Source organism: Triturus cristatus, chromosome 7 (assembly GCF_964204655.1).
Source record: "Triturus cristatus chromosome 7, aTriCri1.1, whole genome shotgun sequence".
Taxonomy (NCBI): Eukaryota; Metazoa; Chordata; class Amphibia; order Caudata; family Salamandridae; genus Triturus; species Triturus cristatus.
This window is the reverse complement of record NC_140590.1, coordinates 1496148412-1496220500: the sequence shown is the minus strand read 5'-3', so window position 1 is coordinate 1496220500 and position 72089 is coordinate 1496148412.

The window sequence follows — 72089 nt, the reverse complement described above, 5'->3', positions numbered from 1 at the left end:
TCTCCATACATTTTTGTTGTCGATCCTTTTATATACTGTTCTCTGGCAAATCCTAATTAACTTCTATCTGGGCGATTCCCTATTAAAGTAGGATCGTGTTTCCACATGCAAAACCCACTATCAATTATTATTATGGCTTCTATTTTCAACTAATCAGATGTCTGCTTATACCTTAATAATTCAACCAATACTAGTGCAGCTTCTATTCTTCTGACCAATCAGATTCTGTCTCATGCTATGCATTTAGCCAATGCTAGCGCAGCTCTCACTGACATCAGTATTACTCCTTACTACTGACCCCCTCCTTTACAAGTTTCGCATTAGTCACATACCCGCTGTTTAAACCAATCCCAGCACGGCCCTCTGTGATGTCAGTGAAGCACTCGCAACTGACCCCTCCTTTACAAGGTAACACAAACAACTTCTTTTCTTACAATTTTCATGCGAAATTCATTGAATGACAAAATAAAACATTTGCTACTCTGTTTGCTTCTGCTAAAATCAGAAAATTGATTTACATTTGCTGTGAGTAAAACTATTCTGCTTACTCTTCACACACTACGAGTAAAACCTTCTGCTTACTCTTTACTTAGAATTCGATGAACCTACTAGTCCTTTGGAATTACCCTTTCTAGGTGATATAAAACCAAAGTTTCACCAGCGAACTCTTTGCTATCAGTCACTCTCACTTTTGTACCAATTAATCCCTAACTCAGCACTGTCAGCCCTACATACCTTTTCAGCACTACCTTTTGCAAACAAGTAACCTCACTGCAGTGTGGTTTCCATTCACCACCCACTATTCAACATAAAACAAGATACAAAAACTGGTATGTTAATACATAAATTCACCAGCTCTGCTACCAGAAAAACTGATGGAGTGAAGGGTTACCAGCTAAAGATTTACACAATTCACATACTCACCTGGGTCCATAAACATCCATACATAAGCTAGTAATAGCCGCTCGGATCAAATTTGTGTGTGCTAATGCCTGCAGGATGAAATTACCTCACCAATTCTTACCATTCCTTCCATCCCAATATAATCTCTTCTGATCAATGGACCTAGTTGTTAGCAGTTTAGGTGTAAATACCATCAAGTAAATACTTTAAATGACCACAGACTCGAGAGAGTTTTAAATGTTTATATAATACATTTCATGTGAACCCAGAAGTATAAAGTACAGTTCGAACACCTTTTTATTTCAAGGAAGGAGAATCAGATTATTCAGAAACTTTGAACTAAGTTATAAAATGACAGTACCTGAAAAAGGAGAAAATCAGAGAGAGCAGATCTATGACATAATACACAGTATTATAGTTACGTAGGATGGTGTGGAAACCAACCCCTTTGCCTAGGAGCTGGAAAGGGTCCCCTGAAACAGGTTAGGAGGCAGGATTCAGGACAGGAAAGGTGACCTCTTCTAGATCTAATTCTACAAAAAATATAACCCTTGAGGATTTACTTCATTAATATTTCTTAGTCAAACAGTCACCTTAGTGAACTTAATTTCAAAAAGAACCTAGAGGGAAACAGTAATTATCACAGTTCATTATTTATTCATTTTTATGCATTCTTTTTTAAATTTCAATGTAACCAAAAGTTCATATATACAAAAAGGAAAAGATAAATTTTCATTTATACACTGGCAACAAAAGACTACTGTCAATTTGATACACATAGAAAACAGTAGTTATTGACACTTTTTACAATGATGAACCATCCACAGTTTGGTCATGTATCAAGAAAATTCTTGTTTCAATATTTGTGGTATCAAAACACATCAGATGGGCACTTGTTTACACCAAAGAAGTGTCACGGCGTCGACGTTTCGGTCTCCTATCAGATAATATTAATCAACGAGACCATCTTCAGGACCAAAGTTGCGCCATGTATCATATAGAGACCATAAGTTATTCAAGGTCTATTGAATCAATTCTTCCGCGGTCTTCTAATGAAGAGCTTGGTTAGGAAACGCCAGCTATCGTCGGTGGTGCATGAGTCCTTAATCATTTAGCAGAATTCTCCAGCTACTCTCCTTCCATTGCGCGTCTCGCCAATTAGTCTTCTAGATCTGACGCCTGCGTCGCACCCCTCTCTGATACTCTCTACCTCCTCAATTTTTCCGCAATCGCCTTCTAGCTCTTGGCCTAATTCCCTCCTCCGTTCTTCCGCGATGTTCTCTAATTTAGCTTTGGTTCTAAGTTTTGAAGTTCGGTTCTGCTTAGGATCTGCTCAATATTCGGACAGCATCTCAGTCTCTCAGCATTTCTGCAGCATGAGCTCTCTAGATAACTAACTAAACTACCTCAATTATACTCTTCTAATGGAAACCACGACCCCCAAATGTTTCGATGTTCATGAAACACTTAATTCTGATTGGAAAAGCAAGGGGAGATGATCATCACACCATGCTAAGTTTTTAATATTTTCTTAAAGCTTATTGTTTAATGTTTCCACACCTTAATTTACTTTCCCAACCGTATTCATATTTTAATCAATAACAATGTATGCGATTAAAGGTTTAGCTTCCTCCAGTTCCGTGTCAGACAGTTAGGTTCCCAGGGGATGCAACATCCGTGGCCTTGACTGTGGTTCAAAAGCTTCATCATGGTTCCTGGCGGGTTACAACTGCGCAAGTGCAGTCGTCACGTGGGGTATGGATTTCAGTCACCTTTAGAGGCCCAAATATGAACTAATGGTAAAGTCAGAAAGAGACATGTTAGAAATTAAAATAAAATAGTTTCACTTTATACCACCTATCTCTACTCTAATCCCATTTACTTTCTTTTACTTATTTATTTATTTATTTATTTTATGTGTTTTATAGAGCGCGAACTTGACCCGATAGGGTATCAGAGCGCTTTACAGGGGAGCAAAGCAATATACAGACAGATTTAGAGTCAACCAGTTACAGCTCAAGTAGCAGTATAGTGCAGGAATATATATACACAACGTATGTATTTACATTTTACATAACCGATTACAAAGAGCGACAAACCATATTTACAGAGTACATTTTCAATAATTCTAACCCGGTCCCAAGATTCTGGTGTTTCGGGAGACCCGGTAGGTAGGGGGGAGGTAGTGGGCCATCATAGGCTATGCCAAAGAAGTAGTTGAGGTAGTGTTAGACGAGAAATTTGCCCATAAGGAAGATTTTGGCATCCTTTTTGAAGTGAGACAGTGAGGGGATTCTTCTGATGTGGGGTGGGAGAGAGTTCCATATTCGTGGAGCAGCCCCTGAGAAGGCCCGATTGTACGTTTTATTTTTCCGAAAACGTGCAGGTTGGAGCAGGAAATCCCTGGCGGATCTGGAGTTTCTGGTTCCTCCGGAGATCATGAGTTTCTGTGTCAGGTATGCGGGGGAGTTAGAGTGTAAAGCTATGTGCGTGATGCATGCTAGTTTGAGCTGTATTCTTGCCTCCAAGGGAAGCCAGTTGAGAGCTTTCAGGAGTGGGGAAATATGATCATATTTCCTAGTGCCAGTCAGTAGTCTGGCAGCCGCGTTGAGGCAGGCTTTTAGAGGTGCCAGGGAGATCTTGGGTAAGCCCGAGAGGGTTGAGCAGCCATATTCCAGTCTAGAGATGACGAGTGCTTGAACTGCCATTTTTAGGTCAGGGGCATCAAGGAAGGGTTTCAATTTCCTAAGGTAGCTCAGATGGAATCTGGCTGTTTTAGCCATAGAATTTATGTGGTCCCTCATGTTAAGGTTTGTGTCAAGGGTAATGCCCAGGGATTTAGCCGAATTCACAATGGTCGGTGGGCAGTTTAAGGCTGTAATAGCCTTGATCCATGATTGAATCTCTAAGTTGGCATTGGGAGGGGAGATCAGGAGAAATTCTGTTTTCTTTGCATTGAGTTTAAGTTGGTTGGATGCGAGCCATTGTACGGTGAGTATCAGGGCTTCGTTCAGGGAGATAATCTCTTCGAGAGAAGAGGTTTTGATGTAGATCTGGGTGTCATCGGCATACATATGATAGGAGATGTTAGCTGCGCGCAATACTTCGGTAAGCGGTTCTAGGTAGAGGTTAAAGAGGGTGGGGGACAGGGTTGATCCTTGGGGGACTCCAACTGTGACCGGCGATGGTGAAGAAAAGTTGCCATCAATCAGGAATCTCTGTGACCGGTTATGGAGGAAGGAACTAAACCAATCTAGAACAGTGCCATCTAAGCCCATTCTGAGTTTGAGGCGTTCGAGTAATTTTTCATGGTTGACTGTGTCGAAGGCCGAGGATAAGTCCAGGAGGATTAGGAGACAGGTTTTGCCTTGGTCGAGGGCTTGGAGGGCATCATCGACTATGTGAAGCATGGTGGTTTCTGTGCTGTGCCCCGGTCTAAATCCGGATTGAAAGTCATCAAGGAGGTGGAAGTTGTTGATGTGGTGACTAAGCTGCTGTTGCACACATTTCTCCAACACTTTGGCTAAGAGGGGGATGTTGGAGATGGGCCTGAAGTTGTCTGGGGAGGCTGGGTCCAGCGATGGCTTTTTCAGGATGGGGAGGACTTGGCCGGCTTTTAGAGAGTCTGGCATTATTCCCTGCTGAAGGGAGGCATTGATTATTGAAGTCCAGCTGGGAATAATGGATTGGGCGACGACCGTAAGGCAGTTGGCAGGGAGCGGGTCATTGAAATGGTTGTTCGGTTTTAAGGTAGAGAGGATTTTGGAGATGGAGTCTTCATCATAGTCTTTGAAGATGGACCAGTGAGCGTGATTTTTGGGAGTGGCCTGTGGGAGTGTCGATGTGGGAGGAGACGGGTCAGGTGGGGGTTGGGGGTATGTGATGGTGTTGAGTTCGTTTCCAAGGGCCAAGATTTTGTCAGTGAAGAAAGAGGAGAATTCTTCAGAGGATATAAGAGATTTGGGGGTTTCTTTAGAAGATTTGGCCAGTTTGTTAGATTGGTGTTTGACCAATTCGAAGAGCTTGTGGGGTCTGTTCTTAGCTTTCTCAAGTTCTGTTCTGAAGAAGTCTTTTTTTGAGTTGAGAATGTTCCTGTTGTAGGTATTTCTGGCCTGGCGGAGGAGTTGTAGGTGTGCAGTAGAGGGGTGTTGCCTCCAGGCTCTTTCAGCTTGCCGGAGGGCTCTCCTCTCGTCATTAAGGGAACCCGTGAACCAGGGGTTTCTGTCTTTGATTTGGGTTCTTTTCAGTTTTAGTGGGGCTAGATCGTCCAGGATGTTTGAGATGGTCGCAGAGTAGTGATCATTGAGGTCACTGACTGATGAGAGATGCGAAGGGGGTGGGAGGTTGGATTTACAGCGGGCCACCAGTTCATTTCGGTCCAAGTTCTTGGTGTCTCTGATCCAGCGTTTAGGAATCGTTGGTTGCGGTGCTTTTGTCTTGATGGTGCCAGGTAGATGGAAGGTGATGGCGTGGTGGTCAGACCAGTCGCATGGGTCAATAGAGATGAGCTGGACAGATGATTCTTTGGAGATGATCCAGTCAAGGGTTGCCCCTTTTGAATGAGTAGGTAGTGAGCAGGCCTGGGTCAGGGCTTGATCTGCCAGGAGGTCTTTGATGGCGTTGACATGTGGGTCCTTGGGATCGTTCCAGTGTAGGTTAAAATCGCCTAAGAAGATATCTTTGGAGTTGGTGGGAGTCTTAGCTGAGATGATTTCCATGAGGTGGTCGGTGAAAGAGTCGTTCGTACCTGGGGGGTGGTAGAAGATGTGAAGATTACATAGTAGGGTGGAGTTGTTGCAAATAGCGAGAGCGAGGTATTCGCAGGATTCGGTAGAGTCCGCCAGAAGTTCGGTGACGCGGAGGTTGGAGCTATAGATGCAGGCGATGCCTCCTCCTTTCTTGTTAGATTGTCTATCCAGTCTTGCGATATTGTAGTTAGGGGGGACTAGGAGGTCCAGGTATGGGGATGAGGAATCATTGAGCCATGATTCTGTTAGGATTGCTAAGTCGAGTTTTTTGCAAAGGATGAGATCAGCAATATCAGCAGCATGCTTAGCTGCCGATCGGCAGTTGATTAAGAGACCAGACAGGGAGGATTTTGGTGGGATTTCGGGAGTTTGGGCAGACTGATGGACAGGTGCTAGATTGCTCATGATCACAGCTCTGTTGTGGACGGTGGCTGGCCTGTTGGGGTTGATAGTGACCAAGCGGATGGGATGTTCGAAATTCCGGTCAAAGGGAAGAGGGGTAGCTGTGGTGGGGTTATGATCTCGGAGGATGGCCAGTATTTCAGTTTCAGTGAGGTCTAGTGGACTTAGAATTGGAGAAGCGGTGTAGGAGAGGGCCAGAGCGAGGCATTCTTCCTCTGAGAGGTGGCAAGGTTGTTTACGGAGACGAAGCTGTCTCAAGACTAGAGGAAGAGGCTGTTTCGGGTGCTCAGTTAAGTGCAGGGATGTGCAGACAGGCGGGGACGTGAGGTTAGCTAGGGCAAGTACAGCGAGGTGGAGGAGGTTCGTTAATTCCGAGATAGAGATGTGAATGTTCTGGGTAAGTTTGGTAGCTCTGGAGAACAGAGAGGCCATGTCCCTATCTAGTGGGGGCGATAGAGGGCGGAAGTCCCTATCTAGTGGGGGCGATAGATACATTAGCATTTTAATAAAACTTGCATAGTTTAGTTTCAGCAAAGCATGTGCATTATCATGTGAGTTTCAAGCGGCCATTTTAAGAGCAACTGCGCAGCTGCAAAGATTTCCCTCCAAACGACAGCACGTCATACTACGTAGATGCAGTAGACGCATGCGCAATGCAGAATCTCGCGTTTAGCAGCCATTTTTAGAGACACTTGGATTACTTGTTAGTAAAACACATACGCAAGCTTCCCTTAGATTTGTGTGTATGAACATGTAGTGCAAATTAGTATTTACAAACACAATTATTACGGAGTTACGCGTTATTTGAGAGGATTGAATCTGAGCAAGTCTCTTTTTATACGAGTCCTTGCTCCATCACTAGCACTTATAAATTCACCATGTACTCTCTTTGCAGTACTCTAATCATCCAATCACTAACCATGTACTTATGGAATGACCCAGGCACTAACAGATGTAGTGCTACAATCCCCTGAGGACTACCTATGCACTCCAGCGATCCCCGTGTCAGTCTTTGACCAATAGGTGTTATAGTTATTTGGATTAGTACATGGTAGTGGCTGGGTGACTGGAGGAGTGCAAAGGAGTGACAGTGTGATTGCGGGACTGCATGGGTACTACCTGGGGAATTGAAGGAGCAAATAAGAAGTGTGTAAGTGGTTAGTGGAGTGTATGGGTAGTGCATAGGGAATTGTAGCGTTGATCAGTTAGTGCCTGGATCATTGCAAGAGTACATACCAACTGACTGAAACATTAGAATACTGCAAGGAGAGTGCCTGAGTGAATATATAAGTGCTTGGGTATTGGCAGAGTGTTTGTATTAGTACATAGTAGTGGATGAGGGACTGGAGGAGTGCACGGGGAGTGACAGGGTGATTGTTGGACTGCAGGGGTACTGCCATGGGAATTGAAGGAGCAAATGAGAAGTGTGTAGGCGGTTATAGGACTGCATGGGGAGTACACAGGGATTGTAGCAGTGCATGTGTTAGTGCCTGGATCATTGCATGACTACATGGGTAGTGACTGGATGATTAGAGTACTGCGAGGATAGTGCATGGTGAACTTATAAGTGCTTGGGTTTTGGCGCAGTGATTGGAAAAGGACATATGACTGGCTGGGTGATTGGAGGACTGCATAGGTAGTACCAAGGAGAATACTGGACTGCATAGGTAGTCCTCAAGGATTTTCAGCAGTGCATGTGTTAGTGACTGGGTCATTGCATGAGTACATGGGTAGTGACTGGATGATTAGAGTGCTCCAATGACAGTGCATGGTGATTGTTAGACCTTGCATTATTGGTGTGGGCCTCCCTTCCTCTTTTTGCTTCCTATCTTTTATGTTGACTGGATTTAGATGCTCTGGGCACTGTGCCACTGTTAATCAGTACCACAGCGCGAATGCTCCCTGTGTAAAGATGACTGTATGAATTGGGATAACGATAATTGGCTTGTTTTGTTTACCTGTCAGTCCCTAGTATAAGTGCACTGTGTGTGCCCAGGGCTGGTAGACTACATACTGCTAGTGGGCCTGCAGCGCTGATTTGCACTACCCACAGAAGCAGTTTTTAAATTATGTTTCAGACCTGCCATTGCAGAATCTATAGGCAGTCCAGAACTGCCTTTGTAACTGTGAGGTGCACCCACTTCCCAGCCCCTGCACCTTCGCTTCGCACCATTTGAGACACCACTATGGCAGGGTGCGTTGTATGTGACAGGAAGAAATTGCCTAGGTCTGTGTAGCATGTTCTAGTAGCGAGTTACCCTCCATTTCACTGTTTACTATTGTGAGGCTATCCGTTCTCATAGGCCGGAATGGGCAGGCTGAGTATTACATTCCATAATCCTACCTGACCCCAGGAACTTGATAGGAAATTCGAATTTGATATGTTTAAGCTCAGGACATTGAGATACATCTTTTAGTAAAGATCATTTGTATATCCCGTGTTCGAAAATGTCTCTTATAGAAACAAGGTATTTTCTTGCCTAAGCTTTCTTGTAGGCTTTGCTAGTATGTGTATTGGACATCTGGTTTTGGAGCAGCAGGACCAGCTGGGTCAGACCTGGCTGGAGAGAGAAATCGGCATTCAGAGCATGGGGCGGGGTGACTCTTTGATCTGGGCAGGGCCGTGCCTGGCAAGGTGAATGATGGCTCCACCACCCACCTGGCGTATGATAGCAGACCCCCTCATTCTCAAAGGGCAGGATGTCGCCTCGTAAACCAAGTGCTCCCCGACCCCACCAAACTGGTTCTGGCTGGATTCAGTGATTTGTGACTTTAGAGAACAAAGACTTTTAAGGTATAAAACACTGCGTTGAAACCTTTTTCAAGTGTGTTCCTACTGGATGTCAATACGAAAATCTGTCTGAGTGAACAGAGGAAAGGACTTTGAAACTTTCACCAAGCTTGCTGAAGAAAATACCCAAGGGCCTAAATTGAGAGTGCCTCCTGCTTAAGTCTCAGGGTCATTAGACTTCACCTCGTCAGCTGTGCGAGGAATTCTACTTGCAGGCGAGGCCTCCGTCGAGTAATCCGGAGCCTCTAGTTCTACTGTACGGAAAGTGGACTGGTAACCCTTTTTAACTCCGTGTGGGCCGCCGCAGCTAAGAGAGAGCTGCTGCCGCTAAGTACCCGCATCTTTGCCAACTTCGCATCATCGTGATTTGTCCTGTGGCCATCGCAGATAAGAGAGAGCTACTGCCGTTGAGTGCCCGCACTGTTGCCAACTTTGCATCATCGTGATTTGACCTGTGGGCCGCCGCAGCTAAGAGAGAGCTGTTGACGCTGAGTGCCCGTACCTTTGCCAACTTTGCATCATTGTGATTTGCTCTGGGGTAGCCGCAGCTAAAAGAGAGCTGCTGCCGCTGAGTGCCCACACCTTCGCCAACCTGGCATCATCGTGATTTGTCCTGTGGGCCGCCGCAGTTAAGAGAGAGCTGCTCCCCCTGATTGCCCACAACTTTGGCAACATTGCATCATCGTGATTTGTCCTGTTGGCCGCCACAGCTAAGAGAGAGCAGCTGCCACTGAGTGCCCACTCCTTTGCCAACTTTGCATCATCATGATTTGTCCTGTGGGCCACTGCAGCTAAGAGAGAGCTGCCACCGCCGTGTGCCTGCATCTTGTTCACCATTGTCAAAGATTGTCGCTATCGTCTCATGGGCAGCCGCAGCTAAGAGAGAGCTGCTGCCGCTGTGAGCCCACCATGGAGCTGCACGATGAGAGTCATCACCACCACCAGCCTGGGCCGCCACAGCCGCATACTGCTGCCGCTATGAGCCCGCTTGTCCCCGAGTGCCTGAATCATTGTGAGTGCACGATGCGGACCACTGCAGCAAAGAGCTGTGGTCATTGGGAGTCCGCCTGTCACCGTCTCCACTTCTTCGAGAAACTGTGTGCTGTGTCCCCTTCCAATGGCAGGTATCTGGTGCGCAACGGGTCGCGTAGACTCAGGCCTTGAACTAAGTCAGTGTCACGTTCTAGTGAAGACGTTATTGCATTTTTAAGTACATACTAATTTACGTGCATTGTGGCTTGTTAAAACGTCTTGTGTTAAACCTTAGATAAAGATACTATTTTTCTATACCTACTTGAGTTGTGTCCTTTTGTGGTGTCGTTACTGCCTTATTGTGCATGGCCATAAATGCTTCACACGCTGCCTCTGATATAGGCCTAACTGCTTGTGCTACGTTACCACAGGGTTGAGCAGTGGTTATCAAAGGGGGTAGCCCACTTGCCCTGACTTAGGAAGAAGGGTCCCTATTTGGACATTGGCACCAGCCATTGCCAACTAGAGACCCCCATTTCTAACATTGGCAGTCTGCTATGAGGATCATGACTTGCATTTATGATCCACGTACAATGACTGGTAGACGCCATTAGTAGTGCAGACCAAAACGCAGCCACGCACATTTCTTTTTCCCCTCTTCGAATTTTTTTGGGTTGGTTCTTCTAGTATTGAATTGTTGATCGCAGCCATGAGTACTGCTAATATGGGAAGGCCAACATCCAATGCTTCGGAGGATCTCACCTTTGAGGATGAAAGATTAGATACCTATACTGCCAGACCGCTGAAGTCATTTTGTAAGCAAGTCGCAGTCCCCTTGATAGGTCTCTCTAGGAAGGAGGAGTACCACAAGGCGCTGAAGGCCTGGTGGGAAGCAAGAGAGTCCGCTGAGGATGAGAAAGAAAATTCTGGAGGGAAGCCGGTTGATGCAGTAGAGGGGGGGGATAGAACACCCTCCAGTCTTTTTTCTGCAGAGCAATGGATCACTGGGTAAAAGGTAGCAAAGTGGAAACTTTTGAGCAATTGTATGATTTGTTTGCGTGGGAGCATTATTCTAGTAACTGTTTACCAGTGCTACGCCAGCACCTGTTTGATAGCAAGCTGACTAACCCTAGGAAGCTTGCTGAGGAGGCGAAACACTGGGCGAGCACCCGGGTCCACAAATGTTTTGTGGGAGACTTCGCCAGAGGTGGGCAGGGTCCCCAGCAGAGAAGTGGGGGGACAAGGTTAAGCCGAAGTAGTTACAGAGAGGGCTGTCGTGTTTCACAGCGCTTGCCGTCTCCCCCCCGCTCACGCGCACACAAACCCGACCGGGAGACTCACTTCCGGGTGGAGGTTGAGTCCCGGTCTAGTCGTTTGTCACAGACGTAAGGGCACGGAAGCACTTCCGGGGGAAACGCTTTTAGAGCGCGTTTCCCGCCGGCTCCGTGCTTCGAATTCCACTGGAAGTCCCCGAGTCAAGAAGAGCAGTTTATGGAGCCGAGACGCGTCGGATGCAAGCAGAAGGACTCTCGCTGTGCCGATGTTGAGGGTTTCACCACATAGAAGAAAACGAGTGGAGGTACTGATCTGACTCTTGGAGTCTTGTAAACGCATGTGCATTGCGGGGCTCGGATTTTGGTGTTACCGCGCAATAGCGCTTTCTGATGATTTTGCTTTTACCGCGCAATAGCGCTTTCTGATGATTTTGGTTTTGCCGCGCAATAGCGCTTTCTGATGATTTTGGTGTTACCGCACAACAGCGCTTTCTGATGATTTTGGTTTTGCCACGCAATAGCGTTTTCTGATGATTTTGAATTTACCGCGCAGGAGCGCTTCTGACGATTTTGTGTTTGCCACGCAGGAGCGCTTATGGTGATTTGAGTCTCCTTTGGTTGTCAGAGCTGGAGCACCATTCCAGGGCGGCTTAGACTTCCGGTTGCGGTACCCTTGTCACGCAAGCGCGCACAAGGGGTACCGGGTGTTTTATCACTTCTACATCACGCGCAGGAGCGCTTTCTTTTGGGTACTGAGGAGCTGACATAGCAACACCCTGGATAACGTTTCCACTGATCTGCACTACGATGTCCCTTGGTCTGCCATGCACTGGTGAGTCTCCATAATCGGGGACCAGGGTATTCTGTGTGTGCAGTACTGGTTGTATCACGAGTGGGAATTTGGGTCCTTACTGACCTGGGTCTTTTCCTGTTTCCTAGTTGGTTCCAAGACACCCTACACAGCAACCCATTGTTTTCTTTCTGGCTCCCTTCCCTGCGTCCATCTCATCCCTGCTGGGTTCTACTGTCCACGAGGGTCAGGTGGGTACAGGGGCGGGTGCTCTTGTCGTCTCTGCGGAATCGCTTCACAAGCCGAGGTAAGTCTTGTGGAGCACCTGACAGGCCCCAAAGTAATTCCCTTGGGAACAAAGCAGTGGTGTTCAAGCCTCCCCCTGAGAGGTAGCCAGTGTCCACGACAGGTAGGCCTGTTCAAAGGGGGCCACTCACTTGTTTCAAGTGTGGTCAAGTGGGCCACTGGTATTATGTTCCCCAGTGTCCCCAGAGGGAACCCAATGCATCCCCTCATGCACCACCTTGTGCACCATCCCGCCAGATTGCCAGTGTAGCCCTGGGGAGGAGGAGGTAGAGGTCCAATGTGGGTGGGATCCCGTAGAGTTATCCCTTGTCTCGCTAGGAGACTTTGAGAAGGTCCCTAACCCCACACTGCCTAAAAACACTAAGAAATACTGGCAGTGGGTGACCATCAATGGTCATAGGGTGGAGGCTCACAGGGACACCGGAGCTAGTGTGACTGCTGTCAGCTCCCGGTTGGTGTCCAAAGAGCAGGTTGTCCCCCATGCATTCTGCCCTGTAGTGTCAGCAGACAACCCAGAGAGCTAGTGTGAGGTGGCTCAGGTCCCCTTCGAGTGGGGGGGTCTCAGGAATTCTTCAAGTGGCTGTGAGGCCCGCCATGCCTGTAGACTGTCTGTTGGGCAATGATCTAGAGAACTCCCCATGGGCTACAGTGGAGAGAAAGTCTCATTTGGAAATGTTGGGTCTGCTTGAGTGGGTGTGTGCGATCACTCGGTCCATGACAGCCCAGAAGGGTGTTCAGGAGGGCCTGGAGCCTGAAAGTATGGCCAAGGCCCCTGCCTTAAAGAGAAGGGGTAGGGGGAGTGGTAAACTGGCCCCTGCGGTTCCCATGTTCCCGGAGGGAGCAGACCTTAAGAGGGATGCCCTGGAACCTACAGGGAAACAAGTGGCTGAACTGGGGGACCTACCGGAGCTGACCCATTGGCAGCAGAAGGGGGCCCTTCAGGGTGGAATTTTGCGAGCAAAAGAGAACCTGCCCTTCTCTTGAGGGGGTGTGTCGACAGGCCGACGCCCAGGCAGCAGGTGATCAGACAGGGTCACATTGGATCTATTGGGAAAATGACCTCCTGTACAGCGAGCCTAAGGTTGCTGAGCCTGGGTCAGCCCGTGTGCTGATGGTACCCCAGCACTTCAGGACCTTCCTTCTGGGGTTGGCTCATGATGTACCATTGGCTGGACATCTGGGGCAGACCAAGACCTTTGAGAGGCTGGTCACCCACTTCTATTGGCTCTTGATGCGCAGGAGCTCAGATGCTCACTGCAGGACGTGTGAGACTGTCCAGGCAAGTGGGAAGAGTGGGGGGAAGATTAAGGTCCCACTACAGCCATCTACCATTGTGAGTACCCCATTCAAGAGATTGGGCATTGATATTGTGCGGTCTCTGGATCCCAAGACAGCCATGGGCAACAGGTTCATCCTTGTCTTGGTGGATCATGCCACCAGGTACCCTGAGGCCATCCTGCTCAGGACAGTGACATCCCCCGTGGTGGGAAAGGCACTGATGGGGATTTTCTCCCACTTGGGATTCCCCAGAGAGGTGGTGTCTGATAGGGGAACTAACTTCATCTCCAAGTACATGAAGTCTCTGTGGGAGGAGTGTGGGGTAACGTATAAGTTCACCACTCCTTACCACCCCCAGGGTAATGGGCTGGTTGAGAGATTCAACTGGACCCTTAGGGGCATGATTATGGGCCTAGGTGAGCCCATGAGGCGTAAGTGGGATGTCCTTTTGCCATGATCGTTGTTTGCTTACCGTGAGGTGCCACAAAAGTCCTTAGGGTTCAGTCCCTTTGAGCTGCTCTATGGCCACCCAGTAAGAGGGCCTCTGAGTCTGGTCAAGGAAGGCTGGGAGCAATCTCCCAGGAAACCTCCCCAGGATGTGTTTAGTTACATGCTGGCCTTCAGGAACCAGACTCGGTGTTTCAGGAAACTTGCTGAGGCAAACTTAGAAGCCAGCCAGGAAGAGATTAAATGTTGGCTCGATCAGAATGCCACTCTGATCGAGTTTCAGCCTGGACAAAAGGTTTGGGTCATGGCCCCAGAGGAGCCCTGTGCAATCCAGGATAGGTGGACTGACCCCTTTGAGGTGGTGAAGCGCAAGAGTCCTGTTACCTACGTAGTGGACTTGCAGTCTCCCAGGAACCCCTTGCGGGTCCTGCATGTTAACCGCCTGAAGCCCCACTTTGAGAGGTCTGAAGTGGGCATGCTTTTGGCCACAGATGCTGGGATGGAGGAGGAGCGCAGGCCCCATCCTGACCTCCTGTGTGCAGTGGAGCAAGATGGGTCATTGGAGGGTGTGGTCCTCTCCACCACACTGACTCCTGAGCAGCAGGGTGATTGTCGCCAACTGTTGGGGCAATACAGTGATCTGTTCTCCTTGGTGCCTAGTGTCACTGATTGGTGTGTCCATGATGTGGACACTGGTGACAGTCCTCCCATTAAGCAACAGGCTTACCGAGTGACTGACCGGGTAAGGGCTTGGTGAGTGTTACCAAAATGTTTGCCCTTGGGGTGATTGAGTCCTCTAGCAGCCCTTGGTCCAGCCCAGTAGTCCTGGTACCAAAAGCTGAAGCGCCTGGTACCACCCCAGAACTTCGGTTCTGCGTGGACTATCGGGGCCTCATTTCAGTCACAAAGACTGATGCGCACCCCATCCCTAGAGCTGATGAGCTTGTAGATCGGTTGGAGTTGCAAAATACCTCAGCACATTTAATTTGACGTCTGGGTATTGGCAGATCGCCCTGACTGAGGGAGTACAGGAGAGGTCAGCCTTCTCCATACCCGATGGGCACTACCAGTTCTGGGTGATGCCCTTGGGAAATGAAGAATGCTCCTGCCACCTTTCAGTGGTTGGTCAACAGGGTGTTGGTTGGGCTGGAAGACTTCAGTGCCGCCTATCTGGATGACATTGCAGTGTTTAGCTCCTCTTGGGAGGACCACCTGCGCCACCTCTTGGGAGGTATTGATGACACTGCGGAAGGCAGGCCTCACAATCAAAGCCAGTAAGTGCCAGATTGGGCAGGGTTCTGTAGTGTATTTAGAGCACCAGGTGGGGAGAGGCCAGGTGGCACCCCTTCAGCCCAAAATTGAAATTATCCTGGTGTGGGAACCCCCCAAGACTCAGATGCAGGTGAGAGCCTTCTTATGACTCACGGGGTACTACAGGAGGTTTGTCAAGGGATATGGCAACATTGTTGCACCCTTGACAGAGCTGACTTCTAAGAAGCAGTCAAAGAAGGTAAACTGGACTGACACCTGTCAGAAAGCTTTTGACGCCCTGAAGACTGCCATGTGCACCGCACCTGTGCTTCAGGCGTCCGACTTTGCGAAGGAATTTGTTGTCCAGACAGACGCCTCAGAGCATGGTATAGGGGCTGTTCTGTCACAGATCAATGAGGAGGGACTAGACCAATCGGTAGCCTCCCTAAGCAGGAGGTTACTTCCCCGGTGGAGTGCAATTGAGTGTGAGGCCTTTGCTGTGGTCTGGGCGCTAAAGAAGCTGAGACCATACCTGTTTGGGACTCACTTCCAGGATCAGACAGACCACAGGCCCCTTAGATGGTTGATGCATATGAGGGGTGAGAATCCCAAGTTGTTGAGGTGGTCTATTTACCTACAGGGTATGGATTTCACGGTGGAACACCGCCCTGGTACAGAACACGCCAATGCTGAAGGTCTGTCTGGATATTTCCACTTTGGTGATGAGAACTCCCAAGGGAATGGTTAGTTCTCCCCACATTTCCGCTGGAGGGGATGCATGTTAAACCTGGCATCATTGGCGTGGGCCTCCCTTCCTCTTTTCACTTACAATCTTTTATGTTGGCTGGATTTAGAAGCTCTGGGCGCTGTGCCACTGCTAATTAGTGACACAGCGCGAATGCTCTCTGTGTAAAGATGACTGTAGGAATTGGGATAACCATAATTGGCTTGTTTGGTTTACCTGTCAGTCCCTAGTATAAGTGTACTGTGTGTGCCCAGGACTGGTAGACTAAATACTGCTGGTCGGCCTGCAGCGCTGATTTGCGCTACCCACAGAAGCAGCTATTAAAGTATGTTTCAGACCTGCCATTGCAGAGTCTATAGGCAGTCCAGAACTGCCTTTGTAACTGTGAGGTGCACCCACTTCCCAACCCCTGCACCTTCCCTTCGCACCATGTAAGACATCCCTATGGCAGGGTGCATTGTCTGTGACAGGAAGAACATGCCTAGGTCTGTGTAGCATGTTCTAATAGCGAGTTACCCTCCATTTCACTGTTTACTATTGTGAGGCTATCCGTTCTCATAGGCCGGAATGGGCAGGCTGAGTATTACATTCCATAATCCTACCTGACCCCAGGAATCTGATATGAAATTCAAATTTGCTATGTTTAAGCTCAGGACATTGAGATACATCTTTTAGTAAGGATCATTTGTATATCCCGTGTTAAAAAATGCCTCTTCTAGAAACGAGGTATTTTCTTGCCTAAGCTTTCCTGTAGGCTTTTCTAGTATGTGTATTGGCCGTCTGGTTTTGGAGCAGCAGGGCCAGCTGGGTCAGACCTGGCTGGAGAGAGAGATCGGCATTCAGAGCATGGGGATGGGTGACTCTTTGATCTGATCAGGGCCGTGCCTGGCAAGGTGAGTGATGGCTCCATCTCCCACTGGGCGTCTGATAGCAGACCCCCTCATTTTCAAAGGGCAGGATGTCGCCTCATAAACCAAGTGCTCCCCGACACCACCAAACTGGTTCTGGCTGGATTCAGTGATTTGTGACTTTAGAGAACAAAGACTTTTTAGGTATAAAACGCTGCTCTGAAACCTTTTTCAAGTGTGTTCCTTCTGGATGTCAAGACGAAACTCTGTCCGAGTGAACAGAGGAAAGGACTTTGAAACTTTCACCAAGCTTGCTAAAGAAACTACCCGAGGGCCTGAATTGAGAGCGCCTCCTGACGAAGTCTCAGGGACATTAGGCTTCACCCCGTCAGCCATCTGAATTGCTGTTCGAGGAATTCTACCTGCTGGTGAGGCCTCCATCGAGTAATCCAGAGCCTCTAGTTCTACTGTAAAGAACGTGGACTGGTAACCCTCGTTAACTCCATGTGGGCCGCCGCAGCTAAGAGAGAGCTGCTGCGGCTGAGAGCCCATCTTCACTTGAATCTTCGGAACCTTCGCTGAATCTGTGTGGGCCGCCGCAGTTAAGAGAGAGCTGTAGCCACTGAGTACCCGCCGTTGTGCCAGCCTGGTCGAGATCATCCTTTGTCCTGTGGGCAGCCGCAGCTAAGAGAGAGCTGCTCCCGCTGAGTGCCCATATCTTTGCCAACTTCGCATCATCGTGATTTGTCCTGTGGGCTGCCGCTTATAAGAGAGAGCTGCTGCCGCTGAGTGCCCGCACTGTTGCCAACTTTGCATCATCGTGATTTGACCTGTGGGCCGCCACAGCTAAGAGAGAGCTGCTGCCGCTGAGTGCCCGCACCTTTGCCAAATTTGCATCATCGTGATTTGTCCTGGGGCAGCCGCAGCTATGAGAGAGCTGCTGTCGCTGAGTGTCCACACCTTTGCCAACTTTGCATCATCGTGATTTGTCCTGTGGGCCACAGCAGCTAAGAGAGAGCTGCTACCGCTGAGTGCCCACACCTTTGCCAACTTTGCATCATTGTGATTTGTCCTGTTGGCCGCCGCAGCTAAGAGAGAGCTGCTGCCACTGAGTGCCCACTCCTTTGCCAACCTGGAATCATCGTGATTTGTCCTGTGGGCTGCCGCAGCTAAGAGAGAGCTGCTGCCTCTGAGTGCCCACTCCTTTGCCAACTTTGCATCATCGTGATTTGTCCTGTGGGCCACCGCAGTTAAGAGAGCTGCCACCACTGTGTGCCCGCATCATGTTCACCATTGTCAAAGATTGTCGCTATAGTCTTGTGGGCCGCCACAGCTAGGGGAGAGCTGCTGTCGCTGTGAGCCCACCACGGAGCTGCACGACGAGAGTCATCGCCACCACCAGCCCGGGCTGTCGCAGCTGCCTGCTGCTGCCGCTGAGAGCCCACCTGTCCCCGAGTGCCCGAATCATTGTGAATGCACGCTGCGGACCACTGCAGTCAAGAGCTGTGGTCCCTGGTAGTCCGCCTGTCACCGTCTCTGCTTCTTTGGGAAGCTGCGTGCTGTGTCCCCTTCCAACGGCAGGTATCTGGTGCGCAACGAGTCATGTAGACCCAGGCCTTGAACTAAGTCAGTGCCACATTCTTGTGAAGACATTATTGCATTTTTAAGTCCATACTATTTTATGTGCATTGGCTTGTAAAAACGCTTTGAGAGTCTTGTGTTAAACCTTAGATAAAGATATAATTTTTCTATACCTACTTGAGTTGTGTCCTTTTGTGGTGTCGTTACTGCCTTATTTTGCATGGTCATAAATGCTTCACGCACTTCCTCTGAGATAGGCCTCACTGCTCGTGCTACGTTCCCACAGGGTTGAGCAGGGGCTATCAAAGGGGGTAGCCCACTTACCCTGACTTAGGAAGAAGGGTCCCTATTTGGACATTGGCGCCAGCCATTGCCAACTAGAGACCTCCATTTCTAACAGTGATTTTATAACTGCTTGGGTTTTGGCTGAGTGATTGAATAAGTACATAGTGCTGGGTGATTGTAGGAGTGCATGGGTAGTGACAGAGGGATTTCTGGAGTGCATGGGTACTACCTGGGTAATTGGAGGAGTGAATCAGTAGTGTGTAGGAGGTCTCCATGGGAAATGCTCAGGGAATTGTAGCAGTGTATGTGTTAGTGCCTGGGGCATTCCATGAGTACATGGGTACTGACTGGAAGATTAGAGTACTGCAAGAAGGGTGCATGGTGAATTTATAAGTGCTTGGATTTTTGTGGAGTGATTGGATAAGTACATGCTGCTGGCTGGGTGATTGAAGGAGTGCATAGGTACTGACAGGGCGATGGCTGGACTGCATGGGTAGTGCTCAGGGATTTGTAGCAGTGCATGTTGCCTGGGTCATTGCATGAGTACATGGGTACTGATTGGACTCATAGGTGAATTTATAAGTGTTTGGGTTTTGGTGGATTGATTGGATAAGTACACACATGTCACATAAGGCCCCGCCCCCTCCCTTCACCACTGTACAAACACGCCCCTGGTGGGTTAGTTGGCCCCCAGGGACCTTCAGGTTTTAAGGGGATTTAATCTCCCAATTTACAACGGCACCAAGTGGTGCGTTTACACAGTGGTGCAGGGAGGGAATGTGGTCTGATGTGACAAGTGTGCAAACAAGCACACTGTGGTGTGTTTTAAGTTGGGGGATTAAGTCCCCTTGAATCCTGAGCGTCCCTGGGGGCCAACAAGCCCGCCACCTACCTCCAGTAAGCGCCACAGAGCTGCGTTGCAGAGTGGTGTAAAAAGGTGGCACTCCGGACCACCTCTCTGCAACGCAGCTCTCTCTCGCTTACTGGAGGTACCTGGTGGGCTAGTTGGCCCTGAGGGACCCTCCGAATTCAATGGGATTTAATCCCCTGATTTACAAAGCACCACGGGGCGCGTTTGCACAGTGGTGCAGGGACTGATGTGACATGTGTGCAAAAGCATCCTGTGGGGTGTTTCAAGTTGGGGGATTAAGTCCCCTTGATTCCTGAGGGTTCCTGGGATCCAACTAGCCCACCAGGTACTTTTAGTAAGCGCAACAGAGCTGCGTTTCAGAGAGTTGTAAAAAGGGGCGTGCCCTCGGACAACTCCCTGCAACGCAGCCCTGTGGGGCTTACTGGAGGCACCTGGTGGGCTAGTTGGCCCCCAAGGACCTTCAGGATTGAAGGGGAATTAATTCCCCAACTTAAAATGTGCCGTGGGGCGCGTTTGAAGATGGTGCTGGGAGGGGGCGGGACCTTCAGTGTGCATTTTTTTTAAAAAGGGGAGCTGTGTTGTCCCCCTACCTCTCCTATTTTTTGGGCTATGGGGACCCCATCCCCCAGGGCCTGACCCCTATTTTGTTAATTAAAAAATAAAAACAGAAGGGGGCCGCGTGGCCCCCCTTCCGTGGCCATTTTTGGCCCCAGGGACCCCATCCCCCAGGGCATGGCCAGTATTTTTTTTCTTATATTTGGAGGGGGCTGCTTGACCCCCCTCCTCAGGCCATTTTCGGCCCCAGGGGCCCCATTCCCCAGGGCATGACCAACATTCTTTTTTTAAATTTTATTTGGAGGGGGGCCCCTTGGCCCACCCCTCAGGCAAATTTTGGCCCCGGGGACCCCATCCCCAGAGCCAGCCTTCTACTTTTTTTATTTTTTTTATTATAGTGAAGGGGGGCCACTTAGCCCTCCTTCCCTTGGCCACTATTGGCCCCAGGGACCCCATCCCCCGGGGCTTGGCCATTATTTAAAAGAACAAAATTACAATATTTTTAGGGGGGCTGCGTGGCCACCCTCCTCAGGCCAATTATGGCCCCGGGGACCCCATTCCCCGGGGCTGGCCTTTCCTTGTTTTTTTTTTATTTGTTTTTTTTCGGGGGAAGGGGGGCCACGTGTCCCCCCTCCCAGGCCTCTTCTAGCCCTGGGGACCCCATCCACCGGGGCCTGGCCACTACGTTGGGGACCGTGGGGGAGTCCCAATGCCTCCATGGTCCAGTCTTCTCCCCGCCTCCTGCGGGAGCTGGCATTCCTTTTCCACACGGGGAGCTGTTAACATGCAGCTCCCCTTGTGGAAAAGCAATCTGGTTTGAATTTTGGAAGCGAGAGCAGGAAACCTGCTCTCGCTTCCAAAATCCAAACAGTGTTTGCTATGACAGGGCGGGAGCCACACGACTCCCGCTCTGCCATAGCAAACAGCAGTGTCCCGGGGGTGGGCACCCCGCGACACTGCAAGATGGGGTGGCGGTCTTCAGGGCCATCAATGGCTCCAGGAGGGGGGCAGTGCAATATGTGCAAAGCCCTGGGGAGGTGGTGGTCCCCGGGGCATGGGATTGGGCTTGAGCCCCCTCACACAGGTTTATTTTTTTTTAAATAACATGCCCAGAGGGGTGGCGGTCGCCGGGGCAGTGGGGGGGACGTGTGCCCTCCTGCGAATATTTAAGAAAAGCCCCAGGGTGGCGGTTCCCGGGGCTTGGGGGGGCCTTTGAGACCCCCCACAGATTACTAAAAAGCAAACCCTGGGGAGGTGGCAGTCCTATGGAAACTAGGTCCTAACTGTAACTACCTACTAGCAACCGCCAGTAGGTAATATATATTGTAACCAGTGATTCAACTACTTGAAAGCCCTTCCTCCACGGTAGGAATCATGTGGCACCACAGCCATTGGGTATGATATTTTTATTAGATTCTCCCTGACAGTACATTCACAACAGGGAGAGTCAACGTGTTTTGGCGTTTGCCTTCCACAGGACCATAGGATCCCACCATCTAGACATGCATTTTAAAGGTGCCCTCAACCATAGTCCATCATCACATTTTCTTTTTAAAAACAACTAGAGGGCATACTTTGTTACACATAGTTGTTGATTGTCATCCACCATTTTAAGGCAATTCATTTCTCATTGTTATTAAACGTGAAGTACTATTCACAAGTACAATTCATTATTGCTGATTGTTCTTTTATGCAGATGACTACTCAACAACAATTGGTGAAATGCCAGAAATCACTTATTTTTTTATATTTCTTTACTTCTTTAAATTTTTATCAGATCTTTTCTCCTTTATATTTACCACTGATTCAAATATTTAAATAACAATTATAGCAAAGAACTGGATTTTAAGCGACATAAAATAGACATCTCAATAGTTGATGATTTGACTTCAATCACAATAAATTACTCTAGAGATATGAAAAAGGAAACAGCAGGAACAGGAAGCGGGGAAGGTGAAGGGAAGGAGAAAAGAGAGAAGAGACAGAGAAGGGGGAAGAGGAGCAGATAGAGAAATGTATAAACAATGGAAGAATTTAAAACATACCTCCTCACTACACAGTGTATTTACATGTGCAAATAATTTAGCTTTAAAGTGTCAGTGCAAGAGTATAGATTGATGAAACAGTAAAAGGAGGAGTAGAGACATGTTGGTAGGTGTAAATAGGAAGTTAAAGTAAATAGGCAAAATAATATATTCTCATCTATGCCAGCACATTGAAGTTCAAGTATAATGTATATCCGAATTATAAAGTGCAAATGATTTTCACTCTATTCTACAGGTAAATCCTGTTCATCCATTTCTGCAAAAATGCTTCATTATAAAATGCAATTGCAATTGTGGCACAGGTTTCATGGTTATATACATTAAAATTAAAATGCTTATCTCCTATATATATATATATATATATTTTTAAACAAGGGACGCCGCACTCTGGAACGATTTCAAGTTAATATAATTTCTTAACAGAGCCCAGTCTGTCACACCGATGCGTTTCGGCCGGAATGGCCTTTCTCACGGTAGGTGGCACTACTTTCAGCAGCTGTTATATATAATTTCCTGTCAATTATACATTCCCATAGACTTCTGGGATTTGTAGTTTTTGTCAATGTTTCAAAACAGATCACCTTGTGACAGATTCAATTTATAAACAGTAGACACATTGTTATTGCTATCAACAGGTACCGGTATCTATTATGGTAAATAGATGGAATTACATTATACATAATAGTTTTGGTATGAAATGATTTGGTATATTCTTTCACAGATGGTTCTGTTGATATTCATGTATAAAACCTAATAAACCAATCTTTATATATGCGTAAACATGTGGGCCTAAAATTGTTCTATGGGGTATAGTACCCAGAAGTTATCAAGTCTAGTATGTTTTATTTTTGATTTGGCAAATAGTACCACATAACTAGCAACAAATGTTCCAAAAAGCAGATGGTGACAGTTTCTGACAAGTCATTAATGTTAAATGAGTTGTAATTTTCAATTTGTTGACCAAAAAGGAATTCTTCAATTTGACAAAGCAGGCTATGAGCTCATTTTATTTCTATAAATGAACATACAGTTCTTCATCGACGTTCATCCCTTTTGGATTTTTGGTTCGCAGTCCAATGATATATTTGGATTCCAATTGTCTGAGTCTTTTTTTCCGATCACCCATCCTTTCATTGAGCTCAACTGTATCAATGGCAAAAAAGGACATGTTTCGCCAATTTCCTTCTTGGCATGTGAGCAGATGTTTTGCGGTTGCATAAGTTTGATCTTTGTTTTTCACTGCCCTAATATGTTCGAGGATAAGTTTTTTCAACATACAGATGGTACTACCTATGTACATCATACCACAGTCGCATTGAATGGCATAGACAACATATGTGGTTGTACAGGTTATCCTTTGATTGATGTTAATCATCCTTCCTTCGGGGGTCTCTTATCGTTTTCTTATTTGCCCCGATCTTGCAGGCCTTGCAACTAGTGCATCTTTTAAAACCATCTTGTTATTTCTCTAGCCGTTTTTACTTTCTCTTTTGATTGGAAATGGCTCTGAACTATCACATCTTTAATGGAGGGTGCCTTTCTGTAAGTTATTTGCGGATTTGTGCCAATGATTTTTACCAGACCCTGATCTTGTTGTTGCACTGGCCAGTACTTCTGGACACTCTTTCTTATTTTGTGAGCTTCTTTACTGAAAGACAGGATTAATCTTGGAGATTCCGATTTATTGCTTTCATTAGTGGTCAATGTTTGTTCCAATGTTTTGGATTTTTTAATGAGGATATCCGTTCTTGTCATTTCCTTCACTTTCTTGATACTTTTATTGAGATCTCTTTCTCTGTATCCTCGTCGCTTTAGTCTATCTGCACTTTTATGAATTTATTTTGCAGCATTCTCATTTTTTGAACAATTCCTTCGCATTCGGATGAATTCACCAAAAGGAATGTTATTGAGTAAAGGTTTTGAGTGAAAACTCTCTGCATGAAGGATACTGTTTGTGGCGGTCTTTCTTCTATACAGTGTTGTTTGAATTTGTCCATCTTCAATAAACACCGTAATGTCCAGAAAGTTTATTTTGTGACGACTTGTAGTACAGGTAAAGGAGAGTCCAATGTTATTAGCATTTAGTGTTTTAAAATATTCCATGAACTCATCCTTACTCCCATTCCAAATTAGGAACTAGTCGTCTATGTACCGTGACCAAAGTATTATTTTCTCAAGGGCCTTGATGTTATATGGGCCCCAAGCAATTTCCTTCTCCCACCAAACCATACTGAGATTTGCATAATTGGGGTAGAAGGAAACGGCCATTGCACAACCGCATAGCTGGTGATATATTTCATGATTGAAGAAAAAAATCTTATTGGTTAGACACATTTGAATCATTGTAAGCAACATAGCTGAGTGTTCCAATTCTTTTATATTTCTTTGTCTTAGAAAATATGCGCAAGCATTGAGTCCAATTGAATGTTCGAGAGATGTGTATAATGAAACCAAGTCAATGGTTATCATAAGATATGATGGATTCCATGCCGTATTAGAGAGCACCCGGAGAAAATCCCCTGTATCCTGAATGTATGAGGTTAGATTTTTTACCATAGGCGCAAGGTAATGGTCAATGTATGAGGAGATGTTTTCATATAATGAATCGCATGATGACACAATTGGTCTACCGGAGGATTGATCAATGTTTTATGGACTTTCGGCAGGAAGTAAATCGTTGGAATTGTCGGATTTTCCTTTAAGAGGTATTTGTATTCCTCTATATCAATTAAATTGTGTTTATGCCATTCGTCTAGATGACTTTTAACATCTTCAATCATTTTATGTATTGGATTGTTGGATAGTTTTATGTATTTGTCTTGATCATTTAGTTGGCGATATGCCTCCTTTTTGTAATCGCTTGTGTTTTGAATCACAATGTTTCCGCCCTTATCTGCAGGCTTAATGATTATACTGGAGTTTTTTGCCAACGTTTGAAGGGCCTGATTTTCACTTGTTGATGTATTTTCTCTGGTTTTGTTGTTTCTTAGTTTTTCCATTTTATCAATTTCACTCATTATTGCTTTAGAGAAAGAATCAATTTTATTACCTGGTGATAGCTGTCGGCAATATTTGGATTTATTCTTCAGGCCACTGTGTTTGTGTAATTTGATGTCAAAATCACAATTTTGGAGTACTTTAATCTCTGTAACTTTGTCCTCCTCAAGATCATTTGCCAAGTCTAGGGGGTTTTGAGATGTGGAATGTCTTCTATTGTCAATGGTGAACTACTGTGTATAGATCCATTATTCATGTCTTGGAAGCTTTCAAATTGATTATTGGCCGCTTGTTTGTAGCATGTACCTTAGTTAGTTTGAGTTTGCGCACAAACTTATACATATCAATTTTTGTATCAGTATAATTGAAATGTTTTTGTGGACAAAAGGACAGATCTTTATTAAGTATTTGGCATTCCATTTAAGTTGGTGTATAATCAGATAGATTTGTTGTCACCATTCAATTCTTCTTTGCGCGATTCCTGAGTGGGTATTGCCTTTTTGCGTTTGGATCGTCTGGTTTTCCTAAGGCTTCTGAAGACTTTATATTGCCTCTTCCAAACCCTCTGCCTCTGCCTCTGCCTTGTCCCTGGTTCCGTTTAAGATTGTTTCATTATCGCTTCCACTGGTATCTGATTCGCTTCCTATCTCCCCAGTTTGTTGCAAGGGTTTCTTAGCATAATTAACTTTGAGCGCATCAAACCTCCTTGCAAATGTTAGAATGCGACCTTGTTTGTAATCTGCTCCATCCCGTACAAATTTTCATTGTTTACGCTGTTGGATTTCTTCCTCATATTTCTCTAAACGGTCATCCATTTCTTTTCGCAATTTATCTGTTTCCTCCTTCTCATTTTGAGAAATTTTTTCCTCCAATTCTTTAATTAGTGCATGTATTTCTTCAAGATCTTTTTCTGATTATTTGATTAAAATCTGCATCATATTTACTGCACATCATATTCTTAGCACCCCACTCTACCAACATATCTGTTCTTTTATCTTGATGTGTAGGCATCATGATGATTCTTAATCAGCGTGGTACCCTGTTAACATCCAAATATTTTTGTAGTGCAAGTGCCTCCCAAATTTTACTTATTTCTCATCTGTATTGTTTTTCCACTTGCACAAATAGTTGTTTCAATGCGATATTTGATTCACTTTGTTTGTCCATATTTGCTAGTTCTGTTGCTGCCACGTGACTGCCTCATTGAAACATTGTTGCAACTGTTTGTGCACGTTTGATTTTTCGCGCTTCTATCGTTGCCCTACTCTGTTTGCTTTAATTACCGGTAGCTGGTAAGCAGATTGTATGGTTTGATAGAGTTTTTGTTTTTGAATATGGGCTTCAGAAGATTGAAATTTAGCAAGTTAGATAAGGTTCCCCCTTTCGGTGGTGAAGACCGGTAAAAACGCTACGCGCTCTTCGCGTGATGCCGGTCTCCCGTATACTCCCACCTTCAAGTCGCTTCGATTGAGTTTAAAAGTGCCGCATATAAATAGCGCATTGCTCGAAAACTCACCCGGTGGGAAGACTCCTGTGCAGGCGGCGCTCTCTGCCCCGTCCTTCAGCGCTCAACCCCATGGGTTTCAACGTTTCTCTCAGCTTGTACTCAAACGGGCGCTACCTGCTGAATTCAATTTTTTCACAGTGTGGTTTGGAAGCCGGATCGCTCAGCAGCGGGTGCAGGCGTTGGGCCAAACCAACGTCCAGACATCAATTTTTAAACAAGGGACGCCGCACTCTGGAACGATATCAAGTTAATATATTTTATTAACATTCCCCAGTCTGTCACACCGACGCATTTCGGCCGGAATGGCCTTTCTCACGGTAGGTGACACTACTTTCAGCAGCTGTTATATATAATTTCCTGTCCATTATACATTCCCATAGACTTCTGGGATTTGTAGTTTTTGTCAATGTTTCAAAACAGATCACCTCATGACAGATTCAATTTATAAACAGTACACACATTGTTATTGCTATCAACAGATACCGGTATCTATTATAGTAAATAGATGGAATTACATTATACATAATTCAAAGAAGTTTTGGTATGAAATGAAGATCAGTATGGTTTGGTATATTCTTTCACAGATCGTTGATATTCATGTATAATACCTAATAAACCAATTTTTATACATGCGTAAACATGGGGACCTAAAATTGTTATATGGGGCATAGTACCCAAAAGTTATCAAGTCTAGTATGTTTCATTTTTGATTTGGCAAATAGTACCACATAACTAGCAACAAATGTTCCAAAAATCAGATGGTGACAGTTTCTGACAAGTCATTAATGTTAAATGGTTCGTAATTTTCAATTTGTTGACCAAAAAGGAATTCTTCAATTTGACAAAGCAGGCTATGAGCTCATTTTATTTCTTTAAATGAGCGTACAGTTCTTCATCGACGTTCATCCCTTTCAGATTTTTTGTTCGCAGTCTAATGATATATTTGGATTCCAATTGTCTGAGTCTTTTTTTCCGATCACCCATCCTTTCATTGAGCTCAACTGTAATAATGCCAAAAAATGACATGTTTCGCCAATTCCCTTCTTGGCATGTGAGTAGATGTAAAATAAATATTTTTATGAATTGTATATAAATATGTATATACATATATATATATATATATATATATATATATATATATATATATATATATATATATATATATATATATATATTACCTACTGGCGGTCGCCAGTAGGTAGTTATAGTTAGGACCCTGTTTCCATAGGAAATCCGCAACATTCTATTTGGAATAACTTTGGCGCCGTTCGACGAATCCTCGCGAAATTTTCAAAATAGGTGGGGCGCTACGCTCCGCTCCTACCCTAAAAGTCTCAGGGGGATTCGTCAAGCGGGGGCTGAGATAAAAGGGGGTCCCAAAACGCGTTTTTCCCATGCATATTTCCACAGGACCTTTAGACACAGCTATAGCCCGAACGGCTGAACAGAATTACTTGAAATTTGGCAGAGAGGTAGTCCTCAGGTCAAGGAAGTGCCTTTTGTAGGTTTGGTGTAAATCTGTTCAGTAGATTCTGAGAAAATAGCCTTTAAATCAATATATATATCTGAGCCAGCTTACGGTGCGCTTACGGTGCGCTTACCGTACGCGTACGGTGACGTGCGCGAGCGCGATTCTGATTGGCTCTTAGATCTTAGTAAACATTCGAATCGGTCGAAACCAGGAAGCGGCGGGCGCCATTTTGTGTATTTCACTCAGAAAAAAAAGGGTGATAACTTGAAAAGGGGGCAAGGAAGAGAGTTACAGACCCCCTAACATTTGTAAGGGGGTCAAAGAAGGACAGAAAAGTACAAAGAAAACATTTATTGATTTTAAAAAAAATCACGGGGTACGCGTACGGTAAGCTCACCGTACGCGTACGGTAAAGAAAAAAAATAAATGAAATGAAATGCAGATTTAAGTGTTTAGATATTAGAGGGCTCTAAAAAGAGCCGTTGTGTTTATGAAGTGATTTTTTATTGGTACCTACAAGTAAGTACCGATGCAGAGTCTAAGGTTCAAGAGGAAGACTCTGTTCCCTTCATCAGTGAAGTGTACACTATCTCCTCTATAAATGTCTTGCATGTCGTAACGCAAGTTGTTGTGGTAAATGGAACCCATACCATAGTCACGGAGGAAAGCAGAAACAGATTTGTTGACGTGCTTTCTTGCTTTGTCAATCTGTGGACAAAAATGATTGGACCAGTTCCATTTTTGCCTTTGGCATATGTTAGAAAACACAAAGGCAGTTTTAGGGAAAAGTGAAAACAGTTGTGCAAAGGTCTCCTTCATAAGCATTTCCAGACCTACCCCAGTCAAAGTGCCTAGGGCATTGCCACCACAGTGCACTATTATGAGGTCAGGGTGTTGGATTTGCATGAAGGATTTCACCAATGGCATCAATTGGTGCCACTTTAACCCTCTCTGACCAATCCATTTAATGTCTACATTTGGCAAAGCAAGGTCTCTCACCATATCTGTTTTCTCTGCATACTTTTCACTCCAGAAGACATAGCTGTGCCCTTCAATCCACACTGTGAACATCTTCAAAGGAGAACTGGATGCACTCAGGAGGTGTAATTCAGTAGAATGGTAAAAAGAAATGAAAGACAGTTTGGAAATGGAGGCATACATATTTTTTTTTATAAAAAAAAGAACTGATTGGCTGTTTCATACCATTCTAGAATAAAAACTAGGCTGTATGTGTAAATTTATAGAAGCATGTTTTGTATTGGTACAGAAAAATGTGTTACCAAAGAACAGTACTATGGATTTGCTGTTAGGTTTGAAAAGTCAAGCACTCCTGCTCTTTGGAAATGAAACATTGTGTGGCGAACTTCTGACCTAACTCCACACAGCAGTGTTCCATGAGCTGTTGCTATGGTAGCAGGCAGAAGTCAAGTTGGGGGAAGGGTACTAGGCAGAAGTCAAGTTGGGGGAAGGGTACTTTTGGAAAAGGGTTGGTTTTCAACCAATAGAAATGTGTGATTACATTTGAAAAAAAGGGGGAAGCACTGAGATTTGAAATTAACATGTATATGTGTGGAAAAAGAGAGGGAAAGTTTGCCATTATCTGGTTCTGCTGAGAGGAGAGAGGTGAACAGAACAGAGATCCTGGCTCTGATAATCTGCTGTTTGAGTGCCACATTTCTTTTACAATTAACTAATTTTAAAGGTGAGTTTAGAGTTTGAGAGGGGATGTATATGGTAAATTAAGAAATGAATAATAGAATTGGAAATCCTTTTGTTGAAGTTGTGTTTATTATTTTCTGTTTTGGGAGAAATTTAAATGTGAGGAACATGTAAAATAGTATGGACTATGTTTTCACGAAAATTTAAGGTGTACTGGTAAAAATAAGGAATACTTTAAGGGTTTGAGGTTGCACTCAGTAATGCAAATACATTCAGCATCAGTGAGGCTGGTTGCCCTTGCTGGAGTGTAGTGAGTCACCCAGGTTACACATGTTGCTGGTCTCAGAAAGCTGTTTGGTATTGCTCTGGTGATTTTACATTTGCATTAGATGGAAAGGGGGAGGTTTTTTTTATGCAGAAGCAGACTCTTAGTACACAGGCAGCTGGTTATCCTGTGGAATCATGGATAGTATTCACAACCGAGTGGGGTTTGAGGTTTCAGTTAGTAATGCAAATACATTCAGCATCACTAAGGCTGGTTGCCCTTGCTGGAGTGTAGTCAGTCACCCAGGTTACACATGGTGCTGGTTTCAAAAAGCAGTTTGGACATGTGCTGTTTTCAGAATCTGAATAGTGGATTCAAAATGTGTCAGTCTGTAAAAGTGTTTATCACTTGCCAAAAAAAGAGTAGTAAGTGTGCTTTTAAATTGGCAAAGAAATTTCGTTTTGTGACTAATATGAAAACATGACTCTGTGTGCAAATAGGAATTACAGGCAGAGATTTATTGCGTATTGCTCTGGTGATTTTACATTTGCATTAGATGTAAAGGGGGAGCCATTTTTTTGTATGCAGAAGCAGACTCTTAGCACACAGCCAGCTGCTTATCCTGTGGAATCATGCATAGTATTCACAACCGAGTGGGGTTTGAGGTTTCAGTCAGTAATGCAAATACATTCAGCATCACTAAGGCTGGTTGCCCTTGCTGGAGTGTAGTCAGTCACCCAGGTTACACATGGTGCTGGTCTTAAAAAGCAGTTTGGACATGTGCTTTTATCAGAATCTGAAAAGTGGATTCATAATGTTTCAGTCTGTAAAAGCACTTATCACTTGTCAAAAAAAAGAGTAGTAAGTGTGCTTTCAAATTGGCAAAGAAATTTCTTTTTGTGACTATTGTGAAAACATGACTCTGTGTGCAAATAGGAATTACAGGCAGAGATGTATTGCGTATTGCTCTGGTGATTTTACATTTGTATTAGATGGAAAGGGGGAGGTATTTTTTTATGCAAGAAGCAGACTCTTAGTACACAGGCAGCTGCTTATCCTGTGGAATCATGCATAGTATTTACAACCGAGTGGGGTTTGAGGTTTCAGTCAGTAATGCAAATACATTCAGCATCACTAAGGCTGGTTGCCCTTGCTGGAGTGTAGTCAGTCACCCAGGTTACACATGGTGCTGGTCTGAAAAAGCAGTTTGGACATGTGCTTTTATCAGAATCTGAAAAGTGGATTCATAATGTGTCAGTCTGTAAAAGTGTTTATCACTTGCCAAAAAAAAGAGTAGTAAGTGTGCTTTCAAATTGGCAAAGAAATTTCGTTTTGTGACTAATGTGAAAACATGACTCTGTGTGTAAATAGGAATTACAGGCAGAGATTTATTGCGTATTGCTCTGGTGATTTTACATTTGTATTAGATGGAAAGGGGGAGCCATTTTTTTGTGCAGAAGCAGACTCTTAGCACACAGCCAGCTGGTTATCCTGTGGAATCATGGATATTATTCACAACCGAGTGGGGTTTGAGGTTTCAGTCAGTAATGCAAATACATTCAGCATCACTAAGGCTGGTTGCCCTTGCTGGAGTGTAGTCAGTCACCCAGGTTACACATGGTGCTGGTCTTAAAAAGCAGTTTGGACATGTGCTTTTATCGGAATCTGAAAAGTGGATTCATAATGTGTCAGTCTGTAAAAGTGTTTATCACTTGCCAAAAAAAAGAGTAGTAAGTGTGCTTTCAAATTGGCAAAGAAATTTCGTTTTGTGACTAATGTGAAACCATGACTCTGTGTGTAAATAGGAATTACAGGCAGAGATTTATTGCGTATTGCTCTGGTGATTTTACATTTGCATTAAATGGAAAGGGGGAGCCATTTTTTTGTGCAGAAGCAGACTCTTAGCACACACCCAGCTGCTTATCCTGTGGAATCATGCACAGTATTCACAACCGAGTGGGGTTTGAGGTTTCAGTCAGTAATGCAAATACATTCAGCATCACTAAGGCTGGTTGCCCTTGCTGGAGTGTAGTCAGTCACCCAGGTTACACATGGTGCTGGTCTGAAAAAGCAGTTTGGACATGTGCTTTTATCAGAATCTGAAAAGTGGATTCATAATGTGTCAGTCTGTAAAAGTGTTTATCACTTACCAAAAAAAATAGTAGTAAGTGTGCTTTCAAATTGGCAAAGAAATTTCGTTTTGTGACTAATGTGAAAACATGACTCTGTGTGCAAATAGGAATTACAGGCAGAGATTTATTGCGTATTGGTCTGGTGATTTTACATTTGCATTAGATGGAAAGGGGGAGCCATTTTTTTGTGCAGAAGCAGACTCTTAGCACACACCCAGCTGCTTATCCTGTGGAATCATGCACAGTATTCACAACCGAGTGGGGTTTGAGGTTTCAGTCAGTAATGCAAATACATTCAGCATCACTAAGGCTGGTTGCCCTTGCTGGAGTGTAGTCAGTCACCCAGGTTACACATGGTGCTGGTCTGAAAAAGCAGTTTGGACATGTGCTTTTTTAAGAATCTGAAAAGTGGATTCAAAATATGTCAGTCTGTAAAAGTGTTTATCACTTGCCAAAAAAAAGAGTAGTAAGTGTGCTTTCAAATTGGCAAAGAAATTTCGTTTTGTGACTAATATGAAAACATGACTCTGTGTGCAAATAGGAATTACAGGCAGAGATTTATTGCGTATTGCTTTGGTGAATTTACATTTGCATTTGATGTAAAGGGGGAGCCATTTTTTTGTGCAGAAGCAGACTCTTAGCACACAGCCAGCTGCTTATCCTGTGGAATCATGCATAGTAATGACAACCGAGTGGAGTTTGAGGTTTCAGTCAGTAATGCAAATACATTCAGCATCAGTAAGGCTGGTTGCCATTGCTGGAGTGTAGTCAGTCACCCAGGCTACACATGTTGCTGGTCTCAGAAAGGTGTTTGGTATTGCTCTGGTGATTTTACATTTGCAATAGATGGAAAGGGGGAGCTATTTTTTTATGCAGAAGCAGACTCTTTGCACACACCCAGCTGCTTATCCTGTGGAATCATGCACAGTATTCACATCCGAGTGGGGTTTGAGGTTGCACTTAGTAATGCAAATATATTCAGCATCACTAACGCTGGTTGCCCTTGCTGGAGTGTAGTCAGTCACCCAGGTTACACATGTTGCTGGTCAGAGAAAGCTGTTTGGTATTGCTCTGGTGATTTTACATTTGCATTAGATGGAAAGGGGGTGTTATTTTTTTATGCAGAAGCAGACTCTTAGCACACAACCAGCTGCTTATCCTGTGGAATCAAGCACAGTATACACAACCGAGTGGGGTTTGAGGTTTTAATCAGTAATGCAAATACATTCAGCATCACTAAGGCTGGTTGCCCTTGCTGGAGTGTAGTCAGTCACCCAGGTTACACATGTTGCTGGTCTGAAAAAGCTGTTTGGACATGTGCTGTTTTCAGAATCTGAAAAGTGGATTCAAAATGTGTCAGACTGTAAAAGTACTTATCACTTGCCAAAAAAGTAGTAGAAAGTATGCTTTGCAATTGGCAAAGAAATTTCGTTTTCTGCCTAATTTCAAACCATGACTCTGTGTGCACACAGGAATTGTTTTTAGATATTTAATTTGTGATGGTGTTATTGTGATTTTCACTTGTAGGAAAGGGGTACATAGTATTTTAAGATTTGAAAAGATCATAAAAAATGTAGTAATATATTTAAATAAAATAAAGGAATTTTTTTTTAGTTTTTTTCAGGTATTGCTGAAGAGCAGTGAACACAATTTAAGATGCCTACAAAATCCAGACTAAAGAAAGACCACAAAAAAAACCTATATTTGAAGACGACTGGAGGACCTAAGTTAGTTGGAGATGCTCATGTTGGGAAAAAGAACAAATCTTCTGGTAAGCAGACAAAAGATTTTTTAAAGAACATCTTCAAAAAAAGGAAAAATGTACAAAATGTCTGTACTGGAAAGAATGTTTTCAATAGAAACAAACAGGAAAAAATTGAGAATTTAGTTAATGCAAATATACCTTCTGCAACAATAAAGATTAACTTAAACAGAAAAACAGCGTTTAAAGAGATACGTAGAAAAATGTTTCAGAGAAGAGTTATGTCCAATTTGATAAAGGATGTGAAGAAATATAAGCAAAAGGCAAAATATTACAAGAGAAAAAAAGAAATTGAAGCCATTGCAGCAAAGGCATTAGAATTAAAAAGGAAACTATTCATTTTAATTTTGAATAGGATGCGTACATTAGATAAAATGGTTAATGTACTGAAATCACAAAGCAAAAGGAAAAGAGTAGTGAACAGAACAAACTTTTGTAAAGTGTTTTTAGGAAAATGGATGCATAGTTCAAGTAGTGAACCTTTTTTTAATGAAGAGAGTTATTTTCAAAGTAATAGTTTGCTGCATGCAGTTGACACCAGAGGTCGTGCTTATGAAGTGAAAAATGGTTGTATAATGGAGAAGGAGATAATGGTTCCAAGAGATGAGGTACAAGTGATGGCGGATGAGGCTATGGGGAGACGTCCTAAAGCCCCAGTGTACACTTGGAATTGTAGTAGTATTTGCACTGTGCGTCAGGAATCTATTGATAAATTTCGTGAGTTTCTAAGAGAATATAGTAAAAAAAGTGTAAAACAGAAGATTAAGGTGCTTCAAAGTCTAGATCCATGCAGAGTGAGAGAGAATACTGGTTTGCAGGGTCATTCTCTGGCTTGTCTATCTAGAAAAGTGTGTAAAAGTGTTTTTCATCATTTTAGGATGCTGGCTGTTCATCATACTGAAATGAGAAAGTTTGTGAGACGGTTGTATTTTGCTAAAAGTCCAGCAATAAAGTTAGATGAATTGAATAGGGCTCTGTTCCGTGGATCGGTATCAGATGTAGAGAAGGTTATTGATGAAATTCAGTTTTGTTACTTTGGTCCTGAACAAAACAGTGCAGAAAAGAACACAGTAAAGTGATGTCATCAGTGATGTCATTTGAGATGTCATCAGTGATGTCATGAGTGATGTCACTGACCATGTCATGAGTGATGTAATATGTGACGTCATCAGCAGTGCATTGCGGGCGCGCGAGTTATAGTTAGCTTAACTAACTATAACGGGGAAATTTCATTGGTTTTTTACGAGTGAAATGTCCAGCTAACTATAACGTGTGTGAAACCTATGGTTTTTTCACTGAATATATATATATATATATATATATTGTAATAAATGTAAAATATAAAAATAGATATAGTGTAAAATAAATATTAATTATGTCACTATATATATGTACATATATATATATTTATTTAAAACACTGACTTATATATGTGTTTTTCGTGTTTAAATAAGTATATACTTATATACAGTATTAAATATTATATTTCCATGATATCATATTTATATATATTAAAATGTTTAACATTTACTCCTTTAAAGTCTATTTATATTAAAATGTTATACTTTGGTCTGTTTGTGGATAATATTAGTGTTAACGATATTATTTTTCCGATATGCTTGTACTTAACATTATAGGTATAGGAGCGAAATATTGTGGTAAATAATATTTTTGACAAAATATTAATTTCAATTATAATATTTACCATGATATTGTGTCAGTGATCCTATTGTGCTATAAGGTATTTAAGCATATTAACAGTTGCATTTGCAGCAATGTACACGTTTCTTAATGTGAGCACCGCATTCTGTTACAGAACATACATTTTGTTACAGATAGAGTCATTTCAGTTAACAACATCTTGGGCAGTAAATGAAAATACTGTTGTCAGCTTTTTTGGGTGGCAAGTTCGAATACTGCTCATATGATAGAAAGGTGATACAAACAGGCAGAATGCTGCTATTGAGCATGCAGCTTAGCATTAATCTTAGTTGAAGGCGGAATGGACATAGCTTTTCAGGGTAGCGTTTTTTTAAGGCATGTTGGAGCAAAGAGGAGCATGTTGTCTTTCACTGCCACAGCAGTCTTTAGGAGTCAAACTGTCTTTCATGAGGAAGCAGAAAAAGGAACAAAGGTACAAGTGTATGTTCTTCAGTAATTGCGTTCCAGTAATCACCATAGTGTGTGAATATATGGTCTCCACTCAAAAGTGGCAGATGCTCCGATCACCCAGTGCATCAGCTGACTCAGTGTCAGCCTGGCGTATGTACCAAGTCCCTCTAGCCCTGAAAACCTGGGATGCAGCTACTGCATTTGACCAGATTATTTGGGAGTTGTTATGGTCCTATCTAAAAAATGATGGGCCTCTGTCTAGGTTTATTCAGGCAGTTAAGGCTTTCTAAAGGAAATCCTTGGCAAAAATTCTGGTAATAATGCACTTACAGAGAGAGTGGAAATTGGGATTGACACAAGACAGGGTTGTCCTCTCTTCCATTCCTTTTGAGCATTTGTCACAAGCAATTAGGGTGGAGGAAGGAGGTAACCCTTTTTTTGTGGGTATAGGAAAATGATTGCACTCTATGTGGATGACTTGATCATTTTTAATAGCGAACCAGGGACAACAATTTCCACATTCTCACAGTTAACCAGTGGCAGCCGGTGCAGATAAGAGCAGTGGGGGGGGTGGGACTGGGGGAGTCGACAGATGACAATGAGGGAAATAAAAAAGAAGAAAACCACTTACCTTGTGCTCGGCGATGCGGCAAGTGCAAGGTAAGGGTTTTTCTTTTCCTATTTATTTTATTTTCCCTCATCATTGTCTGTAGACATAAATCCCGCCCTGCACCCACCCCACCACTCTTACCTGCACAGGTTGTGACTGCAGTTAGCAGGGTAAGATGGTAGGAGGGCACCGGTACTCGGCCAATCAAGAGATGACAGGGATAATGTGTTAGAATACTGACAACTTTGAGAATCCATTATGTACGCAAATGAAATATTTTGAGGTTGTTATTTACCAGGATCTAGAATTGGTGCAAAAATAAATCTGTCTCATGTAGAATGGAGGTGAAAAGAGATTTAAAGAAATGGCTGAATCTCCCTTTGACTATTTAAGGAAAAGTGAACTTAGTGGAAATGTGCATGTCCCCCAAGCTTGCCTTCCTGAGTAACTGTATCCCACTAACATTTGACCAAAAATCCCTTCAGAAATTTCAGGGGGTATTAAGACCCTTATTTCGGCAGGTAAGGGGGCAAGAATCACCCAAAAAAAATTGAGACAGTGCTTAGGGAAGGAGCCTGGGGTTACTGGATTGTAAATTGTATTGTTAGGCCTTTCAATTAAAATCTTCAGGTCATTGCTTAAAACACCAAAGGAAAGAAATGAACAGATATTGTGGGTGATGACCTATGCATGAAGTGCTCAGAAAGTTTTATGTATAAGTTTGGCTAACCTAAGTATTTCCAAAAGGTCTGCTTAAGGTCTTAAAAATGCTCTAACATTATGGTATAAAGTAAGGATTGGTGGGGTTCCGTATTAATATGCACAGGCACAGATTTTGGGAGTCTCCAAGGACACCTGAGTTTCTGAAAGATTCTTTAAGTCGACCACTTAATGTAGCAAACTATGTAAGATGGGGTGATCTGATTGTTGACAGTGAGCTAAAATCTTGGGGAGAAATCTACAATATAATAGATGGGAATCTAGCTAGATTCAAATATCGCCAACTCAGTTCTTAGTATATGGCATTAATTTAACAGAGATGTGTGGAGGATCTGATGCTAGATAAAGACTTGCATATGGCTGCCACACATAAAAAGTAAGTGGTGCAGTGGACTCAATTATTGTGCAATGCAGAGCATAAAGGGAAACCTCAATCCTATCAGAAGTGGACTGGGTGCTTGCTGGACTGAGATCTGGAGATTTTATAGCAAATATCATTTGAGTTTTTATATACCATTGTCAGTCCTCCTACCTTAAAGAGACACTATTGTGCACAAAACAATCACAAGAGGTGTTTTACACTTTGTTTCTTGTAAATAAGCCCATTGGTGTCCAATTGTAAATTGTATTAATTCACTGACCAACTCTTCAGACATCACTTAGTTACAAGATATTTTAATAAGAAAATACAAGTGAGATTATTAATGTGCTAGAATCCATCTCTGGAGGAAGTAATTGACATTGCTAAAAGCATACAGGATTCAACAGAGTCTGTCAAGCTACTGAATAAGTAAGTTTGACAGCACAGTTGATGTTGTAAAAAGTAATAAGTATAATAAGGGCCTGATTTAGATCTTGGTGGATGGGTTACACCATCACAACGGATATGGAGATCCCATACGCCGAAAAATAAATCCCATTACAGGCTATCGGATTCATATATCGGCAGACAAGGAGTAACCCGTCCCCCAAGATCTAAATAAGGCCCTAAGTCTTCTCCTCCAAAAAGAACGAAGTCCATTAAATGTTCTTGTTTTCTTTGTGGATCGAAGTTCTACATAGCTTCTTTTAAGCAGTGTCCTGCTTTAGGTGAACAGTGTGCTAAATGTGGCACAACTGGTTATTTTGTTCGATTTTTCTGTATCTGCAATAAATCTGCCAGTGTAAACATGGTTACTGAAATTGAGGCTGGTACTAAATATGATTTAACCAACAGTATGGATAATTTGGTGCTGTGTGTAAGAGTAAATGAGGATGATTTTTCTAAATCCAAAGATCCAGTTGAGAACTTTTTTATAGATGGTGTATGCGTGCCTTTGCTGACTGATTCTGAGTAAAAAATTACCATCATATTGAGGAAGACATTTGAACGAAAGAATTTCAAATAAATGTAAATGTTCATGACATTTATTCTCAAGTTAATGATGGTACAAGACTTGATCTTGGAGGTTATTTTGATACTCTAGTTACATTCCATAGGGGTGAAGGTGTTGGAAACGATTATGGTTCTTGTTCAGGGCATGCTATCATTGGTGGGCATCATCAAGGGTATCTGGGTTAGATTCTTAAGCCTGGTTCTGTTCAACAAATGGTGGGGGTTGACGATGTAAACACTGTAGGATGCCGTTAGGGCTTGCTTCAGCTGCTACTGTGTTTCAGCAGGTCATGGGGATGTATTAAATAGTCTTCAAGGGGTATTAGTATTCCAAGATGGCATACTAATTTTTGGCAAGAGGTTTGAGGAACATAGACAAATATTAGATAAAGTTCTCACTGCACTTTGACTCAAAACATTAACATTGAGGTAGTATCAATGTGGGGTTTGAGTACAAGAGGAAGCATATCTGGGACATGTGGTATCAGGCAAATGTATTGCTCTACAGTCTGGATTATCAAAAGCAATTCATGAATTGCCTGTCCTGAAAGATTGTGAGCAGCGTCAAGCTTTTCTAGGTATGTGCAATTATTATAGAAAGTGTATTGTGAATCTTCCTACAAAAGCAGAGCCTGTTCATTTTATGCTGAAAAGTAATGTGCAATTTATATGGTTGGAGGCATAGAAATGACTTTATATTTAAATAAGCTGTAAACAGAATTGGTCAATGCCCCACTTAAGAGCCCTTATTCGCCTGGTAAACCCTTATAAATTACTGTTGATGCTAGTGATATGGGTTTGAAAGCGTTGCTTTCAAAAGGCAAAGGAGACTCGGAACGGGTTGTGGCATTTGCTTCACTCACACCGAAGGCTCAGTAAAGATCATACCTAGTCATTGAATGAAAGATACTTGCTTGTACGTGGGCTGTAGAATGTTTTAGAGCTTATATCTTGGATGCTAAATTTATGCTATGCATGGATCATATAATTTTGGTGCTGTTATAGCGTGGGGTAAATGTGCGCTCAACTAAAGCCACTGCTAGATTGATCAGTTTGAGTGTGGAGCTTTCAGAACATCATTTTGATATTGAGTGTATTCCCAGTAGGAAGAGCAAGAAAGCTGACTGTCTTTCTCGTTCTTCACAACAAGAAGTTTTAGAAGAGGCAAGTGAGAAAAGTCAACATGATGTTGATTCTTTATTGGCTGGTGTGTTTCGGAATGTGTGCAATAATAAAAGTGTGAGCCAAAAGTTTTGGAGGAAAGCTCTTGATGAGGATGGAATGTAGGAAATCTTAAGGAGCATTCTATTAAATGGTGGTCTAGGGGAGGCAGCCTTCCAATGTGTTTGCAACCATATAGCAAGGTTTAAACTGAAAGAAGTGTGCAAGATGGACTACTTTTTAGCCTTTTAAGCTGAGAAATAATTTGCTTAGTATCTGTCATCAAGGTCATCTAGAAATGACCCTCAAGAAAACATGTTTTAGGGAAGTCTACTGTTGGCCAGGCTTGAAAAGGGATATTAAAGAATGAAATAAGAAGTGTATAACTTGTGCAAAGAATGACACAGTTCTGAAATGCTTTGTACCTCCTGTGAGGAAGGTGGAGGCACCCAAGAGGGTTTGGGCGACTGTATTTTGATTTTATTGGTCAATTCTATCTCTTCTTATAAATCAGAGTTTTGCTATAGTTATGATAGATGTTTTGTCTAAGTGGTTGGCAGTCAAGTGTGTACGTGATCTCAACACCAAAACTGTCATGTGATTTTTATCTGTTGTTTTTGCCAGAGAGGGATTCCTGTCAGAACTTATATCTGATCCTGGTGTACAACTCACATCTATTGAAATGATGTCATTTGTAACCAATACAGGGATCAAACACAAGAAGTGTATTTTGCATCACCCACAAATGAATGATCAAGTGGAAAGAGCCAAATGTGTCAGAGGAGCGTTGGTAGAAGGTATGGATGTAAATGATGCTGTTCAGGCCATGCTTTGGTCCTATCGCAACACACTTCATATTGTGACAGGAATTTCACATTTTAAAGCTTTGAGAGGAAGGGGTATGTGTGATTGTTTGAGACCTGCTTGGTTTGATAATTATAAAAAATTTGCATCTGACCCACACATTTGTTTGGATCAGCTTGTAAGCCATGCTTGTAAGGACATTGGTCCCTGCAATGAACAAAGAAAGCGAATCCGACAAGTATGTTTCAAAAATGGTTGTTGGGTCCAAGTCAAGTTAGATGAAAGGTAAGCTCAGGTTTGGTATACCATGTTTGGTTGAAGAGGTCAACAGTGATTTTTCTGCTATCAAATTGAACAATGAAAAATGGTGGAATTGTGTGCATGTGGTCAAGGTGTTGTCATTGATTCAAATGATTGTGATAAAGCTAATGAATCTTATGTTTACAATCGAAGAAAAGCATTCGCCATGTCAGGTGCACTGATTTTATTCTTGAATGAGATAATTTATTATTTTATTTCAAAGTGTTTTGAGTATCTGTTATATATTTGTTTCATATGGTTAATCACCTTATTTATGTATAACTTTGTTTAGTAGTTCATAGTGGATTTTTTGTTTCTTTGTGTTTTTTTATTCTTATTTTCTGTTAGCAATTCTTTCTTGGTTATACAGTATAGTATGCGTGTATCAGTGTTATTTTTTGTTCCATTTGTGGATTACAATATATTGTGTTGATTGGGGAGATGTGCTGTATACTCTTATCCCTGTTTCTTATTCTGTTTTGTTGGCTGACGTGGTGGAATTCGAGAATTGGAGTCTTGACACATCGGTTACAACAGTGAGGATGTGGATGGGAGGAGAGAGAACTGCCCGTCATGTTTGCATATAACTTCTTTAATAAACCTTATTTTTCACACCTGGCAGATTTGTCTTCCATTCTCATAATTTTCTGATCCTTGAAGACAATAGAGTGTCTTGAAGGAAGTGGAGTAGTTACTTTAAAGTGGATTAAGTTTTGAGAAATGGATTGGATTTGGAAAGATAAGTGAGGTGAATAGTCATTAATTACAAAGAGGGGGGGACGGGAACTAGAGAAAAAACAGGCCCAGTACCCACGCTTCCAAGGCTAACGTGATAATCACTCAAGGATAACTGTTCCTAAAGAAAAGGAGAAGCTGGCCAATGCGGTCGCTAAAAGAAGTAGTGAGTGAAACTCAGCTCACAAATAAGGTTGGAAATGAAATCCTGTGGAGGTGGAAGAGTTCCTCCTTTTGGTAAAAGTGCCCTCACACACCCATGTGAAAAAGTGAGAGCAAATGGGAGTAGGAGATGTACTAGGAGCTTGCTCTGTATGGCTTGTGTGATATGAGAATTCAAATCAGATAAGCCCACATTTACTAATAATTTGCAGATGGTTTGCGTCCTCGCACAAAGAATTGCAGTTGGATTTACTATCCAATACAAATCAGGATTTGCAGTTGAAAGTATCCAAAAGTAACACAAAGTTGTGCTATGTGTTACTTTGCTCTTTGCGCTACTTTACATTAAAGGTACATTTCATGGGTAGTTTGTGGGCATTCCCATGCCACCACCCATGGGTTTTGATGTAAATCTCTATCTAGTAATGTTCCTATGCAGGTTTTTGTACCAAAAACCTTACACCACCTCTTCTCAGCCAGTAAGATGAGGATCAGCTTGGGAGGACAGAATGTTTTACTAATACTGAGACAGGTATTAAGAAATCACGAGGCACATAACAACATAGAAAATAGCCAAGACCATTTTAAAGATTTGTTTAGGTTGATTGGCTTCAATATAACATTGGATCATCCACCGAGTGGTATCTTATGAGTTATGCCCCTGAGGAAGGGACCTTGATGCCCCAAAATGCATTGGGCATGAAAAGGAACAGTACACAAATATTTTGTGTAGTGCATAAATTATTATGTTAAAATATGTATCAATGCACCTTATGATATAAACATTTTTTTTGTTAGGAATAAGTTTGAGGTACTAAAAGTATGGTACCAAACACAATAAAACAGAAGTACAAAATGAATAAAAGAATGCTTTCGAATGAAGTAAAAAGTAGACTGTGATTTATATTGTGATTAACACATTTTTGAATTTGGTTTAAGTGAACAGTGCACACTGCATTTAAGTCCACTTACTTATTATATGTTGAGAGAAAATCTGTGCCATATCATGGTAGAGATGCAATATTTTCCTCTTCCTTTAATGCAACGAAGTACAGCAAATTTTGTGACTACACCGCACTACCTCAAACATTGGTAAATCCGGGCCATACTATGATTGTGAACCCATTTGTTTGTCTTTGCATTCTTTCTTTTTATACAAGGCCTTGTATACAGAGGTAACATTGATTCACAGCAGTACACTAAATCTGGGCTTTAGATGAGCATGGTGTAAGAATGTGTTTGAATGAAGAGTGTAAACTCCTTTTGCTGAGCATTTGAAAACACAAATGTTAATCCTTTGAGATTAAGTAGGTAGCTGCTATTTCATCAGGTTGCAGGTGAGTTATCCATAGACTGTGGGGACTTGGGCCTTGCATCGTAGTTTAAGAATTCCTTTGGAGACATTTTTCGAAGGCGTATTGTAAGACAAAGTTCCATCTTCCTATTTTTCGACCTTGTTACTTTAAAGGAGCCCAACGTTCTAAAATGGACGCCGCATTTGTTTGGATGACCTAGCACACAGTTTTAATCGTAGAAATAACACAAAGGCACATTGTCGAACAAGTTCTCTCTGACTAGCTTGGAAGCTAAATCCTTGTTGCCTGCCAGATTGTTGCGGGACCTCAGAGCCCAGGATACAGCGCACGTAGCGGCAAGAGCCATACACGTCACGCCCACCGCGACCGCCATCTTTAAAGTGAGCTAAGGACTCCCGCTCCGTTTGAGCCCGTTAGTGACCGGATGAGGCCAGGCCGGGCTCATTCCCTAAGCCTGATGCTCCCATAAGGTTAGTCCAGGATCAGTTCAAATTGATATATGGTGCATTGTGGGAGAGGGGCTGTCATCTGGGAAAAGTAGAATCATTTAAACTGTTATTTCCATCCCCCAATACGTTCGAAATACGATTGCAAGGATGAATATGCGAGAGGGCAAGGGGAGAACTGTGCAGCCCTCCGGTAGCTCGGTGGGGACTTTGGATCAATTTCTGATTAGAGCCAGCTCAGTCCTTGCGAATGAAGTAGCTTTGACAGAGCGTCGTCTATCTCTTGATCCACAAATGAGCAAACGTTCATCGTTGGGTGCCCTGGTTTCCGCTCGTACCCCTGACTGTCCTCCTGCTGTAGATATTGATTCTACAGACAAAGCAAGTGACTTTGGACAATCCTTACATGAACCATTGGGAACGCAAGTTGGACTGGGGCTACATAATATTTCACCACCCGATGAGCTGGTTGAGGTGGCTATAGCAAATAATCGAAATAGTCCTCACCCAAGTATTGCTACAAGATCTGCTTTTCATGGTAAAACCGACTCCTCTGCTTTAACTCCAGATTTATCACAAAAGAGGAAGCGGGCCCACAGAGACAGAACTTCATTATTGTCAGCTCCAAAAACGGTGGACAGGCTGCTAAGTATGCCTGGTGATGTGATTTTAGATTTTTCTAGTGATTCCTCAGCTAAAAGCTAATGATGCAATGTGGACTAAATTGGACAATCTAATTGTGTCATCTTTGTCCCCTATTATCCACAGGCTGTCAAAAATTGAGGAAAGGTTAACTAATTTCGATTCGAAAGGTATGAAGAACCTTGGTAATCCAGAGGGTTCTCTAGTCTCTAGTAATAGGCTAATGGCCAATACATTTAATGAGCTGAGTGATGTGGTAGTTGGAAATGCCCGCCCCCTAAACCCTCAGTACTTAGGCAAAAACCATCAATGCCAACATTATCAGGGAGGCATGGGAATGTTGTTGGTACTCATGATATTGGTGCAACGTATGTGGGAGGTAAAGAGGGTGTGTCGGGGATTATCTCTAGTGGTCTCCTTCAGGCCAGTTCCTGCACCCAGGGAGGGGAGGAAAGTAGACCATTGTGGGTGACAACATTCCGAGTTTGTTATCGGGGCCTCAATGCCGAGAACTCCCACAAATGTACGAGGGAATGGATGATAGCTTAGTCTCAAAGTCTTCCCAGGCCTTACATCTTCCTCCAGCTGCTGCTCCCCTGGTAGTGGTCTTGCAAAATGTTCCAACTTTACAGGATGGTCAGATTGAAACCACTGATCAGTTGATGGCCAAAACCATGCATTGGCTTACAACTCAACTGAAGAATGTTGGAGTTCGGGATTGGGACATCTGTAATCAGATGATTATGGCTAGACGTTCCGCTTGGATAGGACATACCAGGAAGAATGGGAGAGGGGACTGTGTAGTTGCTAATTTTAATAATGAGCAGGTTGTGAGATTTTTGTTAGAATATAGAGGGAACACTAATTCAGAGTATCATTCCAGTAAAATCTCCCTTCTGGCATTAGGGTTCTTTTATAGACCCCGTCATTGATCTTGGAAAGGGTGGTCAATCCCCCATGAAATAAATCATCCAAGAGCATTATATGGAACTACACAGAGACCACCCCATTTAAACCTAGTTAATAGATTTGCTCCTTTGTCTGGCCTAGATGGCTGTGACTGACTACAATGTGTTAGTCCGTCTTTGTTAGAAAATACCTCTGTTCGGCCGCTTGTGTTACCAGCGAGTAACCCGGCTATCCAGTTGGATACTTTACATCATGTAGGGAGAAGCTTGAACCAGAGAATTATTGCTAGAGAGGATAGTACTGCTGGAGGTAAGATAGGGTTCATCACGATGGCAGAGTTAAACCCTGCTATCGACTCACAGCAGGAGTACCTACAGATAATGACATGGAATGTAGCCGGGGTAAGGAATAAATTGCAGGATGTAAACTGGCTCAAAAGTATCCATTAATACGATGTGGTCTTAAGACAAGAGAGTTGGCTTACAGATAATTTTTTCAGGAACGGATTCAAGACAATTTCAACAAATGCTATCCCCTCAAAGGCAGGTAGGGCCAGTGGGGGCCTTGCAGCACTAATATCCTTGTCTTCTAGGCTGACTCTAAAAAATTCTTATACTAAGGAACCAAATGGCAGGTAGGGCCAGTGGGGGCCTTGCAGCACTAATATCCTTGTCTTCTAGGCTGACTCTAAAAAATTCTTATACTAAGGAACCAAATTTCCAGTTTTTATTTTTTTCATCAAAAGGACTACAGGACATTATAGTGATTACAATAATATTTTTAATGCTTCAAGACACAAGGTTATCTCATCTCTAGATGAAGAATTGATGAACTTCATGAAGAGTATAGGCCCAGAATGCTCTTTAATTTGGGCGGGAGATTTTAATATTGAACCTTGTAATCTTACATCGGGGATTCAATGCGGTTATGAAGAGGAACTAGGTAGTGCTTCTGCACACTTTCCACATAACAACTATGGGGAAAGTATAAACCATATCATGTCTAAGTACAATCTAGAAATTACAGAGAAGGATATAAAGGGAAGTGGATGCGAGGTTAGGGGTCCTATCTATACTTATGAAGGAGTAAGATCATCCTCATGTATCGATCACTTTATAACTTCAATAAATCTCAGGTCTTTGATATTTGAATGTACAGTTTTTTTAAGCTTACTGAGTGATCATCTTCCCCTGTTAATAACCCTAAATTCTCCCTTTTTTAAAACATCTGTATTAAGTACTCACGCTGTGGATATAAAAACACAGGGTGAAAATGGGATCTCAATTAAATGTGCAGGTGTTGATCCAGAAGTTTTTACAAACAGGATTTTGTCAAAAGTTAATCATCATATTATAATCTGCCTTGATAAATTCTCAAATAGTATAGATATAGTTACGGCCTTCCTAAGTATTTCTAATGTAATCTCTGATAATTTGCGAAGGAATTCTAAGACAAATGTATCGCATTGCCCAAGATGGTTTGATAATCGGAGAGTTTGATAGTCCCCATTTTTAAAAAAGGAAATAGGAGTAGTGCCAGTTGTTATCGCCCTATATCTTTGCTTGACTCAACATCTAAAGTTATGGGCAGAATGTTGTTGGCCACGCTGGAGCAATGGGTAGAAGAAAAAAACATCCTATCTGTAGCTCAGTATGGCTTTAGACGACGCGTTGGAACAATCGAACAATTTTTGAATTTAGAACTAATAATAGGAAAATATACATTCGCAAGGGAGGGTTGCCTTCACCTCTGCTTTGTAGATTTGTCAAGTGCCTTTGACTTGGTAAATCATTCAAAGCTATGGGAGACGTTGGGAGGGATGGGGGCCCCTGAGGACATTATTGGTTTCTTATCTCAAATTTACGCTCGTCTGTCTGCAAAGATACGCTACGGAAAACACGGGGAATGCACGAAGCACTTTAATATTATACGTGGGATAAGACAGGGCTGTATTCTTGCGCCTCTTTTGTTTTCACTTTAAATAAATGGTGTTGATGTTTTATTACAGAATTTGGGGGTAGATGTCCCTAAGATTGGTAATTGGCCTACGCCCCTTTTATTGTACGCCGACGACGCAGTCCTAATCTCAAGGACAGCGAACGGCTTGCAAACTTTGATGGACAATTTTACTAGTTTTATGACAGAAAAATCCTTAAAAATTAATTTGAGTAAGACTTTGGTTATGTCCTGTGGTAAAAGGAATATCAAAATAAAAACTCATTATATTAATGGGACACCGATTGAGAGAACATCTACATTCTCTTATCTAGGCATCCTTTTTAACAGTAAGGGTACTTGGGATACACATATAACTCTACGCAAATTGAAATTTGTGAAATTAGTGGAGGCCATTTTCAGATTCTCCCACAAAATCGGCAATAAACCTGTACGGGAGATCTTGAAGTTATAAGAAGCAAAATGCATTACAGGGAGTCGTTATGGGGAGCCTTATGGGGTCAGACAGATACTACGCCGATACACAACCTTGAAAATAAATTTTTAAGACGTTTGTTAGCCGTACCTGCCTCCACCCCTTCGATTATTTTGCATAGAGAAACTGGAACATCATATATTTATGATCTGATTAGTTTGGCCTCTTTAAATTTGTGGCACCATGTCTGGATTAGAGAAGAAACTCATTTTACAAGGGATATTATATTAGACTGTCTATCCCAAGACCGATGTAAGAAAATACCTTGGTTAAGTAAATTCAATGGTCTTTTAGAAGAATGTAATTTGGCCTAGAACTGGAATCAACCCGAAGATATCCAAAAAATCAGTAAGGTTGAATTAAAAAGGAGCTTCTTGAATGCTAGGATTGCGTCAAGAGATGTGGTTTCAAGTACCAAGATAACCATTGTTTCTTATTTTGAGGGGCCAATTGCAAAGGGTATACAGCCATACCTCGTTTTTATAACAAATGTTCAGCATAGATTCTACCTAACCAGACTACGGATTAACACATTACATTATCTTTTTGCCTTTCCAAAAAGGGCTAAGTGGTGTGCCAATCTTCCAAATTGCCCATGTGATGGTAGGTCCAAACAAAGTACCCTTCATTTTTTACTTTGTTGTAATTTTTACATAGAAATTAGGAAACAATTTTTACGTCCAATTTTTAAAGAAAATTGCCTGTATTCCTATAAAGCCGGTTTTAATTGTTTACGAAATTTGGAAAATAAATCTGCTTGTAATGCAGTAATTTGCTATATAATGTCGGCAATTAAACAAAGGAATGAACTCGTCCACTTAGAAATGTTGAACTATGAAACAATATAAAGTGTATTGTCGTTATGATATGTACAACTGTATAATGATTATGTGTATTTTAAATATGTAATGATGCTGCTTCCTTTTGGCTATGAATGATTTTTATTGTATTTCATAGTATGCTTTTATGGACATTTTGTATGATCCGATTAAAGCTTGGTATTGAATTGAATTGAATTGGTTGCAGAGGATAGAGATATCAAGGCCTGGTTTTGCTAATGCCTTGCGCTGGGCTTACATCACTTTTGTGATGCCAACCCTGCGCAAAGTGCTAGGGTGGGGTTTCCTATCCAATGCAAGTCAGTTATTGCACTGGATAGTATCGCAAAATAACACAAAGGCAAACAATGGGTGGTGCATGGCATTCTCATGCAATCACCTATGGGTTTTGATGTGTATTGCTATCTACAAACATTAGACGATGGGGACTTGCACCAGAATATTATGCTTCCTCAAGGCAAGCATAAGGAGCAGAAATGTTTTCGTTCCTCCTCGTTTGTACAACTTTGCATGGGTGCTGCATTGTACAGCAAACATACAAAGTGGGAAAAGCTTTCAAGCATTTGTTGATTCCAGAGAATGCACAGACTCTTGCATTATGATGTAAGGTTGTATACATTGGTGCATGAATGCAAAAAGTACTGGTGGGTTGAAAAAATAGTCCATCTTTTAGTAGATATGGCAAATGTTTTCTGTCTCTCTTTGACACAAGGCAGCGCAGCAACTTTGGTGCAGCTTTGTTTTGCGTCAAAGAACAGTAAATCTGGGACCAAGTACAATAATGCCCTTCAACAGGGCAATAGTTAGGGGCTCACAACTCTGGAAACAGGAGTGAAATATGGCTCCAATTGTATTTGCAATTTATCAGGTTCAAACATTATTTGAAAGATAGAACTGAAGGATGATGAACGCTGCATGAAACCGCAGTTCTGCATGACGTCACTCAATCAGAAACATCTAATGAGCCTAACGAGTAATTTCAGGCATAGTGGGGGTTTCTTTGTTGAGTGCATTGGTTTTCAAAAGATAATACCGGTTTCCATTGAATGTTGTTGAAGAAACGGTGAAATAAATCATCACTGGAAATCTGTGCATGGGCCTCAAAGTACTAGATGGCATAAGGAAATGGTTAAATAGGCAAGTTTGGAGAGCATTGTGTTCATTTGGGAGATAAAAATAGGACAAGGGGAAATCGAAAGGGTTGAAGCATGGGAACACCTATTGGATAGCTTGTTGGCCCCATAAACAGACCCAGATTCGTAGAATAACTCCAGTCTAATACTGACATATTGGGTGATAACGTATGCTACTGTGATATGCTTGTCCATGTGGAATATTTTGGCACTTTATTTATGACTGCTTTACTTGATTAGGGGTAACTGTGGGTGGGGGTTATTGATGTTACAGTCTTAATACACTAAGGGGCATATTATCAAGACAGGCGATAAAATTATCGCCACTTTAGCGGTAGAAAACTGCCGCTAAAACGGCGATAATGGGCTTTATAATATGCTCTATGGAATTCCAATTGAAGCTCAGGTTAGATGTCCTTCACATCTAACATGGGCTTCAATTGGAATTCCATAGAGCATATTATCAAGCCCATTATCGCTGTTTTAGAGGTAGTTTTCTGCCGCTAATGCGGCGATAATTTTATCGTCTGTCTTGATAATATGCCCCTAATATCTGTAGATCTAAGATGTTTATGAAAATTGCAGTAGTTAAAATATGCTTGAATGCTTGTGGATTTATGTCATATGAGATATATTGATTATCACTTTTAATTTGTTTAATTATAGTTATCTGGGTATTTCTCCTTTTTAATCGATATTTTAATCTATTTATTGTAATTATCTGTGTACTTTTGTAAAGAAAATAACTGTATATGTAGTGCACATCATTTATGATCTGTATCATACACATGTCCCTTCTGCACTAAGATCTATTTAATGAAACAAATAAAAATGATTTAATCTTAAGTCATCACATTAAGAAAGGACAAGTGTTGACAAGGTATATGTGTTCCTATAAAGAGTGGCAGTTTTCTTTGTTCTTCAAGGTAGAGATCGAACGCATCCGAACCAGGGAGCTGGTCCCAGAGACATGCAGGAATCCTTGGCTCACCAGAAATCAGGACTGCCTCTTTGAATTGCTTTCGAGAATCCCACTTTCCTCAAATACGCTGTAATAACATACATTTTATAGCACTGTAAGTACTGACTGACATTACAATTTGTAAAAAAAATAGCTTTGAAGAATTTTCAATGATCTAATTTTCATTTAAAATGAAAGTTGTTTTATAGGTAGTCAAATGCCTAATTCATGAACTTCCGCACGCTGTTGTCATCAATATTTCACAGCCCTTCACTTCAAACACTGAAAACCCGAGCAACGTTCAATATTAGAGAACACAGTCCTATTTACTTGGTCTAGGAGGCTCACCACAAAGAAAGCAATTTTCTCAATCACTTTCATTGTCTCTATTACACGGAACTTTCCTGCCAGTGTTCTAAAATTAAGTTACTTACTATTCAGGCTGCTGCTGCACCGGATTTAACCTAATACTCAACATGATGTTTCCTTTTCTTTTTTCTGCCTTTAACAACTCCCTGCGGGAAACCAGGCTATATGTTTCCTTAATCGTGGAGTCCCCACGTTGATATAACAGCAGCCATTCTTCATGTACGAAGTCAAGCTGCTGGGTACCAAGATGCTCGCTGCATAAGCAACAGGGCAATTCCATTAGCTAACTTCATCACTTACATCATGGACATTATTATGAACTACCTCAGGTGGCTTTAACAACCCAATTATCAACAAAAGCCTACGCTGCTATATGTAGTAAATCTGAAGGATGAAGTGGCTTTTTGAATATAGCTCCCAGAAGTTCGCTACAAGGAATGTGTAACATTATTATTCTTCTGTTTTATTAGTAGGCATAATGACTCAAGGTTAATGCACTTAAAAAGATAAGTTCTTGAAGAGGCTATCAGGCACATGCATCAAAGTGAAAAATTGCGATTCCTTATTTGCGATTTTTAAGGAATCGCAAATAAAGACTCGCAAAACGCGATGCACCAAAAAAATAGCGATAAAATAAAGAATCGCAAAAAATCGCTAATATAATAGCGATTCTGGCAATTGCGAACTCGCTATTAGCGATTTCGCTATTAGCGAAATCGCAATTACCGAAGTCGCATTTTGATGCATCTTGATGACATCAGAACAAGGAAGTGAGCATCTCCAGCCTCATTTTCAGTGCACAGTCTCAGGGAGAGGAGGGAGCTGGCTCTGGGAGCTGAACAGGAGTGGGAGAGAGACATTAGACACACCTTGAATCTCAACTAAATGGAAGCCTCACAAACAGCAGAGGAGAGCCAAACAGGCAGGAAGCGGAAAATAAAGTTTTCTGAAAAAGAAATTGACACCCTCATTGAGGGAGTAGTCCACAGCCATGATAAGCTGTTTGGAAAATTATCCTTAAAAGTGGCAGAGCAGGAGAAAAGAAAAATCTGGCTCCGGATCTAAAACAGCGTCAATGCCATTGGGGTGACACACCTCACCATCGAAGAACTGAAAAAACGATGGTACGACTTGCGCAGTCGGGCTAAGGTGCGCATCGCTGACCGGCTCAAGGAGGCAAAGAAGACAGGAGGGGGAACACCAACAGACACTGGGAACACTCCCATGGAGGACCGGTCGAATCCACCATCCAGCCAGAAGCTGTTGTTGGTGTGACCCAGCTTGACACGTCAGGAGCAGCAAACACATCTGAAGGTAAGATGAATGCATGTTACCATTATCCTAAAATTTAAAGGTGGAACATGACCTCAGTACAGCCCAAGTGCACACTTTGAACATCCACTACACAAGGTATTCATAAAGGGAGGTTCATTAAGGGAGATGTAGTCAGGTGAAGCAGTTACAATGACAAATACACAAATCTGAGATAAAAAACTCTAAATAGTGTAATATATTATCAATTTAATAACAAAACAAAAGATATATTACTGTGACATGACATCACAGACATTAATTTTTGCAATTTTGCACTGTTTCACCTCACAGATGCACAACGTGTAGAGGCCGAGGATAGTGATTCCCAGGACATGCAGGACACCAGCGCAGGTGAACACATGGACACACCGTGTTGCAAATAAATCCGTCACGTGCCCCAAACTCACGCAGGGCAACTGTCCCATCACTGGTCACCATGGATTCTGATGATGAGGCTAATGCAACACCAGGTGCCAGCCATGGCCAGGCCATTTCCATCCCAAAACCACAAACACAGGTCCACAGAAGCACTGTCAGAGTCCGGCGTAGAAGAGGAAGAGCACTGAGAACACAGCAGGAGGAGCAACCAAATGATGTGTGGGGTGGTCTTGAGGGACAGATGCTCCGTATGCAGCGCCTGCAGATGAAAAAAACACACGTGCAGTGCAATTACAAATTGGCAAGATGGCAAGCAACATTGCAGTACTGTCCGATAGTGTGCAGCAACTGACCAAGGTCATGCAGGAGGGACATGTTTCCAAGAAAAGACACCATCGCGAACTAATGCAGCACCTCAAAATGTTTGCCAAATCTAACAATAGGCTGGCCACAACAACTGCAGTGCTGGCACGTAGGTCTGTGACCATGCAAACAGAAATGTGACATTGGAGCGGGGATGTGGCTAAAGCACTGGACCAGGTGACCAATGCAGTAGATTTGCTTAATGCTTCCACAATTACGGCCAACATTTCCACGCCGGAACAGGGTAGTGAGGGTGCCTCAAGCCTAAGTAGTTTGGCAATGCCAGTCGCCACTGCAGGAAGACGCAACACACGCAGCAGTACCCCCTCCGCTTCCAACATTAGGGATGACCATGCTGGCTCTGACAGGCGTCTGGGTGTTCATGGAAGAAAGCGCTAGACTGCCATGTAGAATTACATTCCACTATGGTGACGTAACCATTGTTGTGATCTGACCTTTTACTGACTTACAAGTAAATTTTCTTTTGCAAACCAATTATGTCCATTACACTGGTCACATTAAAAGTGTGCTTCAACTCTCATGCCATTCTTATTTAATTAAAGATTACTTTGATTGCAATATAAAGTTTCTGTGTCATCATTACTCACCTCAGAAATAATTTTGTGTGATGTCCAATCTTCTCCTGCGCCCTTCTGCTGCGCTTGCCCCTTGTGCTGCACGGTGGTGTGGCACTTGCTGTTTCCCATCCTCCGATTCGCTGTCAGACACCTCGATTTCCATTCCTCCCTTTGTCGCAATATTGTGCAGCATGGCACATGCTGCTACTATCTTGCAGCATTGTTCAGGTTTGTACTGAAGTGCTCCACTGGTCTTATGGAGACATCTTCAGCAGCCCAAATGTGCGTTCTATGATGTTCCTTGTTGAAATATGTGCTGCATTGTACCTCTGTTGATTGGCAGATGTGGGATTGAGTTAAGGCCTCATGAGGTAATTACGCAAGGCGTATGCGCTGTCACCTACATGTAAGGAAGCAAAGGGTCAGTGGCAGTTTGACATTGACATACGTACAATGACTGTGAGAAACAATTACACATATTTACCAAGCAGATGTCCCTCTCCAAATTCTCCCCTGACAAGACGGGTGTGTATGCCACTCTGCCTGAATATATAAGAATCATGTGCACTCCCGGGAAATTGCGCAACTATGTCAGTTATTATGTTTTTGGCATTGCAAACAACCTGAATATTGAGGGAATGGTAACATTTCCTATTTCTATATAAATATTTATGTGCTGCAGGGGGACATATTGCCACGTGGGTGCAATCAATACAACCCAAAACATGTGGGAAGCGAGCTATCTGGTAGAACTCCTGTTTAGTTTTCGCAACGTCAAGCGCGGTGGTAGGGAAATTGATGTGTGACCCGATCACGGCCATCATGGCATCAAGGAATGCTTTGAATATTCTTGAAAGTGCGCTTTGTGACACACCTCCCGCTACAGCAATGACCCCCTGAAAACTGCCTGACGCCAGAAGTTGTAGGCAACATAGGACCTACACATGCATTGGGATAGTATTGGTCCTACGTGTCTGTCGTTGCAGAATGGGATCCAATTAATTGATTAGATCATGGATCATTGCTGCATTGAGCCTATACTTATCGTATATCTCATCCTCTTGCTGTCCTCGCAAAGTTATGCGGACTCTGAAAATGCGCTCATTTATTCACCTCCGTCTGTGTGCAGCAGCCTGCAGCCTCATCCTCCTCGCCATCAGGTAAATCCCTGCCATTGTGAAATGTGCTAGCTCATTCTGGGTGTGTTTAAATAGGTTTTAGTTGATTTTCAGCTGTATCTGATTTGCACTCGTGATTACCACCTGGTTGTGATCCTTCTTATTTTGCTATCGCAAAATTGCGATATTCAGGTAAATCGCAATTTGCAATTTTTCATGCATATATTTTGCAATTCTTTATTTGCGATTCGCTATTTGGTAGATGCAAATACCGAATCGCAATATGAATCGCAGAATGTTTAGCGATTCTTTATATTTGCGAAAACGTGTGTTTTCGCAAATATACAGTTGATGCATTGCTACACCGTCTTTTGCGATCGCAAATGGCCAATTTTTGCGATTCGCACCGTTTGCGATCTCAAAAAGGTTTGATGCATGTGCCTGCATGTGTTTTGGGATGGGCTGTCACACTTTTGAGAGCTGAGTTTTGCAAGATATTGGCACATTTTCAGTATGTCATTGCTGAAGCTGAGGAGGGTCTGATGTGCGGTAAATCACTTGCCTGCAGACAGTAATCCATCGCCATCCTTGAGGGAATGCTGTCATGCAGTGTTTGATTTGTAAAAAAATAAATAAGTGCCAGGACTTAAAGATGTTTATTAGGGGCCCATCACAAGTGCTGAAGATGCCAAAACAAAGACAGTCTTGTCTTGATTCCACCTCAGAACGCTTTCTTCCATCACCCTTCTATTCCAGTATCTATCTGACGCCTGCAGTATTTTTCATTCCTTTCTTTGTCTTTCCTTTGTGTTTATTTGGTATTTTTCTCTTCCTCTGTCTTACTACTTTTTTTACCTTTCTATTGTTCTCTTTAGTCAAAGTTGAAAATAAGTCCCAAAAACGTGTGCTGAAGCACACCACCATAAACCATATAATGTAATAGCATGGGTCTGGTTTGCTGGAAGTCAATATGAGGTATGTACCATTCTGTATGTCGCCATTGGTCAATTGATAAGCCTGCAGTGCCTAGGCTCTAAAGGTGGCAGTTAAACGATAGACAGTAACATAGTTGTTATCTGGATGCTATGGAGGAACAACGCGTCTAGGGCTGTAAGAAAAAATCTATTTGAGAACCTACCTTGAGTATCATGTAAAAATTGGTGTTGAGCAGTGGCAGGCCTAGATGCGGGAGGATTCTTACTTCATGGTGGTCTGGAAGAAATCTACTTTTGCAATGTGGATGATCGCCACACAGGAATAACTGGACAGGGCTTGGAATTTAGCCATGTGGTTTTCTAGAAGACATGGCTGATGTGGTTCTGCAGCGTGAATCAGTGAATGAACGGGATGTGACGGGGGACATCGATGATCCATTGGGCCGGACCAGGGGACACACAACATCACCTCTTGATGTGTTTCAGTGCAGCTGATAATGTGGTTCAATGACGCACATGAGTGAGTGAGGTGCAGACAGGTTGTCTCACGTGCAGTGTCCTAGGTCACAGGAGGAGCAGCGTCACATTATGTCACAATCAATGCATCCAGGGGCATATTTACAAGCCCCTATTGCCAAAAGTGACGTTGTGATGGCGATAGCAACTTTGCCTTATTTACACAGCAGCGTTAAGTCACTAAAAATGGCTTAACGCTGCCTTGTAAATAAGGCCCCCTTTCAACCTGTATTTAGCGTGAAAGGGGCGGGCAATGGATGTTGTGGTGGGCTTTCCACCGCAAAACCCATTGATTTTGAGACTGCCTCCTATTTACAAGGGCAGCATAAATAGTAGGCAGCACGTAAATTAAGACCACGGAAAACGTGGTCTTAAACAGGCGAAACAAGGAGAAATGCTTTATTTCTCCTTGTTTTTGCTGTTTCCATTTGTGCTGCATTGTACAGCACACATAGAAACAGCAAACTGCAAACTGCCTTTGATTGTGTAGGTGCAGGAAGGTCTCCCTTCCTGCACATAAACAATCAATTTAAAAAAATGCAGTTTTGTAACTTCTAGGTGAGCTGCATTAAGCAGCACTCATAGAAGTTACAAAACGGCATTTCAAGATTGTTTATGTGCAGGAAGGGGGACCTTCCTGCAAATAAACAATCTTCCCCTCAACACAGGCACCCTTGTACTATGGTGCAATGGTGCCTGCGTTGGCGCTAGCCAGATGAAGTTATCACCAGCACAAGGGGAAATACCGGGCTGCACCATATTCTTTTGATGTTTCTAAGGTGACGGAGCGTGTTGTTACTCTTCTAGGATTAACAACACACTCCACCACTTTCTTTGTAAATATGACCCCAACTGTGGAGTTTGATGTGGTTTGCTGACATTGGCATCCTGTGTCTGTGAGTGCAGAGGCGGACATTGCATTATTCTGCACATCCACGGAGGAATTGGACGCAATTTGGTAACAGCAGCGCTTTGCGCTGTGGGGAGTTTCAGGCACATACCTTCAAGTAGGGAGGTTTGAGATGTACATCTAATCACCGCTGTGTTAATCTCTTCACAATGGGGTTTCAAGTGCATACCTCCAACAGGTACACATGTGGTGCTCGTCGGCTCAGCGATGTGTTCATACCCAAGCAGGAAGGTTTGGGATGTGTGGCTTCTAAGTTCTGCACCAACTTAGATTTTCAGGAACAGTTGTTGGCAAGCTGGTGTATAGGCAATATTGGATTTGCAAACGCATGGTGACAGTACATGTAATCCAATTCAAAAGTGTAAGTGGAAACAACATGGTATTTGATTATTTTACAGATTTGTACTGATACTATACGTATTGAACACATATAAATACACAGTTGTAGCTTCTTTAAAAAGCATTTATTAAGACTTTGGATCTCTGTAGTGTTCCATAAGTAGTTGTGCAAAGTTGTTGCTATGTGTGCTTTAAATTCTTTGAATGTATCAAATCAAGTACAATATCGGTCAGAAAGCATTCCGACAGAATCGGTCTCAGAATGGTTTCCGACCAAGTCGGATACGGGGAGACCAATCAACCAATTACGATGGTTTCGGATACTATTCGGTCGGACTCCCATTGACTTCAATGGGAGCCTGTGTTACGACCGAATACACAGGCACCCTTTGAAGAAAGGGGTGTGTGGGGAAAATAGTGCACCCTGTGGCCGGCCTCCCTGGTGCCTGCCACACTGTTTATGGTCTGAAAGGGGAGGTCCCTTGGGTACCCCTACGGGCCCCATTCGGAAGGCTCCAGGTGAAGGGGGCTCTACTACGGGCCCCCAAAGTCAGATTCCAACAGCCGATCCATAGCAGACAAACCAATTAGCAAAGGATGTCCGAATCCAACATCGTAATAGCTCAATCGGAAACGTGGTCCGTAGACCTGTACGAGTCGGCTCGGAACGACTCGGTTCCTCTGAATGCCATCTGGAACTGAGACGGAACTGACTCATGAAGTCCAAACGCTTTCCAAACATCATAATTGGTAGTTCAGAAATCTTTTCAAATCAATTGGAAAGATGGGTTCCGAATCGGATTCGGCAGACCAGAATCCGATTCAGAGCCATTCCAACCGGCATTGTAATTGACCCCTAAGGGTGAACCTTCAATGCCTTGAAAGGAATGGAAGGAGTATTTTTGTAATTAAAACGATACTTTTGAGGATGAGGAGTTTTCACCAGAAAAGAAAAACAAATGTTTTGCTTTATTGTTTGGGTCCTGGAGGATGCAAAACATGCAACCAAATTGAAAAGAAATCGCAAGAAGGTGGGAAGGTATTTATGCATTTGTTGGAAGACTTGGATTCACATTGTTCACCCATTGTTTATGTGGCGGTAGATAGATAAAAAAAAATCCATAGGAAGCAAGGTAAAACTGAAAGTGTTGATGATTATGTTTTTGCTTTGCGTGCCTTGGCATTAACGTGCCGGTCTGGTGCGCTACAAGAGAAACTTATTAGGGATCAAATAATAATGCATGCAAGTAACCTGAATATTCAAGGAAAACTGTGGGTCAATGGTGAGTCTCTATTAAAAGAAGTGGTAGCTTTAGTGAAAAACGTGAAACTCACTGGAAGATGTGCTAAAGCTGTTTTAGATGAAGTACAAGAAGTTAAAGTAGTGAATACAAATGTGAAAGGGGAAGAGAATAGTAAGGAGTCTCATAAAGTAAGAAAACTGAACTAAAACTGAAAAACTAAAACTAAAGGATGGTTCTGAAAGTAAAAGTATGAGCGCAAGCTCAAGTTGAGATTCTAGGAAATGTTTCTGTTATGGTAGTGTGGATCATCTGGATTTTATCATAAATGTCCTGCCAGGAATCAAAAGAGGTAAAATTGTTAGCCATTATAATAGGGTGTGCAGGAAAAAGTTGGATATCACAAAAAAAAATTAAATGCCTAAGAGAGGAAAGTGATTACATTTAAGATGATTCTGAAACGTCTAATGCTAAGCATGTATTTTGTATTGATTATGACATTTTAGGTGTGAATCAAGCAAAATTTAAGAAACTTATGTGTGAAGTACGCATGAGTGGGGTGACTGTTAATAATGTTGCAGGTTCTGGATCACCTTTTATCATTGTGTGTGAAGAGATTTGGAAAAATCAATTAATGCGTTAGTTGGGCATACACCTGGACAATTCAGAGGTGAAAGCAAAAAGCTACATTGTCGGCAGAACTGATTGTATAAATTGTCAGGAGTTAGCATTTCAATTTAAAGATAGAGAGGCAAATTGCATTTTTCTGGGGGGTAGATCAGTGTGAATTGGGAATATTTTGAACCCCACAAGTTTGAAACCTGTGTTGTATGTAGGAGACACATTGGATACAAGCACTGACTTTTTAGATTCATTTCCAGAGTTATTTTTAGGGAAGGTACAATTATTGGATTATTTTGTCCACAAAATTGAGTCGATGGCTTCTGCATTTTCATGCGTTAAGAAGGTGAGACAGATGCCTATATCTATCAAAGGAGAGGTGAATACCAAATTTTAAAAAATAGTTGACGCTGGTTTAATTGAACAAGTACAATCTGCTGAAGGGGTATCTCAATTGGTGGTAGTGAGGGAACCCAATTTCAAAATTTGGCCATATGTGGACCTCGGAGAACCTAATAAAAACATATTGGTTGATCAGTATCCATTAGTTAGGATAAATGAAATGTTTGCGGCAACAAAGGATGTATGTTGTGTCTCTATACAAGGATAGTAAGAAATTGACAACATTTATTAAGCCTTTTTACTGTTTTGAATTTACCAGGGTACCATTTGGATTAGCATCCTCCCCAGCATTGTTTCAATGGACGATGAGTAACATATTTGATGGTGTGGCGGGTTTAATATTTTCCCAGGATTATATCCTGGTTATGGGCAAAGACAGATTAGAGCATGACTGTAGGCTTAACCAATATTAGAGGCACTAACAGAAAAGGCTTTTACTGCGGAATTTACCAAATGCAAATTTGCACAGGAAGATGTTGTGCACCTGGGTCACAGCATTAGTAAAATCTGTATTAAACTGAAACCAGAGAAGGTTGAGGGAATAAAAAATAAAAAAAATCCAACTGGAAAGGATGAGGTTAGGGTTTTTCAGGCCTAACTGAATTTTATTCTAAATTCATAAAAACAATTTTGGAGAAAACATACCATATACAGCAATTGCTTAAAAGCAAAGAAAGATATAGATGGTCAAAAGAATGCCAAGAAGCCTTTGTAACTCTGAAAGAGGATATTTGCAGTGCACCATTTTTAAAGGTTTTGATCCAAAGTGCAAGATTATTTTGACCACAAGTGCTAGTTATTTAAAGGGTCGGGTGCAGTGTTGTCAAAATGTTATAAGGAACATAATGAATGGGTGGGTGCATTTGCTTCATGTTCTATGTAGCCAGCTGAGGAAAAATATTCTGTGATCGAGTACAAGACATTGGTGTATGCATGGTCATTAAATCACTTATGCCAATATGTGTGGAGTTTTCATGTTTTATTGAGATCTAATAATAAACCTCTAACCAAAATATTGACAATAGCAGGATTACGAAATGCATCACTAAGAATGAGTAGGAGGTCCGTGAAATTATTGGACTTTATGTATGATGTTGAAAACTATTATAATAATCAAACTGGAGGGAGAAGGAAGAACTTCTGATCCACTCAGCTTCCTTGTCACAAGTATCCAAAAATCAAAAGGGAGTGGATCACTAGTCCCAAAAGAACCAGGGTGTGCAAAAGGCAGTATAAGGTACTTTTAAAAACCCTCAATCAGGTTATACAGAGATCGATGTTAGCGGTATATTTTCATTCTCCGCTTCGGTATTTGTAACGTGACAGCATCATCATTGGGTTTGTTGTAATGCTTTCTCCACCTGGAGAACGTACCACTGGTTATGTTGGTAGTGATCGTGGATAAAAAGAGAGTGAATTTTGGTGAAGTGATAAGTGGTGAAATGGGTATATTTAAAAGTCCCACAGAGCCGGTAAAAAATCTTTAATTGTACTGGATGTAGGAGGATTTTGTAGGTCTTCGATGTGCACTCAGGGGTGAGTTAGGACCCTGTGCATTCTTAAAAAGTGTCCATAAAAAAGGTCGACATGTTTCAGCCCTTCTTATGCCCCAGAGGGTCATGCGGGCTTTCTTCAGGACCTAAGTAGTGAAAAAGACCTGAATATTCACAGGATCTTTGCGGTGAGGAGAGTTGGGTTAATTAGTCCCAAGAGTAACTGTTTATTTGAACCTGTATCCCGTTATTGTGGGCAACAGCGGGTGTTTGTTAGGGCGGTCGCTCACGCTCTCTTCGGCGCCGAACGTTGGTTCTGTGCTGACTCTGCCCTTGATGACCCGGTTCTACCTGATGTTGAAAACTGTCCAGGAGTAAACAGTGTGGCAGATCTCCTCAGTAGAATGCCTTTACCCTTTAAAAAATAAGATTAATTGATGTGTGATGAAGGCTGTGTGGCTGTATTTGATAGTTGATTGGAAGTTATTTCTGTGTCTGAGTAGACGGACTATTGGGATAAGGATGAAAATTTAGAAAGGATTGCTGAGCATCTAAACAAAGGATGTCCTAGTAAAAGAAATGTAAGTATGGATGAAATAGTGTTTTTGGAAGTGAGCATTGAACAGTGAATGGAGGAAAACAAGTTGTACAGATGTGGGGGAGTTGTACCACCTGTAGTACTTAGGAAGCAAATATTGAATTTTTACCATAAAGGACATTTAGGAGTGTCCAAAACCAAGCAAAGGGTGAAATTTAACTACTGGTGGCCTGCTCTTGATAAGCAGGTTGAGTTTTTGATATGTGATTGTATGGAATGCAATAACTCAGACAAATGCCTTAAGACATTTCAACCTCCTTATGTCCCAATGAGACTACAAATATGATGTCTTAGGAGAGGGTTGATTTAGACATTGTGGGTCAAATTAAATGTGAGGATGGAGCTTACACGTATATTTTAGTCCTTGACGACCATTTCTCATAAAGGCCAGAGATTGAAATAGTTTGCAATGTGAGAGAGAGAGTGTGAGAGGTTCATCACATTTTTTAATAAAGTTTTCACGAGGGTAGGATTGCCAAAGTGTGTAATAACTGATAATAGACCACAATTAATTGCTGATAATTTTCAATAGTTTGTGGAGGGGAATGGTATTACTCATAAAACCACCTCATTATATCATCCTGAGGGAAATGGTTTAGTTGAGCGCTTTAATATAGTGTTCAAAGGTAGTGTTCAACTATCAAACTAATTAGGACTTATATGATTATTTCTAGCTGGTTTATTGAAAAATATAAATTTTCTTTGATGAGGGGTCGTGAAGCCATTTGCAAAGATCTAGGTTGGATGGCATCATCCCAATAGGTGGTGTGGTTACCCGAGCAGGTGAAGCAGAAAATTGCTTAGGGACAACAGACTTACAAGACATGGTATGACAACAAGTATGGGTCTAAAGAATTTAAATTGAATTGTGGAGATTGGGTTAGAGTGAGGAAAGAAAGGAAGGTTCAGAAAAGTGAAAGCTGATTTGATCAACCTTTGCACATTTATGAAATATTTCACAATTCCATAAAATACAGTGATGGGAAGTGTGGCATATGAGCAGAGTGGCAAAGTGAAAACATCTCGGGCAGATCAAAAGTACTAATGTCAATAGGCATAACTGGATGGACATGGATTTGGATGGAAGAGATCAGAGAGAAGTTAATAGTGAGCTCACAGATTGTCTGTGTGATGTGGCAGGTAATCCTGGTCCAGCAAATGTAAATCGCAATGAGAATGCAGATAATCAGACCAAAACTGGAAGATTTGGTAGAATTATTACCAAACCTAAAAGATATGATGATATTCTTAGTGCCATGTTTGCATACTTTGTATGTTTTTTTATTGCTGGTATCACTTCATATGTCAATTTTGGTGCATCCCCATGCATCCCTATGTCCCCCGGGCACTGGTTATGGAGTCCTTATTGAAAGGTTTTTCTGATAAGCAACAGCGTTGTGATGAAGAAGCTTTTCGGTCTTTTAAATGAACATTTTAATGAATTTGTTGCTTCACAATTCATGTAGGTGTACAACTTAATCTTCATAAACTTCAATTCCCAGAATGCCTTTTGGTTAATAAACAACAACAATAATTGCCTTCATCTGGGGGTATTCTGTGAATGATAATGTATTGAACTTAGTAAATGCTGTGTGTATATACATGAGGAAAGTATAAAAAATGGTGGTGAACCTTCACCCAATGATAATAGCCCGTGATGTTAACGTTTATGGGTGGTTTGAAACGAATAGTGTAAGTTGTTTCACCGTCCACTCCCTTAATCATATCACTGCCTAGCACAAGTAATTTCTAATTTGATGCATGGCGCTCAACACTCGGCACCTTCAAAACAACTTCCACTATTTGTTTCAAACCACCCATAAACGTTAACATCACGGGCAATTATGCCGAAATGCATTGGGATCGCCTAAAGCTGAGATCGCCTAAAGTTGTTTATTAACCAAAATGCATTCTGGGAATTGAAGTTTATGAAGATTAAGTTGTACACCTACATAAATTGTGAAGCAACAAATTCATTAACATTTTCATTTAAAAGACCAAAAAGCTTCTTCATCACAACGCTGTTGCTTATCAGAGAAACCTTTCAATAAGGACTCCATAACCAGTGCCCGAGGGACATACCCCGTGTGCATGGGGATGCACCAAAATTTATATTTTCCACACTCCAGTACGGTGAGTGATGCCCTGGAGCACGGCACAATTACAGAACTAGGTTCAACCTTGGTAGTGTGCACACTTAACCCTTTAATCACTTCATATGTCCCATAAAGTGCATATGATAGCTGTACCGTGTAATACTGTCGATAAATTATTTTATTGTGGGATTTCTTTATAAGTCTGATAAAGCACATTTGTTAGTTGTATGGTATAGCATTTTAGTCACTTGTTTTTAAATATAGTGTTTTCAAATTTTTATAAAAGGGGAGGTGTTATAATGTTATAGCACAGGGTTGGTTTGCTGGATGTCATTATGAAGTATATAACATTCTATATGTCACTATTGGTTAATTGATAAACCTACTGTACTTGGGTTCTAAAGGTGCCAGTTAAACGGTAAACAGTAACGGAGTCTGTGTCTGTATGCTGTGGAGGATCAACGTGTCTAGGGCTGTAACAATAAATCTACTTGAGAACCTACCTTCAGTGTCATGCAGTCCTCTACTGTATACTGACACAAATTAAACACTGCTCTCTTGCACAGCACAGTGATGAAAAGCAAAACTTGAAATAATTGACCTTGTAAACTTCACAAGATGGTGGTCATCTGTCAAAAAGTGATCATTTGTGTTCACAAGGAGGATTGTTTTGTGATGTAGTGAGTTGTTTAGCGCACCACATTGCTGCAATGTATTAAACATAAAATATTACCTCATAAGTGCAGTTTTATACTGAGATCTCTGGAGAATGTATTTCATATTCACAGTTTGTTTCAATTGAATGCCAGAGTGCACCCTTCAGTTCTAAGTCCTCCAAACCTACACATGCTATAACCTGGTTTTGTCAACCACCATTTTATTAATGCGGAAAAAGGAAACAGAGAAAAATGTGGTCTACTAAGAGCACAACATAAATGTTCTGAATCAATAAGTTCCAAAAGTTAATCAAAAGACTCTGACAAATGTTATATGGTTGGATAGGGTAAAGGCACACTTAGAAAAAAAGTAGACAAAGAAATTGGCAAACTGGATATGAGATGAAAAACTTCTGAAAGAAAAGAAATGCTAAGGGGGGCATTTAGAGGTGGGCACCAATTGGACATCTACTGTTTATCAGCAGATGTTGTGTTCAGGCCACCTACATTTCATTTAGATTTGGGGGAACCACTTTGTTTTCAACAGTGGGGCATCTGTTGGTTTGGCCACTAGCAACAATCCACTGCTAGCGCATCCACCACAGTGCCACACCATTAACTTGACAGTGTCAGAATGAACACTCCTTTTAGGGCAAGACTTCTGCCACTGAATTTATTTGCCTGGGACTGCCCTGGAAAGCCTAGAGGTCCTGGGTAGTAAGAAATATAAAATGCCTTCAACATGTGTGGGGAAAACTCCCTTTAATTCAATAGAATCTAAAATGTTACCAATTTGAAAGCTTGTTTTCAAAAAGTGAAACACTTGCCGCGTAGGCTTTCTAGACATGTCTGCCGACCGGTATATATGTTTTTGCTGAACATGCTCTGAAAGTGTCAGAAGAGCAATGACAGCTCAAATTCTCTGTAAGCGCAGCAAGGAACTAGATGAAGTACCCATTGCAGGCCATGCAGGGACCCCTGCTTCTGCCAAACTATAAATGTCCCCCTAATACTGTTGACCAATCCACAATAGCATTGCCACAGAGACACATCTATTTACATAAAGGAAATTAAAGCCAATTGAATGCAATTCTATTTCCTGTGGCGCCTGCATGTGCAGGGACCAACAGTCACTGAAAAAAATAGTCCTTCTAAATCACACCTCTGGATTGTCAAGCCTAGATTTGTTAAGGGCTTACATTGCCCTTGTATCATACAAGGAACAAAAACCCTTAAGTTAGATTCACTATGCTACACAGATCCACTTTGAGTGTATCTGCATGGCTTAGTAAATCTAGAGTAATGAAAGCCAGCACAAGTATCTACCTTGCATTATGCTACATGGGGATGGCGTTCCATCGCTGAAGTATTGTGAGTTTCCATGCATCCACCAATGCTTTCCTGGGACATTCCTAGATTTACTAAGACTACAATCCTAGTCAGGGTAAGGCATAGGCAAACTCCAAATTAACCTGTGCTCACCCTTGGTAGCTTGGCACATAGTAGTCAGACTTAAATTAGAAGCAATGTGCAAAATATTTGTGCAACACTTCAAACAGTAAAACTGTGAAAATATCACAGAAAAAGATCACACATCAGGGTAAAAACCGAGCATATTTTAATAAATTCAACAAGAACAAAACAACAAAAATCAATTGAGTAGGACTGAAGTTATTCATTTTTAAAGAACAGACTGCATTATTGCACTTAAAAGCATGAAGTGCCATCCGCAGCTATCTGGTCACTACGGACCGGGTCAAAGTCAAAACTTCAAGCCGACTGTGGTGGAGCGAGGGTCAAATACAGTCCGAGATTATTCCCACTGAAGGTATACCTTCTCAAGTTTTGTGCCAAGAGTCCCATTTGCATTGGAGAGGGTCAAAAGAGCAGTGTGGTGCGACGAGCAGCCTGTGTGTTGCAGATGGGCGCACTGGACTTCACATTGGTGATCTCCCACAGGCTGTTGATGATGCTGTGCAAAAAAATGGGCTAGCGGTGGCTCAGACTGATTTTCTGTGCGAGCAGCATGGTTCCAGTGCAAACTGTACAGCTTGCGGACACGTAGAAACACAAAAGCTTGAATTAAGAGCCCACTGAGCGAGGGGCATAGCTTGGCGCCCGTTGGTGATGGCGGTGCTTCTCTGAGGCTCCCGGTCCGGTGACGGGGGAATGCGCTCGCAGAGCTTCCAGCACGGTGCGTTCTGGCCGAGCCGCCTTCCGAAGTGATGCTTCCGCGGACGGGAACCACTTCGCGGCTTCCTGCAGCGGCATTATGCGTTCTCTTTGAAGGTAACGCGGCCGCGCTCCCTTGCGAGGTAGCGGCCACCATTTTATAATCGGAGTTTCACCGCAGGAGATGTTTTATGCAAATTACAACCAGCGCTGGCCCTAATTTTCAGCTTCGAGTTTTGTTTTAAAAAAAATCTTTTTCTTAACTCCCTGGATATGAAGGCTACCTTTGTTGATATTCTCTTTCACCAGGGTATTCCTGCTATTTTCTCTTCAGCTTCATATCTATTTTGAGAGACTGCATTTCTAGCAGCCATTTTGAGGGATGGCTACATACACAATGCGACCCATTGTTACTCTGACTAATTCCTGAGGCACAAGTTCCGTGAGCTTAGCTCACTGTTTTATTTAGAGCCTGCTATCCTTGCTTCGCAGCTCCTCTCTGCCAATATTGATGCATTCCTGAGGAACTGGCAATTTGGTCAATATATGCTGTTTTATTAAGTACTCCATCCTCCTCCAGTTGGGGTTGGGTTCGCTTTGTGCCTACCTATAAAGTCTCTCTGTTGCACAGATATATAGGCGAAAGCCCGGGGATGACGCAGCAGTCCAGCCTACCTCACCTCCTTACAGATTCTGTGGTGATGTGGTCACTGATGACTTTCCTTTTTTCCTTCTACACTATGTATCATTTTATGATGCATGCATAAGATTTGTGTTGGCCTACCTACAGAATTTTGTGCGCCTGTGGCAAAACCTCTCTTCCACTGAAGGTTGTTCTTTTGCTCTCTGGTTTCGTCTATGCTCCCCTTATTGAGCCTCCTCATGCTACTCAATTACATATTCTGCAGTGTGATTTGAGTGAATTCCTCTTACATGGGACGAACAAAAGGTACTGCTTCTGCCGTTTTGCAATCTAAGCACATTTTCATTAAAAACTCTAACGTCTTCTCAGCACTTTCAAATTTGGATAGTCTGGGGCTTCTTGCGTCAGACCAGTGCGACGCAGATATGGATTCTGTGCAACCTCTTACAGGGAAATCGATCACGAAAAGACTGAAAAAAGACCCCCCCTCTCCACCAAAACCAAATTCTCCAGTATCAATGGAACTCTTACTGCAGGAGATCAGGGCCCTCCGACTCTTCATGGAGGAAACAAATTCCAAGTTGCAATCTCTATCTGATAGTTGGTCACAACTCGATGCTAGGCTCTCAACTGTGGAACAGAATGTTTCTTCCGTTCAGGATACCACTGACTGTGTCCCCTCTTTAAAATCTCAAGTGTCAACTCTCCAGAAGCAGCTTGAGGATCTTGAAAATCGAAATAGGAGAAATAATTTACGCATTTACAATTTGGCGGAGGGGATTGAAGGTACGGATGCGATTGCCTTCTTTCAGTCATTACTGCCTAAGATTCTTCGTCTGCCAGATGATACCAGGCTGAACATCCAGCGTGCTCACAGGCTGGGCCGTGCTAATGCTAATGCCAGCGCAACGTCCATACAGAGGCCGAGAGGAGTTATCCTATACTTCCTGGAATATAAAGATTTGTTGAAAGTCCCAGCTGCTGCCAAAGCCTGCCAAAAGATCACGTGGTCTGGTGCCACGTTATTTTTTGCACAAGATTACTCCAGAGCTACTGCGTCCAGGCATAAAGCTTTTCTGGATATGAGACCAGCTCTTCGGGCCATGGGCGCCAGATAGGGCCTCTTCCATCCCTGCCTGTTTAAAGTGACTTACAATAACAATACTATTTCATATGAAGATCCAATGCGATTATGAAGCTTCATTAATGCGCATAGCACAGTTTCCATGGATTCTTCTCGCCCATCTTCCTAATATGGAACTTGATTTGTTTCAGATGCTGTTTGGATTGTCTTCTTTCTTGTTTCATTGTTATATTTATACTGATATGGGTCTTTGTAATTGTTGAAGTTTCTGTTTGCGTTCAGCATATATGCTAGAGTCAATCTTAATTTTTACTTTCTTTTTGTTTCTAGTGCCAGATTCATGTTTTGGCGTGTTCCCCTCATGGTCCGGTCCGGTCCTCGTTGGGTGTTTCGTCCACTCCTTGTGGTTCCACCTCTCCTCACTCTTTCCTTCCCTTATTGTAAGTATGTCTTTTGTTTTGTCTTTCGTTTTTTGTGTTGTTCTGCACAGGTTCTCTTTTTTCGCTTCTGGTGTCCTCTACAACTCCTTCTATTTTTCTCTCAATCTTTCTTCTACACTCTATTATTCTTTATAATAGCTTTCAGCATTTTTTCTTTTCTATCCTTGCTTCACCTTCTCACCACTTTTATGCCTTACCTATTATCCATTTTACCTTTTTTTCCTTGGTCTATCTTTTATGTACTTCCCTTTTTTCCTGCATTTATCTTTCTCCTCTTTCTCCAATTCTTTTTACTCCTTTTTAATATCCCACGATATTGTTATAACGAATCAGATGTTTTTCTTACAGTTTTTCTAAATTTTGTTTCTGATTATTCATGTCACTGAAAATCATTTCATGGAATGTGTTGTAATCTAAGTTTATGTTACAATTTGGTATGGTCCGCATACCCCTCTGCTAGTGCCACTTGGTACGGCCCCCGAGAGGTGACAGTAGAACGTTGCGACAAGAGCTTGAGTGTCAGGAGAGTGGATGACAGGAAATAAAGGTTTTGCTTACCTTGTCTTCTTTGCTTCAAGAGTCTTCTTCATACTACAACACTGGCGACGACCTGCGCAGGGGGCAGCCTGTCATCTCCCCTTTCGTTGTTTCTCTCCTGAGGCAGCTGTTTCGTACGAGTGTGCGCAGCTTGGCAATTTTAAAGGGAACTTACGCTGCCAGCTTATGGACGAAGTTTGGTGAAGGTCATCTTTACGGCCTGCATGGTTCGCATCCTTCTGGAGTACACTTTCGACGGAGGACGTGAAGTGTCATGAGGTGGTGAACTCGTGTGCGGAGCAGCCGAGCTTACTCAGTCAGCTGGCAGCCCTGTCAGGATGTGAAGTGTCATAAAGTGGTGAACTCGTGAGCGGATCAGCCGAGCTTACTCTGTCAGCTGGTAGCCCTGTCAGATTTCGGAGAACGTACTCCTGTACGTGCTGTGGTGGCCGCGAGTTCCCGTGTAACTTCAGGGATCCTATCTGCATTCCCAAAAGATCAGAGGAGCGTACGCAGCCAGTCATTAGGCTCCGTTCAGTCAGTGGCAGAGAATTCGACACATTTATGGTCAATTTCACCGGCGCACCAGTTCACGAGAGCCGGCTTTATGTCAGGCGAAGCTCCTCTGTTTGGCTGCGGAGGTTGAAGGCACCGATCAGCTCCTGTTCCTGTGCAGCGAAGGGTCAACAAGGTCTTAAAGTCATCTGTAGAAGTAAGACTTTTCCTTTTTCCTTCGTTACGTGTTACCTCTGTGATAGGCACACAATCTACGTGCCTTCTCTAAAGAATCTACTGTGATGCGCACACATTGTGGAAAGCATAATCGTTACTTCTGCAGCAGTGCTTATTTTCTGTGATGCGCACACAACGTGCGTCTTTCCACTAAGATTAACCATTGCGTAGCTCCACCAGGGACCCCATAGGGTCGGTCAGGTCATGTCAGTCGGGATGGTGACGCATGGCTTTTAAGTTATTGCCTTAAGAGGTTTTCTCTCTCTGTTTCCGTCACAGGGAGTTTAGGAAGTTGGTGATAGACCAGGGGTGTAAGATACTTTTCTTATTCAAACTCTGGTGGAGTTTTGGTGGTTTAGCAGCGTAGTGCTCTTTGCTGCTTCCGCTGCCCTTTAAGGTCCACAGTGTGTATCCTCATACTATTACAGGTCACTACTCCAGCCAGGAGCCCTCCACCTTAAACAAGATGGGTACGCCTGGAATGAGCCAACCTCCATCATTTTTGAATGACTGTGGTGATCCAGAAATTCATTGGAAGGACTGGACAAAGTTGTTCGAATCCTATTTGATTGCGATGGGCGGAGAAAGGTTCTCTCCATTACGTAAGCAACATATACTATTACATAATTTGGGGGTGCATGGGCGTAAAGTTTATGAAACTCTACCTGAGCCAGAATTGGAGGAAGAGGATGATGCAGATGTGTACGACATAACACTGATGAAACTGGAGATTCACTTCGGTGACAAAGTCAATGTGGTGCTTGAACGCCACAAATTCTTTAGCAGGGTGCAAGGGAAGAGTGACTCAATTAACAATTATATAGCAGCTCTTAGAGGATTGACACAGTTGTGTGACTTTGGTGAACTGAATGATTCATTAATAAGAGACCAACTGGTGAGGTGCACTAACAGTGGTAAGGTGCAGGAAAAGTTACTTGCTAAAAATCCGTCCTTGAAGGATGCAATTTCTATTGCCCAATCGATTGAGCACACAGCCAAGTGCGTAAGAGAGATGAAAGCAAAGGAAGAAGTGGTTGCTCCCATTCAGTGTGAAGAGTTTGAAGGGGATGTGTTAAAAGTGCAAAATAGGGAAGGCGTAAAGACTCTGCCCACCTACAAGGAGGGTCATAATTTGAAATGTTGCAGGTGTGGGAGTAGTAACCACTTGGCAAACAGTCCATTTTGCTCAGCACGCTGTGTTATGTGTAAAAAATGCAATAGAAGAGGACATTTGGCCAGGGTATGCAGGGAAGTGTCAAGTAACACGTCTAGGGTCAGCAATCCAGTTGGGGAAACACAAGCAAGATTTATTTTCCAAGTCAAGGACAGCAAAGAAACAACTAAGCCCAACTATCCTAAATGTGTTATACACATAGACAATAAAGCCATTGAAGTGTTTGCCGATTCATGTTCCCCATTCACGCTAATAAATAAAAAGGATTTTGAGGAAATTCTAGGTTGCAGTAAAAGCATGCTTCATGCTCCTGATATTTCTCCTGAGGGGTACACTAGAGACCCCATTCCCTTGGTGGGGATGTGGAGTAGCGAAATAGAGTTTAAAGGCAGATCCATGGTGGGTAAAGTGTATGTGGTCAAAAAGGGCGCAAACCTGTTAGGATGGCAGCACCAAAAAGTACTGGGCATTATCCTAGACCCGAATAACGAGGAACAAGTCATCTTGGTAGACACTCCTGTAAACAACGAAGGCTGTCTCCTACAAAATGCTTTTCCTGACTTATTTACAGAAAAGTTAGGGAAATTGAAAGATTTCCAGCACAAGATCAGAGTGAAGAATGGTGCTAAACCAGCGGTTCATAGGGTGCGTCCTGTACCGTTGCGCCTGAAAGAAGTTCTGAAAAACGAACTGGACAAACTATGTGATATGGGGGTTATACAACCCATAGATGCTTCAGAATGGTTGGCCCCCCTGGTTATAGCGTCAAAGGCCAATGATAAGGGCATCCGCGTTTGTGTTGACTTACGCAGTTTGAATGACAACATCTGGGTAGAGCG